General features: G+C 39.4%; 1 protein-coding gene across 1 annotated transcript; it reads right to left on the bottom strand.

The window, feature by feature from the left end:
* Window positions 1-2,916: 2,916 nt before the first annotated feature.
* LOC134474271 (zinc finger protein 501-like) lies at window positions 2,917-28,038 on the bottom strand. Its single transcript, XM_063241620.1, has 4 exons — window positions 25,232-28,038; window positions 7,848-7,974; window positions 7,588-7,648; window positions 2,917-6,048 (listed from the first exon to the last, which is right to left on the bottom strand). Exons 1-4 carry the CDS (start codon window positions 25,418-25,420, stop codon window positions 4,947-4,949), a joined length of 1,479 nt encoding a protein of 492 aa, XP_063097690.1. The 5' UTR covers window positions 25,421-28,038; the 3' UTR covers window positions 2,917-4,946.
* Between the last annotated feature and the right edge of the window lie 35,099 nt (window positions 28,039-63,137).

The raw sequence follows: 63,137 nt of genomic DNA, 5'->3' as shown, positions 1-63,137 counted from the left end.
CCAAAAATATGTATTACTTCATTTGATAATGACCAATGTGAACATTTAGGAATAAATTTCATAAATTTATCTGAGGTGTCTCCTATAGTGATCTGAAGATCATTGAGGTCTCTAATCAATGGATAAAAACTGGTTAAAAATGTTACCAGACAGCTGCTTTCTTATTTATCAATCAGAGCTTGGTCCACCAATCTAACTGCTAAGGGACTTTGTTTATTTATTTATATTTTTAAATTTATTTTTATTTAAAGAAAGACAAAACAAAACAGAAAGCAGGCAAAAATAGTACATACAATCAAATTAAAGAATAAACAGTAATAAATCACTACTTTGTGTGTTTTATTGTCCTCTTACAAATAATTGTTCAAGATACAAAAGTGGACCATATAAATGGGAATTCAAACAGGGAGACTTCAAATAGTTCTGTTCAACTATCTAATAAAAACTAAGTAATATGGCAGTCAATCCTATACACTTAAACATGTATGTATTTATCCATATCTTTATTTATGTTGAGTTTAAACAAACCAAAGCAGATTAAAATCACTCTAGTTGAAGATTAATAGTATTGCTTGATTTCACATCATGACATGATGGAACCAGCACTGGATACTGTAGTCCCCTTTTCTCTCCTTCAAAGTATTTGTTCATTTCATCATGTATCATAAAATCAGTTCTTCTAAATTATTGATAGGTTTTATGGAAGCATGCATCTTAACATGTGTTACTATCCTTTCTATATTAGAGGGAGAAACAGAACAAAGCAGGACAGAGCAAAACATAATCCTAGAGATACATAAAACTAAAAAGACATATAAAACTGCTGTACAAGGAGTTTTACCATGGTTACTGTGTTGTCTCTTGTTATCATTAATAAAAATGGCTATATCATCGGATAAAGTATAATTGAATATATCACTGCATAACAGTATTAACAGAAATAGAGCTTTGTAGATAGTGTAGAGCTACAAAAACAGATATTAATCAAGTCAGAATGGGTATTATAGAGAATCATTTCTATTTTCAGTATAATTGTCTACACTCTGACAACACTATCAACCTAACGGTTTTGAATAAATAGTCAATAACAAGAAGCAATCAAACAAATCAGATTTAAATAAATTCAGCAATGATATAACAGTATAAGTTATAGAGGAATCTGGTTTAAGTTAACAGGAAATTAAAGATGATTACTGTGGTATATCCTGATATTTTTGGGATAGCTCTCTGTGCCCTCAGATTTAATGTTTGTATAAAAACTGGGATGAAATAAGTTCTATCTAAACAGAGTGGTACAAGTAATATGGGTTTTAATTCCTGATACACTTATAGCAATATCTTCTTCTGTCTTTTTAAAGTCTATTCTTCCCCTTCACTCCCCCAGGATGTACTGTGTATTTTTGGGTCTCCCCAACACCCTTGGTTTTATATTGTGTGGGCAACCTGCAATTTATCTAAGTGTTTCTGAACTTTCTGACTCCAGGACTTGATCTCTAGTTATATTTCTTTACTTATTAAAGCCTTTCTTTCCAACCTACCCATAAATACTGGTCCAGTTGCCCCTATTACTCTCTCATTCCCTATCACATAGAGTTCTATGTTCTCATATTCAATTTTGGTCCAAATACCCTTCATCAGGTCAATTATACTTCCTATAAAGAGCATCTCAGTTGGCCCTATTTCTTGATCCACTCTGCCTGTGATTCTCTTTTTTTCCTTAATTTAGTGTATATAGGACATCTGCATTAGAAATTATATCGAACCTTCTCAGTCTCATTTCTGTTGTTCTATTTTTCTATCATCAGTTGTCTATTTGTCTTCTTCACTTTGTTCATTTTCTGTTAATTGGCTCTAAATACGCTGTAATTTTTTCATTCTCTTGAATGGCTTCACACTGTCTTGATATGATTGATTCTATAGTATATGAAGTTATACTCAAACAATTCAAGGAAAGAGGCACGATGGTGACTACTATTATGTTAGATTATCTGGTGGTAAAACAAAATGATGCTTTAATTGTTCAGTTCTGACCTGTGTTGTTCTATTACAATGTCCCTTCTATCTCGATCTCCACCCTTTTTTTAAAAAAAAATTCTATTTTTTTAAAGGAAAACTAAATTATAAAATAGAGGGATATATTATAGTAACTGTTTTGTTTTCCTATTAACCTGATTTTTAACCCCACTATTGCTCTCCCCGTCTTGTTCTGCCTGATTTTACTATATTCTATTTTGTTTGATAGTATCAAGTTTGAGGGTATAGGCAACCACGTTGTAGGCAATAAGATTTACTATGATGCCCATTATGGTTTGACTATTATCCTCTTTTGAAATCCTATAAGGTCTTCAGTGGAGATTTTATTGGTCTTGTTCTGTACTGTTTTGATCAATTCTATTATACCTGATGATATAGCAATTCTTTTTAAAAATAGCAAAAGGCACAATGGTAAACATTTTTGATCAGCTGATATTCTATTTTTGCATCAAGTACTATGCCCATCATTATGTTCTAACCAACTCTGTTTTGTTAACTCACTTGAGGTTTTATTCTCTTCAAAAAAAGTAATAAGAAATATGGGAATAAAAAAACCTCAAAAGTGTAATTGTTATTGTGAAGAAGACAGGAAAGGAAGGTGGTCTAAGAGATATAAGCGCCTGTTTAACTGTGTAGGAAGAAAAACATATTACTGAGCTTTGTTGGATCATTGAACGGAACTCTCTGCAAACACACTGTAGGAATCTTTACTTTATATGCTTTAATTTTATAATTTGAACAATTGTTTCTAAGAAGACAATATGTAACCTATTAACTAGTGATTTCTTACTGTATTTTTTTCTTGAAATTCTACATGATTTGTACCCTTTACTGCTTTGTTTCTTATGTTCTTTTTTTCTCTTTAAAAAAATTAAACTGGAATTTATATCTTTTATTTATTTTTTGGTACTGGGGATCAAACGGATTACTTTACACTTGCCAGGCAGGAACTTAAGCCACTGAGCTAAATCCCCAGCCCCACAATATATATCTGTCACATCTTATCATCTTCAGAGAAGTGGCCTCTACTCTTGGACTTGAGGCCAGCAAGCATAAAAAATGTGAATAAAATCAGTCAAGGCCAAATAACATTCAAACAAACCAGCTTCCAATAAGATCAGTCATAGTAAGACAATGTAAGTAATACAGGGTTTCAGTTTTAGTTAATAGGAAATTAAGGACAGTTACCATCATGGTATAACCTGCTATTTTTGGGTTACATCTTTGTGCCCTCAAATCTATTATGAGTAGACAGACCAGAACAAAATATAATCAAAATAAACAGAGCAACAGAACTACTATAGCTTTTAAATCCTGATACACTTTTAACAATGTCCTCTGCCTTCTTTTTTTAGGCAATTCCTCACCTTTCTCCTTCTCAGGATACTATTATTCACTGTTCAGAGTATATTAGTTTAGTCTCTTATGTTCAGTTTCAGCATACATTAAAATAAAGACATCTACTACGAAGAGAATGAGACACATTATGGTAATCATCAACTTCCCCAAAATCAGTCTTGAAGATCAAAAAAGCCTGCATCATCCTGTAATTATTTGATTAGTTCTATAATGTTAAGTATCTATTCAATGCTTGTGAAGATGGAAACAACTATTTGGAAAAAAACTAGAGACAGTAAGATAGACAATGAACATCTCAGTGGACTTGCTTTGAAACCTGTGTTTCCTTAACTTGTTTCCTTATGAACTGTTCTGTTTTGTTTTGTCATGTTTAATCTTATGATCTTTAAGATAAAAAACAATATTGTAGAACATATAAGCATATTAATAAGTTTTTGTTGGATCACTGAGGTAAAATGTTCGCAGTGTCATTATTTGAGTATCACATTCTATGCTTAATTTTGTAACTTAAACAATTACTTCTAAGATGACAATATGTAACAAATCAACTAGTGACTTCTTATTGTTTATTTTTCAGAAATTCTGTATTATTTCTATACTTTTTGTTTTTTTAAATAAAAATAATTCACCAAAAATATAAAATTAAGTTTTAAAGACAAAATATTAAGTACATAGACACTATTCATACTTGAAAGTGAAAAGCCCATTTCATTTACCATGTTTAATTACAAGATGCCATGTAGAAGCACAAAGACACATTAAAAAATAAAGAGGTATAAGTGATTAACTGAAAACCATACAAAATGTGTATTTGAGTAGAGCTCCACTTCAGATTTGTTGTTTCTGGAAAATTTGTGAAGAAATATTGACATCAAACTTCTGTATTGATTATTTCTTCAGGTCTTCTTGGAACTTTTAAAGTAAACTTAGATCTAAACTGTCTGAAGAGTGCTGCTTCTTCTATGTATTTAACAATAAACATGGATTGCCGTATTTCTCACACTGTTAATACACATAGGATCCAGTGAGCTCTTTCAGATATGTAACAGTGATCAGGTGTGCTGAGTATTCATATAACATATAGGATTTATCTCTTGTGTGATTTTCTTCATGTATTTCACTTACAATCTGGCTGCTGAAAATGTCTCCACTTGCTTACGTAGCCATCCCAATGTGAAATGTTTCATGTGTTTTGCAATGACTGTATGTGTTAAAAGCTTTGCCACATTGTTATATGCATAGGGTTTCTCACCAGTGTGGAGTCATTGATGTATTTTACAAAATCCATGTGTGGTGAAAGCTTTCCCACATTCTTCACATAAACAGGGTTTCTCAACAGTGTAAATTTTTTCATTTATTGGACAATGAGCATTTCTGCTGAAACCTTTCCCAAATTCACTACATATATAAGATTTATGCCGAGTGTGAAGCTTTTCATGCATTATGCAATATGTACTTGTGCTCAAAAAATTCTCATGATGCTTATATACACGGGTTTTAACTTGAGTGTGAACTTTCATGTTGCTTACAATGTCCATGTTGGGTAAAAGCTTTCATATATAGGCTTTACATATATAGGGTTTCTCTCCAGTGTGAACTCTTTCATGTTGCTTACAATGTCTATATAGGGTAAAAGCTTTCCCACATTTCTTACATACATATGGTTTCTGGTTAGTGTGAATTCTTTCATGTTCCATACACTGTCGATGTGTGTTAAAAGCTTTCCCACATTGCTTACATACATAGGGTTTCTCTCCAGTGTGAATTCTTTCATGTTCCTTACAATATCTATGTGTGGTAAAAGCTTTCCCACATTGCTTACATACATAGGGTTTCTCTCCAGTGTGAATGCTTTCATGTCTTTTACAATCTGCCTGTGTGTTAAAAGCTTTCCCACATTGCTTACATATATAGGGTTTCTCTCCAGTGTGAATTCTTTCATGTCGCTTACAATGTCTATGTCGGGTAAAAGCTTTCCCACATTGCTTACATACATATGGTTTCTCACCAGTGTGAATTCTTTCATGTTCCTTACACTGTCTGTATATGTTAAAACCTTTCCCACATTCCTTACATACATACGGTTTCTCTCCAGTGTGAATTCTTTCATGCTTCTTAAAATATCCCCGTGTGTTAAAAGCTTTCCCACATTGCTTACATACATACGGTTTCTCTCCAGTGTGAATTATTTCGTGTTGCTTACAATTTCCATATTGGGTAAAACCTTTCCCACATTGCTTACATACATATGGTTTCTCTCCAGTGTGAATTTTTTCATGTTGCTCACAAGCTCCATGTTGGGTAAAACCTTTCCCACATTGCTTACATACATAGGGTTTCTCTGCAGTGTGAATTCTTTCATGTATTTTACATTTTGCCCGTGTGTTAAAAGCTTTCCCACATTTCTTACATACATATGATTTCACTCCAGTGTGAATTATTTCATGTTGCTTACAATGTCCAGATTTGGTGAACCATTTTCCACACTGCTGACATACATAGGATTTCTCCTCACTGCTATATTTTTCATGGATCTGAACATTGTGGTGTGTTTCTGCTTCGTTCACATTCACATTACCTTCTTCAGTACAAAGGAATACTTCTTTACACTGATTCCAAGATGTATGTCCATAGGATTGCCCTAGCTTGTCATTTCTGTCAAAAAAAATCACATATCAGACTGATAGCCATATTACTAAGTTTTTATTGGAGATTTGAACAAAATTTTTTGCAGTCTCGTTGTTTGAATCCCCACTTCATATACTTCACTTTTGTATTTCATTATTTCTATGAGCAGCATATGTAATCATTGTCTTTAGATTTCTTACTGTTTATTTTCACTTTGAAAGTGGTATCATTTCTACTTATTTTGTTTTTTTTTTTACTCTTTCCTTACATTAAATAAAAAAATAAGAAACATTCACAGTGAAATGGGTCTCAGTTTAATGACTGCATTAATGTCAAGTTTTGTTTTTAATGCCTGCTAAGAAATTCTAACCATGAAATAACAGAATGGCCTTGTAAGACATGTTGAAAACAACCATTCCCAAAAGAATGGTACACATTTGGAAATCTTAAAATTTGATACCTTTTGAAATGCAGAATCCTTATCTTGACTTTGGGCATGGGTACATATGTGTATCACATACAGATCATTCTGATATGTTTGCCCATCACAATCTCCCTTCTGTCCTTAACCTGTAGTTCCCTTTTCCATATGGTCAGTCTTACTTTTATCTATTAACTCTTTCATTTCATTCCACAATTTATATTTTGGTTTCTCATCTAAAAGAAACCCTGTGACCTTTTAGGTTTTATGGCTGAGCTATTTCACCAAATTGTTGGGACAAAAAACCACCTATTTCTTATGGCAAATGACATTATATTATTTATTTTTTGTCATTATATAACACATTTTTTTCTTTTCCATGGTGGGAATGAACAACAGCTATTAGCATAAAATCTATAGCTTTTTAAATCTGTTTTAAGACATTTTCGCTGATCATTAAGCTGTGAAGTTTGAACTTGAATTTGCCATTCTGCAAAATCTGATTCCTTGTGTGCTGGATTTACAAGAATGCACAATCACAGAGAGTCTATTAATATATTCCTTCTCCACAAATCCAGTGATAAATAGTTAAGCTTCTTCAAGGCCTGATCTATTATAACTTGATCTGCTTTGTATATGAGCAAGCATGTATTAGTATTTTAAGTGCATTTTGAATTTTTAAAATATATCCAGAACAAGTATGAGGGGATCAATTTCTAGAGACAACTGCACACTGATATTCAGAATGAGTGCACTTAACATTCCACTAGCCTTCTAAGAATTTTAGTCAGAACGGCTGATTCTTTAGATCATGGCTTGGAAACACAAGAACTCCATTTTATTTCAAGTTCTACTGCAATCTTAGCAATTTTTAGATGATGAATGTGTTGTATTCACATGTATATATGGGTAAAAAAACTGAAGGGAGAATGTCATAACTCAAAGTGTATGCCTTTCATAAACATCTATATGCAATGTCATACATTTTCTTGATTTAATCCACTCATTATACATACCCTAGCTTATACATCTTCGGAGAATATTACTGACATTAAATTGAATATTGCCTCATTTCTTTGGCGGCATTTTTCTGCTGACTCACTAATTACTCAGGAACATTCCTTCTTCTTATGAGTGCAAATTACCTTAAGTATCTCCAGTAAATTTTGCATTCTTTTTCAGCTTCCTGGATATCCCCAAGTCCTCCTGAAATGTAGACATACAAATACCAGCACTCATTAGTATAATACATACAAATGAATAGATTTTGTTTAGACTTATGATATAATGTGTCCAGGTCTGAGCTATTTTTAAAAATATTTTCACATTGTTTTTAATGAAACAGCACTGATGAGCGACATACAATATTCTAACAGCATGAATGACAAAAGTATTTTGTCCTTACCTATTGCAGTCATGTTCCTAAAGGTTTCGCCCATCACATCTCTGTAGAGGTTCTTTTGGGATGGACTCAGCAAAGTCCACTCCTCATTGCTGAAGTTCACGACCACATCCTCAAAGGTCACCACCTCCTAAAGGATCGATCATACATATATTTCTCACAGGAAGGTTGAGACACCAGGTTTGGGATATCTTAAATTCTCTCCTAAAAATCTGAATCAAAAGCAAAGTGTGGTGATATATATCTATAATTCTAGCACTCAAAATGCTGAGGAAGGATGGTTTCAGTGAGTTCAGGGCAATTCTAGCCTCCATAGAGTGTTCAAATCCAGCTGATATACATATAGAAAGCTTGTCTCAATAAAAAAAAACAAAACTAAACAAATACAACCAAACAAAACAGCTGAATGAAGACTGATTTCTTCAAATTTAAATCATGTCTTGGTCATTAATTTTGTGTATATACACATTTTTGAAGACACCAAATTTGATGATAGATTGCAACTCACTGCTAATGTAAGAGTGAAATAGGAGCACTGATTCTTGTGCTGAGTCACTGCAATAGTCCCTGTGTTCTGTCTCTAATGCAGAGCTCACAGTGAGAAGCCTGTAGGACCAGCATCCACAAAGCACAGAGGCAGATAAATATCCCATCAATCAACTGGGAAGCCAAGCAAGCACCACTTCTCCCTGGTAATCAGTGGCAGTCTGGCAGAATGTGGCCCTTCCAGGGGGAGAAACAGCAGCAGCTCCTGAGACCCACACCCTGTGGGTGGGATCTTAGGATGCTGTGAAACCAAACAACTGGCCTGTCTCCCTACTAAGCAATAGTGAACCTACAGATGCATGGCCTAGAATCAAACATCCCACTTCCCTACCCCTCTTCTCCTGTCACCCCCCCCCCCGTTAGCAAATGGGAAACAGAAATCTGAGTGTCTCCTGGGAAACAGACCATAACAAATAAGGGGGATTTCCTTCTACTATCTCTTTGAAGGCAAATATATTTGTTGCTGTTTTGCTCTATTCTGAGTAATGGTATTGCTCTATTCAATATTTTTTGATAAGTACTATAATGTTCTGTATTTCATCTCATTTTGATATATGTGTTTGAAAGAACAACTATTGGGGCTGGGATTTAGCTCAGCGGCATAAGCACCTGCCTCGCAAGCAAACAGTCATAGATTCGATCCCCGGTACTGATAAAAAGGAAAAAAAAAAAACAAAAAAAAAAAAACAAAAGAAAGAACAACTATTCTAAAGATAATAAAATATACTGTGATACCTATTATTGTTAACGCAGTAACTGCACCAATTTCACTATATGATCTTAGTTGGCCTTATTCTGCCTTGTTCTGTTGTATTTTACCACTTTCAAAATTTAAAAAAAGAAAAAAAAATCTCATCAATCACTGTGATAGGCTGCAGATAATGTCTCTTCTAATCTCATTTAGGCCAGTGAGTACTTTGTTCTTAATATACTTCACCACATTTTGAAACATGAATTTGGTTTCATAGAACAAAACATAAATAACATCCAATATGGTACACAAATAATAAATGTTAGTGGAAAATGCTGTTTTTAAAAAATAACTATATAAGATGGAAACAGGCCCAAGCTGTAATTTATAGCTCACTGTCACCAAGCATTCACTATCAATTCAGATATAAGGAATATATCTTGTGAGGCTGGTGAAGGACTTCTTCCTTGAATTTGGGGCTATCCTAAGTTACAGAGCTGTCTAACATAGAGAAACCCTGACTGTGACACCCCACAGAAAAAGTGAAACTTGAAAAGATACTGCATAAGACACCTTTGATTTGTTTTTCAAAATTACAGCCATACAATATGGAAAAATTCCAAAAATATTCATCACTTTCTGAGAAACAATGTGGATATCTGCCATACAACAAAGAAAACACTTTCATAGTTGGGTATTTAGCTCAGTGGCATGAACACCTGCCTGAAAAGCATAGATCATGAGTTCGATTCTTGGTACAAAAAAAAAAATCCACATTTTACCTTCATAACACTGGGGCATAATTAGAGATAATCAAAATTAGAACTCAAGTGTGGAATAGAAAATGCATGGGTTGACAAGGATGTGAAACACTGATTTTTGCCAGAGCTGGTGTTGATCACATCAAGGAAGCAATCAGAACCCAACTTTAACTTCACACTTACTCTAAGAACTACCTGAATTTCAGAGAAGAACCTCTCTGTTGTATGTCCTGCTATTGGCTTCCTGCATTCTGTCAGTCACTTGCACATCCTTTCCATGCTCCTCTGATCCATGCAATGTTCATCTATATTTGTATCCTACATTACATATAAAAGAGTATTAAGTCATCCATTTCCACTCACCTATTCAAGAAAATACCAACTATTTATTCTTAAGTGAATTGAACAGGAGAGAAGTAATATTGAATGGAACACTATAAATACTGCAGTGGAAAATAAAATGGAAAAACCACACAGGCATCCCTCCCAGGATGAGAGGTCTGCCATTGACCAGCTCCTCTCTCCTGTCCTCACTTGATGTACAGGCCTGTGTCTCTTCACTGCTGGGTGGAGAGAGAACCAGGACACAAGCTCTCTTCAATCTCAGGAAAGATCAGGGACATGGCCTACTTTCAGCATTTTCAGTGGCTGCCATTTATAAAAAACTCAGCAACTGTGCTGTGGAACATTCATGGTTTCTAACTGTCCACACCTTAACTGATTAAGAAGAGAATATGGTGTCTATCAAACTCATTTTTTAAAATGAACCTTAAAGTGGAATTTCCAGGTTAAATGTATATAAGATGAATTTGAGGATCGCAGATATTTCACCTGAAGCCTCAGCATAGAGCTAGAGCCTGGTATAGGAAGACTGAGTCTGCTCAGATCTACGTGGAGATGTAAAGTCAGAGAGATGGTCCAGGCAGAGGTGCAGGACACCATGGCACCTAGCAGGAACCATGGCAAAAAAAGGCCCAGTCCAGGCTGCCTCATCCATCAGTGAGTTCTAAGGAAAGCGTCACACATTCCACACTGGAAAGGAAAAAGATGAAAAGGTTCCAGAGCTCCTTCCTACATGCCTAAGGCCCCCTGTCTCACTCAGGGGAGCTCTGTATGAGAAGGTCAGTCTGTTACAGAGCTCAAATTGACTGAATGTTTTCCACCCAGGTGCAAATCTGAACTGCCACAGGTGGACTCACCATAGCTATGGAACAGGACAAGTGTTTACAGGGTGCAGGCGAGGTGATGGAGGCACTGCAGGCAGGTCAGGGTACAAAGCCTTAAATAAGAGACCAGGCCCTCACCAGGCCCAGTTTCCTCCAGCAGTAACCAAACCCTGCAAGAGTGTGCATTAAAAACTGAGTAACTGAAAGGAGTTACTCACAAAATTATATATTATGGAGATAGTTTGAATATACAAAAGTAAATGGTAACATCCATAAATAAAATGAGATGTGACCCTTAAAGGATATGTGGTGTCCATTGATGTCCCCAAACCACACGCATCAGAAGGAAACAGTCTGATGAACAGAGCAATAAGGAGCACAGGCAATGGGTAAACATCACAGCTGCTTAATAACAACAACAAAGCTAGGACACAATAAGTGCACTGGTGAATTTTATCCAAGATGTGGTAAAGAATGAATACTGATTGTTTTTCAATTCTCCCATCAAGTTGAAGAAAAAACCACCACCAACTTCTTTTAAGTGACAAGTCATCCTGAGAATGAAGCCAGATAATAATGTGTTAAAAATAAAATAAATGAAAACGCTCTGTTGGCTAATATTCCTAACGAACATACACAAAAGTATTCAGCTAAATGTTTGCCACATTAACTCACCATCATATTCAAAATTAACCAACACGATCAACACTGGGCTCAATCTCAGTGGTGCAAGAATGTTCCCTCTCGTGCACAAACTAGTAAGTGTTGCTTCACACTTTCACAGCATAAGGTACAGCTAACCCCTGAAGAGATTTGGAAAGACAGCTTTGAGAACCTCAAAAGTTCACCATTTTTTCATGATATAAATCATTCATAGACTATCAGTAGGAGGAATGGACCTCAGCACAGCATGACAAGCTCCATCCTTGACATGGTGCTCAGGTGCTGACAGGCTGCAAGCTTAGCTTCTAGGGTCAGAAAGGAGACAAGGCTTACAACTCTTTTCACCATACAGTACTCGAAGTCCTGGCCATAGAATTTAATCCAGAAAGAGAAAGCAAAGCCTTCCAAATCAGAAAGGAAGAATTAATTGTTGTTACAGTTCTCCTGAGGGTACAGCATTGTATATAAGAAATTTAAACTACATTGACAACCTTATAGAACTAATTCACAAATCACTTAAATTGCAGGATACATGAGCAACATGCTCTAATCAATTCGTTACTACGTACTACAAACAAATTGTAGCGTCAAATACAAAGAACACAATTCATTTCACAAATAATCAAAAATAACTAATGATTAGGGAAACTGAAGCAAACTCACATCTTCTTGGAATGCAATAAGTAGAAGAGCACTAACAGAAGAAAAGCCATACTGTGATGAGGGATGGGAAGAATTCATGTTATAATGTACATGCTACCCAGAGCAACCAGGGGTTTCAGTGCCATTCCTGTCAAAGTATCTGTGCCATTTTCCTAGAAACATAAAAAAAAATATGAAAATTCACAAGGAAGTACAAAGAGTCTTCCTATAGCCATAGAAAGAACATTAAAAGTAGAGGCATCAAAATACTAGTTTCCAGGTATTATAAAGTAACAGTAGTTAAAAGGGTTTTACACTGCAAGAAAAGGACCACAGACTAAAACAGCTTGCCCAGATGCACACCAAGTGACAAAATCACTAGGAATTTTGTTTCTTCTTTCCTTTCTTTTCTTCCCTATTTTTTCATTTTCTTTTTATAGTCAGGGTCTCCCTGTGTCATTGTAGCCTGAGCTGAACTCAGAATATGTTGCAGGCTTGTCTGGAACTCCAGGAACTCTGCTGCCTCAGCCACTTGAGTACAGGCATTACAGGCATTTTCACCATTCCTTGCTCAGCCAGTAAGTTTTTTTTTTTATTTAAAGAGAAAGACAAAAATAAATGAAGCAAGACAGTAAAAGGCTAGAAGCAACACAGAATTTCAAGAGGAAAAAACATACAGTAAGAGTTCACCAGTTAATAGATCACACATTGTCAAGTTAAAAACAGCTGTCCAGATTACAAAATTAAAGCATACAAAGTGGAGATTAATACAGTAAGATTGCAGTCAGTTCTGTTCAATGATCCAAGAAAAAGTCAGCAATATGGTTCTCTTTCCTACACAGCTAAATAAAGTTGCTGTTGTATCCTGGAGATCACTTTCCTTCCTCTCTTTTTACACTAACAATCGCGCATTTTAGTTTCCATTACTTCCACAGTTTTTTTACTTTTTCTTTGAAGAGGAAAAGAAAAAAGTTTGAAAAAAAAACAGGCCAAAAAACAAAAAACAAAGCAAGACGGAGCACATCAATTTCTCCATTATGGTAAACCTTATGCTAGGTGTGCTGACTAAAGTACAGACGCAAAAGAACCTCACAAAGATTTCTCACTAGAAAGTCTATTTTTGACTTTACATTTTTATCATTTTTTTTGCTCGCTTTCTTCTTTCTTTTTTTCTTCAGACAGGGTTTGCTATGCAGTTCAGTCTGGCCTTGATCTTCCCTTGTGGCCCAGGATGACCTAAAACTCACCACAAACTTTCTGCCTCAGCCTTCAGAGTCCTGGAATAACAGGTGTGCAACAACATCCCTGATTGTGTTTTCCTCTTTAAATTTTGTCCAAAACAAAACTCCTCAAAGTTTTTGATATTCTCAAAGTTCATTAGGTTGGTTATACAAAACCAAATCAGAAAGTATTGAAAACACCCTGAAGAACTTTCAAAATCCTCACTAACATATAACATAATATAACATAACAGAGCATAATATAGTATAGCCTAATAACACAAAAATAAATAAAAAAGGAACCACATAACTCTGCTTTAAATATCTGCTTCCAAAAATACAGCAAGAATTTCTAAGTTATCCATACACCAGCAATATGATGCATTTTCTTTGAAATAAATGTTGGTATCCACTCAAATGCTTGTGTAAGAATGAGTGTGGCACCTTCCTTTTAAAGTCTGACCCAAAAACATAAAAAATGGCCATCACAAGATGGGTGACAGGTGCATGTGCTTGCTTCAGCCACATAATAGTGGGTGGTGGCAGCACAGAGAGAGCCCAGCATGGAAACACTGCTTCAAGGAAACCAACCAAAGAGTATTACAACTGAAAAGGCTCAGCACCATCACCTCTAGGAAAGGGAAACTACTCATCAGTGACACAAAGCCCATAGTCTGATTGGCATGGGAGGAAAGGAAGTGACAGCAGCAGCTAGGAGACAAGTTCCCCAGGAATGATGCACATGTGTCCTTCATCAGTACGGGGTGAGGATGTCACCTCCCGATTTTTGCCAGAGCTGGTTTTGATCTCATCAAGGAAGCAATCAGAACCCAACTTTAACTTCACACTTACTCTAAGAACTACCTGAATTTCAGTGAAGACCCTCTCTGTTGTATGTCCTGCTATTGGCTTCCTGCGTTCTGTCAGTCACTTAGTACATCCTTTCCACGCTCCTCTGATCCATCCTCTGCAGGAAACCCTTAATGCCTAACTATTGATATCACTGCAAAATTTCTGTTTAGAGCTTCTCCTTTACACCACTTAGTAAATTCCATTGCAGAGCATTTCCATATTTAAACTGTCTATGAACAACCAAGCCACTAAATCAGCTCTTAATCCAGAGATCACACACCTATTCCTTTCCACTCAGAAGGATATCACATGTATATGTCCAAGCAAATGCCTAAATTTCAGCATTTTTTGATGAGAATTTAACAGGTAGCCCTTTCAGGAATTTGTCCTTCACAAATTTTTACCCCGTCCTTGATAACACTTTCACATTTGCTTCATTTTTCTCAGACTTCAAAACTCTATGGCTGTTCTCACAAACCTAGTCTGTGAGCAAGGGCGCCACCTAAATAATTAAGTATGTTCAGAAATTATTTTGCACTGATCTGTATAATACACAGGAGTTCATGAGTTGTTTGGGAAGCCTTTTTCCACTGAGGCACACTACTACACATCTTTGAATTCTCAGGACCTTTGCCACTACCTGTCATGAGGATGGAAATATGAGAACATACTATAAATTGAGGAGATCGCTACAAATACAAAAAAGCCCAAGTTTAAGTTGAGCCATTGTGGCTATGAGGCCCTACATTACAGACATTAATAAACTTTGGACATTCCAGATCTGCTACTCTGAGGAAAGAGAGCAGAGACCTAGCTCATTACTGCTCTACAAGCTACAAAAAGTATCATAGTCAGGGTCTTCTCAAGCTCCTTCCAATGCCTAAGATTGTGGGGTTACCAGGCCAGCAGTGAATTTCAAAGATGATACTTGAGTCTGCTGCTGTCATAGTGAAGCCAGGGTTCTGGGGACCCCAAATCACCCTTGCCAACAGCAAGAGGCAAAAGGGACAGTGAATGACCCATGGACAATGCTGGAGGACCTCAGGAGCTGAAGCTAACTAAATACCTGAGGCTCCAGACACCAGAATTACTTCTAAATACTTGTAACTGGTTTCACCCAATCCACCCTATCTCTGGGCTCCCATCCACAACCTCGCCATTCCATGGCTCCAGGATCTCTCAGGTTCTTTGCTAATCAGGCCACAGGACATCAACAGTACTAAATGAGATGCAGCAAGCATTTTGCTACCAGTATCCTACTCAGAAAAGGTAAATCATGCTGAGACACTGGAAGAGACAAAAGTCACAGCCAGCAATGGCCTGAAAATTGGACACTTCATATAGCCTGCCCCTTCATCACTGATTGACTCCTGCTCTACTGCTCTCCTTCTGAGTCAAGAATCAACAGGGAAAGAAGCCCTTCCCTGCAAGAGAGGATCTCAAATGATAGACCGTAGTTCAGAGACTTCTGGAGCTGCCGTTCTTCTACAGTGGTGATCTCAGCTTGACCAGAGGAGTCTTTGTACTGAAGAGCTTTACCTCAGTCTTTTAATTTTCAAATCCATTTTATTTCAATGAAAAAAGAACACATCAACTAAAATTAAATTTCAAAACATGTCAATCGGGGGTAACACCTGAATATACATTGCACACTGTAATCCCCAGATCATTCACCCAGAGCACAAGACATCTGTAATCAATTATCCAAACAGTACTGCTACAGGCACCTGAGTTATTTAAATAGTATTGGCATAAGGCAGGGCTAGGTCCTCCAATGAGTCCAGGCAGGAGACAAGATACTGTGCAATGATGGGGAAGACTGACACGTCATGCTATGGGCCAAGTCTCAAGACAAATGATAAGCAAATTCATCCATATCCTAAAGACTGATATTCTAAATAGTGCCTTAGCACTCTGAGGAGGTCAGGACTCACCATTCAAAGAAAAGTATGCTTATTCTAAGGACTGACATTTTAAATATCTCCTATCATCCTGATGAACTCAGGTGTCACCCTCCCAAAACCCTAAGGGAAAAGTCACTGCTGCCTAAGAATGCCTGCTTCCTATGTGACTCCCTTCCCCTTTGTTCCCAATTTAATCAACTTTTACATGAACTTATAATCTTATTGGCTACCATAGCTCTGTCCCATCTTATGCCCATCTGCATTGTGAGTTCCGATTTTTCTCCACCTTAAACTCAGCTTACCACATGATTTTACTCTATAAAGTTCCCTAGAAAGACAGTATTTGCATCCCGCTCAGGACCCCTTCTCTCTCTCAGGTAGCTTTCTTTCTCTCAAGAAGTATATTGTGCTCTTAATTTCTGTTGTTCCTAAAATTCATTCTTTGACTTTAGAGAACACAAACTCATACCGGACATATTAGACCGGGAGATTTATTACTCTATAGCAATATCATTATAAATTTTTCTCTTTCCTGAAGTCAGATAAATCAGTAGTAGTTTGTATTCTACAATGTTGATCTCACCTTTCCAGGGATGCTTGCACTGAAGGGCTTTATCCCTGACTTTAAGTGCTACTTTTGTTTTCTGAAAGCAAAATGTTCTGTAATTTTGGTTATGGTATCTACAATGCATTAAGGAAATGACTAACAGTATTTCTTATGAATGGTTTACTAGTAGCCATAGAGGAAGACAGGTGGCAAAAATTCTTTGTTTTGATTTCTTCCTTGAAACTGAAGGATGTACTTGAAAGAGTTTTGCCCTAGAAACTATTACAGAACCTCTTGGTGGTAGTTCAAGGTGGAAGAAGCCAAAATCAGGGATGCTTACTCATATGGCCACTTCCTCTTTTTTCCTTGATTACAACTTCCTCTTTCTTTCCCAGGGCCCTAAAGAAAATTCCCATTACCTCCTTGCATGACATCAATGTCCCCTCCAAGCACCACATCCACTCAAAAGTCACATATACCTCTATTGTAGTCTAGAAAAATAGCTTCATTATTTTTGTATCATACCAATACCTGTAACTTCGCCTTACTGTATATGTGTTATTCCCTTCCCCCTCTGGATGATCTAATTAATATGTTAATCAATGCTCTCATCTGTAAAGAATTATAAAATCTTACCTAATTGATATGTTAACCATTGTTGCCCTCTACAAAAAACAGATGTAATGTTAAGATAAGCTAACAGAAGTTGTTAATCACTGCTAGACTTCTAGTCTCTGCAGAGGAAAACAGGATTTCTTCTTATCTATACTTGCTTGTTTACAGGAAAACTTGTTACCTGAATCTTGCTCTTCCCATGAAATGGAAGGCACCATGTTTCTGTTTTGTAGTGCAACACACCCCATCCCCCTCCTTGCATTGTGTGACCAGCAGCTGTTTGTGGATGTACAAGATAGAAGCCCTGACTTTATCTGTCAGATGCCCAGTCTCCAAATTGGCTCCTGGTGACTCCTTGCCAGGCCTGGCCTAAAATAAAACATTTGCTCCCTAAATTTTAATTTCTTTCTTCCTTGCATTTTATCCTGGGGTCTGAGTTATCACTGAGAGAATCGACTCCCCGTTTGTAATGTAACCCCCCCCTGAGCTATAGAACAGAGCAGTAAGGAATGTTTCACTCCCTAATTCCTCCTTGAGATATCTGAGCAGGACAGGAAGGAATGCATCTGCTAGTCATTAACCACAAGATGTTCTGTCCTCTGTAAAGGTAAAGATAAGTAAAGGAATGTGCTGTTCAAACCAGACCGAGTTGTACCTGGCACTCTGAGATCAGACCAGGACCCTCAGTCTCCATGGTTACTCAGCCCCAGACCCCTCGAATCAGCATCTGCCAAGTCCTGTGCCTTTCAAAATTAACCAATGCGATCTGCTTCTGTAAACCTGCTTGCTTCCCGCTTGTGCCCTTAAAAACCCTGCACAAATTCCCCTCGGGGTCCTCCGCACTCGTTTGCCTGGAGGACCCCATGCGCATGGAAATAAACTTTTTTTGCCTCACCAAGAGTTGAGTCCTTGGGGTCTCTTTCCCTGTGGCGTCAGCCCTAACATCACAACCACATAACCCCATAGTTAGTCCAGCAGGAGGGGAGCCAAACCCTTGGTGGCTAGGGGCTCCTCTCCACATTCTTTAAATAAAAGGCCACTTTTACATTTCTTATATTCTGCTTCTCTATTGTGCTAATTTACCTCCTCAGTAACCTCAGTAATCTAACCCACTTTAAACCTATCTCCCTGTTGTAACCTAGTTCTAACCAATGTGCCCCCTTCCTGTTCTATATGCACCATTTCAATAGAGACTAAAATTCCTTCTCCAGTAAAGACTTAAGTTTCAGCTCCTGGTAAATTCCGCTCCCCTCCCCAATTCTTAGATTAAGTCTCCATTTGCCATAAAATCTTTAAGTTTCAGTTTCTTGTAATCCCCCACCCCTTCAGCCTATCTGCAATACAATGTACTGTCCCTAAGAAATGTTTAACTACAAGAAAGTTATCAAACTGGGTCAAAGTTCACAACATTCCAGTGGTTTTCAGCTTTAAAACCCAACGTTTTTAGCTGTAAGGCACACAGTCTCCAAATTGGCTCCCTGAGATTGCATCACCTGGCCTGTCCTATAATAAAGCCTTTGCTCCCCAAATTTTAATTTCTTGCTTCCTTGGGTTTTATGTTGGGGTCTGAGCCATCACACTCACCACATGATTTTCTTCTATAAAATCAGAATCCTTTGCGACTGGCTCAGAATCCCTCTTTTTCTCTCAGACAGAAGCTTTCTGATAGGATTTTTGTTGTAGTAAAGAAGAGAATATAAAGTCAAAATGGCCTTGATTCTAAGACCATGGAGAGAACCCCATGACCACAGGGGGTCAGGCTTTTTTTTCTGGAAATGTGTGGGCTGCATACATATAATTTTGACTTGGGTGCTGCTTAAAGGTGGCATTGCTGATATGCAAGTAGCTGACTGAGATTCTTTTCTGGCCACAGGTAGGTTGAATAGGGGAGAGAAAAGTGACTTCAAGGTAAAAGTCCCCTGGTTTCACCTCCCACTTCCAAAATTTCCGATTTAGAGCAAAATACTTTCACTTTCTTTCTCTCAATAAATATATTCCGCCTTTCAACACTCTTGTTTCTAAAATTCATTCTTGCATTTTAGAGAACGCAAAATCATACCAGACATAGAAGGTCAGGAATTTCATTCCACTATATCATGGTATGGTTGCCTCTATTTCTAACTAACTTACCTGCCTGTAAATTTAAGAATTGTTTATCAATTTAACTTGGACTAACTGTAGCAAATAAAATGTTCTTAATGAATATACGGATATATATCATTAAATTGAAAAAACGATTATCACAGTTTTCTACCTAGTGAGAGAATTGACTCCCTGTTTGTAATGTAACCCCCCCCCAGCTATAGAACAGAGCAGTAAGGAATGTGTCACTCCCTAATTCCTCATTGAGATATCTGGGCAGGACAGGAAGGAACTCATCTGCTAGTCATTAACCACAAGATGTTCTGTCCTCTGTAAAGATAAAGATAAGTAAAGGAATGTGCTCTGAGATCAGACCAGGACGCTCAGTCTCCATGGTTACTCAGCCCCAGACCCCTCGAATCAGCATCTGCCAAGTCCTGTGCCGTTCAAAATTAACCAATGCGATCTGCTTCTGTAAACCTGCTTGCTTCCCCCTTGTGCCCTTAAAAACCCTGCACAAATTCCCCTCGAGGCCCTCCGCATTCGTTTGCCTCCGGGACCACATGCGCATGGAAATAAACCTTTTTTTGCCTCACCAAGAGTTGAGTCCTTGGGGCCTCTTTCCCTGCGGTATCGTCCCTAACACTAGCACCAGCCAACATTTTCAACTTTCAAGTATGTGGGAAAACAAAAAATAAAACCAACTCAGAAAATAGCAATCCTATAAGGGACAGTATATCATTCACTGTAATAGCCATGTTATCTGCAGGTATTTCATAGGCCACAAAAGAAACATTGAGCCTATTAAATACCAAGTTTCAGATTCAATAAATGTGCTCATAGCACTGCATCGTTGACAATTGTGATTTTTTTTTTCTGTATGAGGGATTGAACTCATGACCTTGTGCTCTCCAGGAGCTAATTGTATCCTTGAGTTCAATCTCCAGACCCAACTACTTTAGATACTAAATATGACTATTAACAATGTTTAATTTGCCATTGACATATTTAGTTATAAATTTTGTAAATCTACATTTTCACAAATGAAATTATTTTCTTTCCTTGCAGTTCAAATAACTTTTTTTTTAGGTACAAGCCATCAAAGCTACAACCTAGCACTTTCCAGGCAGGTGTTTCTGCCTCCTAAGATAAATCCCTGGCCTGTATTAATGAATATTTCACTTTATTCATTCCAATAGAACTGTGATTTTAGCAAAGGATACCAATGTAGAGAGAAATTGATATACAATCAGAGAGGAACTGGAACCTCAAATAGTTAATGCAAAAAACTATAAATACAACAATCACTGCTACAGGGACAGCTGAAGAAAGCCAGACCTGAAGGTGAAGATGAAGTGACCAGGTCTACATGGTCCTGAAGAGAAAAACAACAGTTTGAAATGTACTACAGTTACCACCACCTCCTCCAGGAATTTCAGATGGCATCAATTACCATACTCAATGACCAGAACTACTGGACTATTGTTCCCACAAAATGCCTTGGCTCTTTCCACATACCTTTTCTGGCTAGCTTGTTCCCCTGTTGAATATTATTAGTTAAGCAGCTATAAGCTTATAGGTTGATTGTAGTCTGAGACCCACACTGTACTCACATTGTGACTTTCCTGTATAAATGACCCCTGAGAATAGGTCTGTGGCCAAAAACCCGAAGACCACTCCTGAAAATTCAGGGCTATTCTTCCTTCTTTTTTTCTAAGAAAATTTTTGAACTTCTTTTGGTTTATGACTTCATTTCCCAATGTTGTGAGACATTAAACTTGCTGCATTTGATATCAAACAGGGCAGGATTATATTTCTCTTATCTCAATTTAAATATGAAATGTCTGCTAAAGACATTGTGCCAAAGCCAGAATTTCAGGCTGCTTGTTTGCCCTGAGTTTCACATTTCCATGAGCTTTTAGAAGTCCTCAGTCTAGTGAACTGCAAATGTAATGGAGGAAGGAGGTCACTGTTGTCCTGTAGCACAATAGGTGCCATTCCTAAGTCTGTGTTAGTCCCTCCCTCCTGGATGCCACTACATGGACTTCTTTCCTCTGCAACATCATTCAATAATTCCCATTTTACATAACTCAAATTTCACTCAGCTCTATTATTGTTCGTTTTTAATAATTTTTCTGTCTACTTGGTTGCTTTTTTTTTTTTCATTTTAGTTTTTGATTTAAAGACATAGTCTCACTTTGGAGTTCTGGGAAGCCTTGCACTCACTATGTAGGTTAGGCTGTCTTTGAATATATGGCCATTCTCCTGTTTCAGTTTCTTCATTGCTGCAGAAAAGAGGTGGGCATTATAGCACATGGTGTTTGTCTTTTTTCTCTTCTCCTTTTCACTACTATTCTTTCATTTCAGGGGCACTGTTATTTAATCCTGAGGTTTGCTTGTGTCAGTAAGATTTCTGCAGCTTGAGGTGATTTTGTGAACAATAATATAGGAAGCCAAGCAACCCAATTGAGAAATGTGGAATTTCATAAGCTGCTCTCAGCACCACTTGTATACAGAACCCCCACCCCCATTTCAGGATCTAAACAAGAGGCTCTGAACTGGAAAGTTAGAGATGTTTTAAAAGATAGAATCACCAAAAGATAGTTGGAAATCATTTAGCTAGAATCTTATAATAATTTTTGCATGACAACTGTATTCTGCTTCTTTTGTTGAGCAGGTTAATTTTTTTCTTTGGCTACAGCTCATTTTGCTTTTCTCCTGGGACTTATACCCTGAGTGATTTTCCATTTTTCTGAGTGAAACACAGGGCACTAGTTAAATGCAAAGCTCAAGATGGCATCTATTAAGCCAACCTACAACACAGCTAAGTTACAAGCCTCAATATTTTCTAGGGTAAAAACACACAGATCTATAATCCCAGCACTCAAGAGGCTCAGACAGGAATGCTGCTTTGAGGTTAGGGCAATTTTATGCTCCATGAAGGGTTCAAATCTAGCTGATATACATAGAGAAAACTTGTCTCAATAAAACAAAACTAAACTACACAAATAAAACCAAACAAAACAGCTGAATGGAGAGTGATTTCTTCAAATTTTATTTCACATCTTGGGGATTAATTTTTGTATATATACATTTTTGAGACAGCAAATTTGATGCTATATTGCAACTCACAGCTAACGTACCAGCCAAATAGGAGCACTGATTCTTTTTTTTTTTTAAGAGGAAAAAGAGAAAAACACAAAACAAAACAAAGCGGTGTAAGGGTACACCTAATACAGAACTACAAAAAAAAAAAACATAACAGTAAGAAATCACCTGTTAGTAGATTACATATTATCATCTTGAAAATAGTTGCTCAAATCACAGTATCAAAGAATACAAGGTGGACATTCAAACAGGGAGACTGCAAACAGCTGTGTTCAATGATCCAAAAACATTGATATAGTCAGCTATTTAACACCCCTAAACACACTTGCTGTTATATCCCTTAGAACTCTTTTTCTTTTCTTTTTTTCCCTCTCTTGCACTGATTCTTATGGTGAGTCACCGCAAGAGTCCCTGTGCACTGCCTCCAAGGCAGAGCTCATAGTGAGAGCCTGCAGGACCAGCATCCATAATGCACAGAGGCAGACAAATATCTCATGAATTACTTTGATGTACTAACAGTAATATCTCTTCAAATCTCATTTAGGCCACTGAGTCCTTTGTTCTTAATATACTTAAGCAGTATCTTGATATTTAAATTTGGTTTCATAGAACAAAGCATAAATAACATCAAATATGATACATAAATAATAACTCAAATGTTCATGGAAAACTGACGTATGTAAAAAATGTATAAACAATGAAATCAGGTACAAGTTTCAAATTATAGCTCAGTGTCACCAAGTGATCACTCTCCATTCAGATATAAGAAATATATCTTGGGAGGCTGATGCAGGAGAACTTCCTTGAGTTTGGGGCTAGCCTAAGTTACAGAGCTGTCTGAAATATAGAAACCCTGACTGAGACACCCCACAGACAATGTGAAACTTGAAAAGTGACTGCATACGACACCTTTGGTTTGCTTTAAAAATTATATCCATACAATATAGAAAACTTCCACAATATTCAACATTTCTGAAGAACAATGTTAATATCATACATAGTATGCAGAAAACACTTTCAGAGCGTGGTATTTAGCTCAGCAGCATGAACACCTACCTAGCAAGCTTGAGATCATGAGTTCGATCCCTGTTACAAAAAAATTCAAATTTTGCCTTCATGACACTGGGTCATAATTAGAGATAATCAAAATTAGATCTCAAGTGAAGAACAAAGAATTCATGTGTTGACAAGGATGTAGAATACTGATTCTTACCAGAGCTAGTGTTTTTCACCTCAAGGAAGAAATCATAAACCAACTTTAACTTCATGCTTACCCTAGAACTACCTGACTTTCAGGGAAGACCCTCTCTGTTATATGTCCTGCTATTGGCACTCTGCGTCCTGACAGTCACTTCCACATCCTTTCCACTCTCATCTGATCCACCCTAAGCTGAAAACCCTTCATGACTGAACTATTGATATCCCTGCACAATTTCAATTTATGGCATCTCCTTTACACCACTTAGTAAAGTCCACTGCAGAGCATTTCCATATTTCAACAATGTATATGATCAACCAAGCTATTAAGTCACCTCTTAATTCAGACATGACACCCACATTCCTTTACATTCAGAAGGATATCACTTGTATATGTTCATGCAAATGACTACATTTAGGCATTTTTCAGTGAGAATTTAACAGGCAGTCCTTTCTGGAATTTGTCTTAGCAAGCACACTTTACCCTGCCCTTGATGACACTTTTATATCTGCTTCATTTTTCTCAAAATTTAAACCTCTATGGCTGTTCTCCCAAACATCGTCTATGAGCACATGTGTCACATAAAGTATGTTCAGAAATTCTTTGCTTTGTTCTGTATAATACACAGCATTTCATCCGGTGTTTGGGAAGCCTTCCACCACTGAGGCACATCACTACACATCTTTGAATTCTCAGAACCTTTGCCTCCACCTTTCATGAGCATGGAAATATGAGAACATAGTATAAATTTAGGCGATCACAAAATACATAAATGCATAAGTTTAAGGAGAGCAGTTGTGGCTATCAGGTCCTGCAGCACAGACATTTATAAACTTCTGGCTTTCATATCTGTTGCTGACAGGAATGAGAGCAGAGACCTGGCTTATTACAGCTGCACCCAGCTTGAAAACACATCGCAATCAGGGTCTCCTCATGCCCTGTCCTGGGCCCAGACTGTTGGAGGAGCAAGGGCAGCAGTCGATTTCAAAAATGGCATTGTGCCTTGGTGGTATCACAGTGATGACAGCATTCTAGGGATGCAGAACTGTCCTGGCGCCAGCGAGAGGTAAAAGGGACAGAGGATGACTCACTGCTAGTACTAGTGGAACTCAGGGTCTGAGGCTAAGCACACAGGCTCTAGACAGCACAGCTGCTTCTCACCACTTGTTTTTTTTTTTTTTTTTCCTTTTCTTTTTCTTTCTTTTTTTTTTTTTTTTTTTTTTTTTTTTTGGTCTTTTTCCTTTTATCGGTACAGGGGATCGAACTCATGACTGCCTGCTTTCAAGGCAGGCGCTTATGCCACTGAGCTAAACCCCCAGCCCCTTCTCACCACTTCTAACTGGTCTCAACCCGATTCCACCCCATTTCACTGCTCCCATCCCATAACATCACCATTGCGTAGTTTGGAGGTCTCCCAGGTTCTTTTAAGCAGTCCACAGCGAATAGAAGCAAAAAATAGTGGTCTAGCAAACATTTAGTGCTCCCTTTTGTGCCCTGGCCTTGCAATTGACGCCATGACACCGGAAGACACCGCCTACCTTGGCCCGCCTGATTGGACAGTTCTTCAGCCAGCCTCTTCATCACTGATTGGCTCCTGCTCTCCTGCCTGCCTTCCCCACCAAGAATAATTGCAGAAAATAAAACACCCTGTAACTGTGGATCCCCTATGAATGCAGGTGAGGCTTCTGCAGCTGGCTGTTTTCTGGAATGTTGACCTCAGCACGTCTGATGGGTATTTGCACTGAAAGTCTTTACCTCAGTCCTTGTTTTTTCTCCCAAACCCATTTTATTTGAAAGTTAAAAAGTAAAAAATGTGGTCCAGGGATTTAGCGTAAGCACCTGCCTGGCAAGCTAGAGGTCCTGCATTCCATCCAAGATCTGGCTACCACAAACTGCTGCTATAAACGTGGGTGCACATATATCACTGTGGTATGATAATTTTTATTCTTTTGAGTAGATACCCAGAAGGAGAATAGCTGAGTTGAGTGGGAACTGTAGACCTAGTTTGTGTGGAATCTCCACACTGATTTCCACAGTGGTTGCTTTACCACCAACAATGGAGAAGGGTTCCTTTTTGCCCCACAACCTCTCCAGCATTCGTTATTGCTTGATTTCTTGACAGTAGGCATTTTTTCTGGGGCAAGGTGACATATCAGTGTTATTTACTTTGCAATTCTTAAATGAGGAGTGATGCAAAACATTTTATCACATATTTATTTGCTGTTTCTATTTCTTCAACTGAGAACTGTGTATTTCATCTCAGATGCACATTTTTGGATTGGGTCTTTAAATCTGGGAAGACTGAAATTTTTTAGTTTTTCATGCTCTCAATAGTAATACTTTGTCTGAGGAACAGTTGGCAAACATTTTCTCCCATGTTGTGGGTTGTCTTTTCACTCTGTTAGTGATTTCTCTTGCTGTTAAAAAGTTTTTCAGTAGGGTGAGATTCTCACTTAATTCTCTTTGATTTTTGCTGTTCAATCCATGTTTTCCCCATAAAGTCTTTGCTTACATCAATGTCTTCAAGAATTTTACTTACTCTATCTTGCAGCAGATTTAATGTTTCTGTTTTAATATAAGACCTTTGATCTATACTGATCTTAGCTTAATACACGTTGAAAGATAATATTCAGAACGTATATAGCCAGTTTTTCCAGCACCATTTATTAAAGAGGCTGCTGTTCTTCCAATGACTTTGTTTGGCACCTTTGTCAAAGATAAGATGGTTTAGTGGTCTGGGGTTGTTTCTCCATCTTCTAATTAGATCCTTGGATCTTTGCATCTGGTTTTGTTTGTTTTGTTTTTTGTCAGTACCACTTCTTTTTTTTTAATCACAATACCTTTATAGTATAATTTCAAGTCAGGGATTTTGATGAACCCTATCTTTCCTTTGTTGCCCAGGATCACCTTTGCTACTCTAGGTCTCTTCTGGTTCCAGATGAATTTTAGGATTTATTTTGTGTAATTCTTTCAGATATGCTCCGGGGTTTTGATTGGGATTGCACTAAATCTGTACAATAGCTTTGGAAGTATGGTCATTTTCACTATATTGAATTTCCCTACCCAAGACTATGGGATACCTCTTCATTTTAGAATCTCTTCTTCAATCTCCATTTTGAGAGTACTGTAGTTTACAATGTAGAGATCATTTACATCCTTTGTTAGATTGATTCCTAAGTATTTCATTTGGTTGGATGCTATTGTAAAAGTTATTGTTTCCTTGATTTCTCTTTCCATGGGTTTTTTATTCTTGTTTATGAAGTCTATTGATTGTTGAGTGTTGCCTTTGTAACCAGCTATATTACTGAATTTGCTTCTTAAACTAAAAGTCTTTTGGTGGAATTTTTAGGGTCTTCTACGTAGAGTATCATGGCTTCTGCAAATAATGACATTTTAAGCTTTTCCTTTCCTATCTTTATTCCTTTTATTTCTTTCTCTTGTCTAATTGCTCCAGCTAGTTTCCAGGACTATATTGAATAAGAGTGGAGACAGTTGTCTCCACTTGTTTTGTTCCTGATTTTAGAGTGAAAGCTTTCAGTGTTTGTCCACTTAGTATGAGGTTGACTGTTGGTTTGTAATAAAAGGCTTTTATCAGATTGAGATAAAGATCATCTCCCCAATATTTGTAGGTTTTTTATTATGAATAGGTGATGGACTTTGTCAAAATCTTTTTTTGTATCTATTGAAGTGATCAAATGAGTTTTGCTTTTGGATTTCTCAATACGGTGTATTATATGTATGGATTTATGTATGTTGAACCACCCCTGAGTACCAGGGAATAATTCCACTTGATCATGATGTAAAATTTTCTTGAAGATATTCTGCAGTCTGTTTGCCAGTATCTTATTGGGGATTTTTGCTTCAATGTTCACTAGGCAGAATGGTCTGTAATTCTCTTTCTTATTTGGATTGTTCTCTGGTTTTGTTATCAGGGTAATGCTTGCTTCCAGGAATGAACTGAGAAGTACAATTTCCCATTTGATTTCATTAAATTTTGAGAAGTGATGGTGTTAGGTCTTCTCTAAATTTCTTATTTGTCCCTGCCATTTCATGGCTACCCTGCTTTCTTTCAAGGATCAGTGGACTCTTTCCATAATGGGCTGCAAATGTTTTCAGGATTCACGTTCAATCCTCCAGGAATAAAAATCCACTGATGTCAGAAAATATTCTGAGAACAGGCCAGGGCAGGACACAACAGAACAGAGAGTTGGAAGTTTCTGTTAGAGGCAGCAGACTTCATTTTCATGATTTTCACTCATTTCTATTAATTTTCCACCAAAAAACCAGTATGTGAACACAAAAGGAGCACAGTTACCATGTATAGTGAAGACATTGCATTGAAATGATAGTAATGTTCTGCAACAGAGTAAGGATGAAATAAAAGCAAGCATCAGTTCTCCAAGACAAACTTGCTACTGATTCAGGCTCATAAAAATGCTGAATTCTGAAAGTGATCATATTGCCAAGCATGGGGGTGACAATTATTGCTCGAATGGAACCTAATCCAATTAAACATTTCCTTCTGGTGAGGCAGGGAGACCCAAGGACTTGACACTCTAAGTTCCCCTGCCGTATAGTTCCCTTGTCACTAATTGGCACTCAGCTCTTTGTTGTACTCTACTTAAAAAAAAACATGGCCCCATGATGAAAAAACGGGGCAAGACCCCAAGATGACGAATGGGGCAAGACACGTGTTTTAAAACAAGCACTTTTATTTTAGCTGGCCCAGCGACACAGTGCAAATGGAATTTGCAAAGCTGTGCAACTGAGTTAGAGTTTTGACTGATTTTTATAGTTCATTTATGATTAGCTCATTGATTAGTAAGTACATAGTGATGAGAAACAGAAATAAGGTGGGCCTTTGTTCCCCTTTGCTTGAGGACAGAGGCATTTCACAGTGGGTGGTTGGCCAATTCATAGCCCTTGGTCTGCCAATTCCAGGAACATTTGTCTCTCATAAAGGGAACAGTGGTTGGCACAGCATCATTTGTCTCTTACAAGGGGAACAAAATTTGTCATAGCACACAGTTCACTAAGGTGGCGGGTGATGACGATTACAGAACAGCAAAATGACACGGTCAGTTAATTTATACCTATGTGGTTGGTGCTTGATTACTAGGGCAATGAGCTTAGTAGAATGATAATATTACTAATAACTATCTTTTTAAGTAACTATTTTTTAATTATCTTTTAATCAATTATTTTAATTTTTAGCATCTCAGTATAACACTCTTCAGGATTTTAATATTCCTAGAAGTCATATATTACCTAAAGCCTGGTGATCAATTTGTTAACACCTTTTGGCTTCAGAAATGTGTAGGAGATTACTATGATTGCTTCTATATGTATAAACTGCAGCGATGTGTGTTAGAACCAATGAACCAAATCTCTTCTCTGGATCCTTCTTTCAGGTTCTGAAACTGTTCTCTGGATCCTTGATCTCATAAAAAACTTACTTTTTCCTTTCCACTTTTTTCCAAGATATTTGTGCTGTGGAAACAGTCAAAATCAAACAACCCTCATGGAAACCATGAGATAAAGAATATATTTATATTAAAATCTATAAGTCAGGTATTTTGTACCTATATAAAAGTAAAGAAATAAATATCTAATATAATTCAGCTAGTTGTATGTTCTGACTAATCTTCCAAATGCATCAACTCATTCTTCAACTAATTATGTAAATGAGTTTTTAATCTATGTATACCCTAACAGTTTTTTAGCATTTACCTGTTTCAGTTTGACTCCAGCAATTCTTTGGAGATCAAAACCACTTAATTTCCTGTACAATCCATTCTGTGCCAAGCAGGCATGACTGGGATCTGGTCAGGAATTCATGGTTAAAACAAATGAACTGCTAGAAACACCGAGACTCGTGTTACATAGTACTTAGCAAGTTGATGGAGGCCTCCGTTATTATCTACCATATTCACTTATAAGAACTGACTTAGAAAAGTTATGCAGAATACTCACAATGATGTAAAGAGGTGTATAATCATGCCTTCTGAGAAATCACTATAATACCCCTCAATATGTTAAAAAGGTAGAATATGTTGATAAGTTAGCAATATATTTGTTGATAATAACACTTCCATCTAGAGGTAAGGAAAATTTACATGCAACAAAATTTTCAGGAAACTTACAGTTATCCTATCTGGAAGGTAAGTTTTTATTGGAGCCTAGGCCTAAATACCTAGCCCCCAAAAAAGTTCACAGCAAAGGACCAAAAGAAGGAGAAAAGTGGCATTGTCTTGAGGGCAACAGGAAGAGTGAAATCTTCTTCAGAACTCATAACTCTGCTAACCAGCCAGCCACCTGTCACTAGGCAGCCCATATTTAATCAGAACGAACAAGCAAGTGAGTGGACAATGGTAAAAAGCTGAGCAGGCCCCAGGGAGAGGGTCAAGGAACCCACAGAGCAACAGATGATTCTAATTAAGAAAAATTATTCAGGAAGTCTCTAGGTGGCCTCAGCTGTGGCCTATCTTGTTCCTTGTGGTGTCTCCTCATTCTCAATTCAATCATGCCCAGGCCACACCACAGCCCTGCACATGTATTCATCTTCAACCCTTTCCAACAACTCTCTCTTATTTTGTTTTGTTGACTCCCAGGATGGGTGGCCAGCTTAAGGTGGGGAAGCACTGAGGAGAACTCCAATTTAAACTCATCATAGTCCATCGGTTCATAACAGCAGTCATTTACCAGAATAGCCAGCAATTGTCAGAGGATGTTAGCGATCCTAGCTCCCCCCTCAGGCAAGCTTTTACATTGCACTATATCTTCAGAGGCCAGACTTTTCTTCAGGATGTCCAAGGCCAAGCTAACATGAGACCTGTATTAACTACTGTCTTAGTTATATTTTACTTGTTTCTGAGACAAAATACGTGAAGCCCAAGTTGAGAAAGGAAAGGTTTATTTCTTCATTTTTTGGAGGTTTCAGTCCACACTCAGTTGGCTCCAAGGCAGGTGTACATCGCTGGGCCACATTTCATGGCAGCTCCAAACAGCAAGCAGGAACCAGCAAAAAGCAAGACACACTTTTTTCCTGCATTATATTACATCCTGGCTCCACCCCTATGTGGGTGTAGCACTAACACCATCAATCCACATATACACAATGAACCATCACAAATGCATAATGCAAACTCATGAAGCCTGGGGGACACAGGAATAAACCATGACATTCCACCCCTGGCCCCCAGGACTCATGTATATCCATTATACAAAAGACATTTAGTCCACTTCCAAGAGTTGCCAACGTCCTATGTTTCAGTATTCCTGAACAGTCCAATTCCCAAGTCTCCTCCAAGATCTAAGGCAAACTCTTAACCATAACCCCTGTACAAATCAAACAAGGTTAAACATTTCCCAAATGCAAAGGCACAAGGTAAACATTACCATTCCAAAAGTTACAATAATGGGAATATAAAGTACTGGAAACAAAAGAAGTCCAGCATGGTGAACATTAAGTCCTAGAATTCCATGTTCAGCATCAGAAGCAATCTGGTTGCAAACTCCAAAAGGCTTGGGTAATTCCACCCCCATGGCATTTCCAGCAATTTTAACTCCAACAGCTTTTCTCCTACATCTTCTCTGCTCTCTTTTTGCAGCTTCCCTTGAATCAACCACATTCTTGCCTTTTTGATACATCTGCAGTCCCCACCGCACCTTTGGCTTCACCCTTACGTCTTCACAAATTGCCCTCTCAGGGGCACACCTTTTGGCCTCCCAGGCACTTTGTAATTGAGGTGGATGCCATCTTGTCTCAAAATTTGTGCATTTTCCTTGCACCTAAAATCAGCACCTTGTGGATGCCACCAAGGTTTGCTGCTGATTGGAGCAGTACCTACGCTTTTCTGTCTTTTGGCTATAGGGGTCAATTGCCTGGATTGCAGGGCTCTGTGTACATGATTGTGAGGAAAAGCTTCTCCAAGGGACCACCATTCTGGAACCTCAAGTGGCTTCTGTTGCCATTCTAGAACATGGCACTCTGCAGCTTTTCCCTCTGAGCAAATTCTTTCACTTTTGCAGTGAGGATGCACAGGGTGGGGACCCCCTTCCTAAGATGCCCTGGGGCCATCTTTCTTATCTCTGTTTCTCCTCAGGAATCAAAATCTCAACTCTGTCTTTGCAATCCACAGTTTTCCTGGAATTTTCCTTCTGGCCAAACTCACAGCATTTTACACTATCCTGCTGATCTCTTTCTTTTGATATGCAACATAAATCTGGCTAAAAGCCCCAACAATAGCCATGCCACAGCCTCAAGGTTTGATTGCTTTTTAATTTCTTTTTCAAGATTAATCAGTCCATTGCCCTTTGTCTCAGTCTCAGCAAAGTCTCTGGGCAGTAGCAAAATGCAGACAAACCTTCTGCCAAGCCATAACACACATCAGGTGGAGTCCAACAACCAATGCAGTCCCTCTTCCCCACAGAAAACTCCCAAGCCTGGTTTTTATCATCAGGCCCTCTATCAGCCTTCTGGTCTCCTGAGGTCTGACCAGAATCCCCTCTACAGAACAGCCTAAGCTGCTCCAGCTCTATGCATCCAGGCAACATGTCCAAACCTTTCCAAACTCTGCCCACAAGCCATTGCCAAAGCCTCTAGAAAAACATGGTCAAGAATAGTCACAGCAAAAGACCCCACTCCTAGATACCAAATTCTGTCTTAATTACTTTTTACTTGTTGCTGAGACAAAATACCTGAAGCCCAATTTCAGAAAGGAAAGATTTATTTCTTACAGTTTTTGCAGGTTTCAGTTCACACTCAGTTGGTTCCAAGGCAGGCATGTATGGCTGGGCCACAGTTCATGGAGCCTGCAAAAAGCACACAGGAACCAGCAAAAAGCAAGATACACCTTCTTCCTGCCATTGAATTACATCCTGGCTCCACCCAATGTGGGTTTAGGACTGACACCATCAATCCGAACACTAGACAATGAACCATCATAAATGCACAATGCAAACTCATGAGGCCTGGGGGACACAGGAATAAACCATGACATTCCACCCCTGGCCCCCAGGACTCATATACATCCATTATGCAAAAGACATTTAGTCCACCTCCAAGAGTTGCTAAAAGACCTTCCTATCAAGGTCACTTAGGTCTTCTCAGGAGTTATCTTAGAACCATGCATAACACCTCATGGCTCTTCTGTCAGTGTCAGCCACTTAGAAGAGTCACAATCATTGCTTCACCACGTTGCTCTCTGTGAAAGCTTGGGAGATTTTTCTCCTGTGACTCTTCTTAGGCACACCTTGCATTGAAGGTGACTTTCCTCTGTGGTTTCATCATCTCCTTGATGAGACAACCAGGGACTCACTGAATATCTTAGGATGATGCAATCAGAGGTTATTTTATATCCTGGGTCTGCACCACCCTTGAAGGACTGGGGCCAAAATATTGGCTATCCATTTAGCCCATCTGTTTCTCTAAGTTTTGGCCTCCAAACCTTAGTTGTCAAACATCCAAAAGAAGTTTTTCATAACAATACAGTATATTACAGGCAGTAAGTGTAATATTACTATTTTATCTAAACATGAAACATTTTAGAACAATAAATGAATCCTATTTTCTTCTATCCATGGACATTTTAGCATTTGAATACCTACAGTATTAAGAGTTGCACATTTTACATAATATATCAGGAATCAGAACCATACATAGTATTGCATCATGACAATCACAAGATTCTTGTAATAATCTAAATTCTTGTTTGACATAAAATATCCCTTTTAGTCAATCACCCTTATCTAATAAACAAGAAGTTTTTTGTATATTATTGAAAAACTTATTGATCTTTAGTTGAATGTGAATCTCACAAGTCTTTGTTAGCAGCAAAGGTGTGCACATGAGACAAAAATCTGTTACCATAAGTAATCCCTGTTTTACAGTCATGGAGTCTTATGCATCCAGAATTATGAATATATGCAATACATCATATAATTGATTAAAATCAACTGTCATAACCATGTGAAACCTTTATACAGGCATCATCAAACCAAAAATATGTATTACTTCATTTGATAATGACCAATGTGAACATTTAGGAATAAATTTCATAAATTTATTTGAGCTGTCTCCTATAGTGATCTGGAGATCATTGAGGTCTCTAATCAATGGATAAAAACTGGTTTAAAATGTTACCAGACAGCTGCTTTCTTATTTATCAATCAGACCTTGGTCCACCAATCTAACTGCTAAGGGACTTTGTTTATTTATTTATATTTTTAAATTTATTTTTATTTAAAGTAAGACAAAACAAAACAGAAAGCAGGCATAAATAGTACATACAATCAAATTAAAGAATAAACAGTAATAAATCACTACTTTGTGTGTTTTATTGTCCTCTTACAAATAATTGTTCAAGATACAAAAGTGGACCATATAAATGGGAATTCAAACAGGGAGACTTCAAATAGTTCTGTTCAACTATCTAATAAAAACTAAGTAATATGGCAATCAATCCTATACACTTAAACATGTATGTATTTATCCATATCTTCATTTATGTTGAGTTTAAACAAACCAAAGCAGATTAAAATCACTCTAGTTGAAGATTAATAGTATTGCTTGATTTCACATCATGACATGATGGAACCAGCACTGGATACTGTAGTCCCCTTTTCTCTCCTTCAAAGTATTTGTTCATTTCATCATGTATCATAAAATCAGTTCTTCTAAATTATTGATAGGTTTTATGGAAGCATGCATCTTAACATGTGTTACTATCCTTTCTATATTAGAGGGAGAAACAGAACAAAGCAGGACAGAGCAAAACATAATCCTAGAGATACATAAAACTAAAAAGACATTTAAAACTGCTGTACAAGGACTTCTACCTTGGTTACTGTGTTGTCTCTTGTTATCATCAATAAAAATGGCTGTATCATCGGATAAAGTATAATTGAATATATCACTGCATAACAGTATTAACAGAAATAGAACTTTGTAGATAGTGTAGAGCTACAAAAACAGATGTTAATCAAGTCAGAGTGGGTATTATAGAGAATCATTTCTATTTTCAGTATAGTTGTCTACACTCTGACAACACTATCAACCTAACGGTTTTGAATAAAATAGTCAATAACAAGAAGCAATCAAACAAATCAGATTTAAATAAGTTCAGTAATGATATAACAGTATAAGTTATAGAGGAATCTGGTTTAAGTTAACAGGAAATTAAAGATGATTACTGTGGTATATCCTGATATTTTTGGGATAGCTCTCTGTGCCCTCAGATTTAGTGCTTGTATAAAAACTGGGATGGAATAAGTTCTATCTAAACAGAGTGGTACAAGTAATATGGGTTTTAATTCCTGATACACTTATAGCAATATCTTCTTCTGTCTTTTTAAAGTCTATTCTTCCCCTTCACTCCCCCAGGATGTACTGTGTATTTTTGGGTCTCCCCAACACCCTTGCCTTTATATTGTGTGGGCAACCTGCTATTTATCTAAGTGTTTCTGAACTTTCTCACTCCAGGACTTGATCTCTAGTTATATTTCTTTACTTATTAAAGCCTTTCTTTCCAACCTACCCATAAATACTGGTCCAGTTGCCCCTATTACTCTCTCATTCCCTATCACATCGAGTTCTATGTTCTCATATTCAATTTTGGTCCAAATACCCTTCTTCAGGTCAATTATACTTCATATAAAGAGCATCTCAGTTGGCCCTATTTCTTGATCCACTCTGCCTGTGATTCTCTCTTTTTTCCTTAATTTAGTGTATATAGGACATCTGCATTAGAAATTATATCCAACCTTCTCTGTCTCATTTCTGTTGTTCTATTTTTCTGTCATCAGTTGTCTATTTGTCTTCTTCACTTTGCTTTTTGCTCTATTCATTGTGGCCTCTCTACCACTGTTCCTGAAATCTTGGTGATTTTCTCTCTCTTTAGAACGTCCTATTGTATTCTCTGTAGGGTTGGATTGGTGGTTGTGAATTCTCCCAGTTCGTCTTTATCTTGGAAGCATCTTATTTCTCCATTAATTTCTAGGAAAACTTTTCAGGATACATCAATCTGGGCCATAGGTTATTTTCTTTCAGGACTTGGAATGATTCACTCCATTTTCTTCTCGATTTGATGGTTTGTGCCAAGAAGTCTGATGTAATTCTGATGGACTTTCCCTTATAGACGATCTGTTTCTTGTCTCTGACAGCTTTTAATATTCTGTTCTTATATTGGATTTCTGGTATCTTGATTATTATATGCCTATGTGTAGTTCTGTTTTGGTTTAGGTGGCTGGAGTTCTGTATGCCTCATACAGCTGAGAATCTTTTCCTATGCTTGGGATGTTTTCCTTATTTTTGTGAATAGAATTTGTAGTTCCTTTGTTTGCACTCCTGCTGCTTCATTCACATTCGTTATTCTTAAGTTATACATCTTTTTGTCATCATCTAGCATTTGTATTGTTACTACTTGTTTCCCTGTTATATTTAAGAAATTTTTCCTTTCATGATCCTACGGTGCAAACCTGTCCTCTAGTTTGGATAATCTACCCTAGTTTCTTGCAATTAATTTTGCCAGCTTGCAAAGGAGTTTTTAAATTCATGGTTCTCTCTTTGAACCAGCTTCCTTTCTTCTAACTTTTCTCTATTTTCCTCATGAAACAATTCTCCCCTTTTTTTGTTTTCTTCCCTTTTTCCATGTTTTTTTCTTGAGAGGTGCTTAGCATTTCTTAAATTATTCTATTTATATCTTGCTTTACTCGGTTAAATACTTCACCTTTCAAATTATCTATGCATTCTGAAGATATTGCTGTATGTCTACTGGGGCCATGTCTGATATTGCATGATTGCTTTCCTCATTCTGCTTTGCATTTACAGTTCCTGGATCCATGCTCTCATGATTGGGGAATGGGAACCCTTTCTTGTTGCTTCCTCTTATTATTTTTTGTTCCTTCCATACAGGTGTATATGGGAGGTCCAGTTTCTTTGTTTGTTGGTTACAGTTTGTCTGAAGTGCTGATTGTATGTCCCCCCCCCCCCAGTGCCGTATACCATGTGGATACAGACCAGGGAAGCCTATGCTGGGCCTGCCCCCTCTGGATTAATCAGCCTGCTGAAGGCTTCACTGCATTAGGGCATTGGGACTGGTATGGGCTAGCCTATTGGTTTCAGCCTGAGGCATGACACAGGTCAAGTGCTCCCCATCAATCCCACTTGAGAAGGGAGAAGCTGACCGAAGTCACTGCAGCCCCTTGTTCTGGCCAATTGCCCTGTCCCAGAATGTCATCTCTTGGAGGCTCTATGGAAGGTGTTTATTCCCGTCATTCACCACAGGTTGATGCAGGGTTCCCTGCCAGCTCAGCTTGTCAGTTAAGATCACCAACTCCCATGCTCAGTGCAAATGCATCTCCAGTGAGATGAAACTGATGAGCTTTTGTGTAGTTCCATAAATCGTGGCTGCATGAGATCAAGTGTAGGAGTGGCAACAAGTTCAAGTGGCAGCACCAAGACTGTAGCTGTTTCAGTAGAAGCACTGGGACTGTATTTTTAAATGGTTTCTCTCAGCTTAATTCTTTCCAGGCTTGGGAGGGTCTATCTCCCTCTGCCTGGGTCTCACTATGCTGTATTATTTTTAGAATCTAAGGTGACATCTCAGAGAATCTCTGTAGCCTGCTGTTACCTATCCACCATCTTTTCTCCTCCAGGACTTTGTTTATTCATCCTAATAATAAATTTCTAAATAATGAGACTATAAATCAGTGATGAAGAACAACATATTGCATTCATATACCCAGTCTTTGTGACATTTCGAGCAGCTAGCAAACAACGTGAAACCATGCTTCATAAATTCACAACCCAAACATATCTTTGATCAAACAATGCAAACTTGGAAAAAGAGAAAAGTTACTGAGCTTAAAATGAAAGGATCAGCTGTTCACAGAGTGCACAAATGGACAAACAGACAGATGATTAGTGTGGATTCAAACAAACACAGAAATCAGCACACAACTTGTCGGGGTCTGTGAGAATATTTAAGTTCCCAAAAGGCCATTTACGTACTTGTACCATGCCTCTTTGTTAAACTAGCTGCCCTCTTAAACCCCATGCTATTTGTCTCATTGATCTATCTCTAACAGTGGGGTGTTAAGGTCTCTGATTTCAATTATATACTTGTGTTCGGTTTTTCATGTCCATTAGTATTTGTCTCATATAGCTGGGTGCTCCTGTATTTGATGCATATATATTTGTAATTCTTCCTCTTGTAGTTTCTCACTTACACATATGTAGTGGTCTTCTTTATCTCCTTTAAACATTTTAGGTTTAAAGTTCACATTTTCTGCAAACAGAATAGCTATCCTGCTTTTTTCTGGGTTCCTGTTTCATGGAAAACTGTTTTCCATCTTTTGTCTTTTAACCTGTGAAGTTTTTTTTTTTTTTTTAGTAAAATGTGTTTCTTGTATACAGCATATTGTGGGTTCCTGTTTCTTGATTCACTCTGTCAACCTGTTTCTTTTTATAGGTGAGTTGTGCCCATTTACCTTTTTAGATATCACTGATATGTACTTACTTGACTTTGCCATGTTGTATTCCTGTCGCTGATTTCCTGCTTTTCTCCCTTGTTCAATTTCTTGCCGAGCCTAGTCATTTCTTTCTGTTGTTCTGGAGATTGTGGTCATTTTTATCTTCATCTAGCATGTCTTTCAGTAATCCTTCGAGGGTTGGTTTGTTGGACATGAATTTCTTCAGTTGTTCTTTCTAATCAAAGTATCTTGTTTCTCCATTAAATTTGAAAGACACTTTTTCTAGGTACATTGGTCTAGGTTGAAAGTTGTTTTCTTTTAGGGCTTGAAATTTTTCATACCAAACTCATCTTAACCTGAACGTTTGTGCTGAAAAGTTTGCCTTAATAGTAATCATAGTCTTTCCTGGACAGGTGAGTTGTGTCTTTTCTCCAACAGTTTTATTATTCTGTTTTTATGCTGTATGTCTGGGATCTTAATTATTATATGTTTGTGCATAGACTTATGTTTGTTGTGACTGTTTAGCACCCAACAACATCAGAATACAAATTCTTCTCAGCAGTACATGGATCATTTTCTAAAATAGACCATACATTAGCTCACAGAACATATTTAAACAAGTGCAAAAGAGCTGAAATCATCCCTTGCATGTTATCGCATCATAGCGCTCTGAAATTAGAAATTAATGATAAAAGATACTGCAAAAATCCCAAAAACACATGGAAACTGAATAACACACTCTTGAGTAATCAGTGGGTCACAGAAGAAATTGAAGAAGAAATTAAACAATACCTAAAAGAAAATGAAAATGCAGATACAACTTACCGGAATCTGTGGGATGCAATGAAAGCCGTCCTGAGAGGAAAATTTATTGCACTGAGTTCCCACATCAGGAAAACAGAACGAATACAAATAAATAACTTGATGCTACACCTCAAACAGCTAGAAAAAGAAGAGCAAGTCAAGCCCAAAGCCAACAGAAGAGAGGAAATTATAAAAATCAGAGCAGAACTAAAAGCAATAGAGACTAAGAAAACAATCCAAAGAATCTACGAATCAAAGAGTTGGTTCTTTGAAAGAATAAATAAAATCTATAAGCCCCTAGCCAACCTTATTAAAAAAAGGGAAGAAAAAGCTCAAATTCATGCAGAAATGAAAAAGGAGAAGTCACTACAGACCCAATAGAAATACAGAGGATCATCAACACCTATTTTGAAAACCTCTACTCTCAAAAGTTTGATAACACAGAAGAAATAGACAGATTCTTAGAAGCATATGAAGTGCCAAAGCTAGATCAAGAGGATGTAAAACTGTTGAATAACCCAATCTCTGTCACTGAAATTGAAAATGTAATTAAGTCCTTACCCACCAAGAAGAGCCCAGGCCCAGATGGATTCACTGCAGAATTCTACAAGAAATATAAAGAAGACCTAATGCCGACACTCCTCAAACTATTCAATGAAATTGAAAGGGAAGCAATCCTTCCTAAGTCATTCCTGGAAGCAAATATTACTCTAGTACCAAAACCTGAGAAAGACCCAACTAAAAAAGAGAACTATAGACCGATCTCCCTAATGAACACAGATGCAAAAATCCTCAATAAAATATTGGCAAATAGGATCCAGCAAATCATCAAGAAGATTATACACCATGACCAAGTGGGATTCATCCCAGGAATGCAAGGATGGTTCAACATATGCAAATCAATAAATGTAATCGACCATATCAATAAAGCCAAAAATAAGAATCACATGATCATTTCTATAGATGCAGAAAAAGCCTTCGATAAGGTCCAACATTTATTCATGATAAAAACTTTACAGAAAATTGGAAAAGATGGTCTTTACCTCAATATAATAAAGGCCATTTATGACAAACCAACAGCCAGCATCATACTAAATGGCCAAAAATTGAAAGCCTTTACTTTAAAATCAGGCACAAGACAAGGATGTCCTTTATCACCACTCCTATTTAATATAGTACTGGAAGTATTAACCAGAGCAATTAGGCAAGAAAGAGAAATAAAAGGGGTAAAGATAGGAAAAGAAGAAGTTAAGTTATCTTTGTTTGCAGATGACATGATACTCTACATAGAAGACCCCCTAAACTCCATTGAAAGACTCTTAGATACAATACATAAATTCAGTAAGGTGGCTGGATACAAAATCAATACTCAGAAATCAATAGCATTCCTATACACAAACAACAAAATCACAGAGAGGAAAATAAGAGAAACTGGACTATTCACATTAGCAAGCAAAAAAATGAAATATTTAGGAATTACTTTCACGAAAGAAGTGAAAGACTTATACAGTGAAAACTATAATACACTGAAAAAGGAAATTGAAGATGATCTCAGAAAATGGAAAGACATCCCTTGTTCATGGATAGGAAGAACAAACATTGTGAAGATGGCCATTCTCCCAAAACTCTTATACAGATTCAATGCAATCCCAATAGAAATACCATCAACATACCTTATAGATCTAGAGAAATCACTCCTAAATTTCATCTGGAACCAGAAGAGACCTAGAATCGCAAAGGCAATTCTAAGCAGCAAAGACAAAGCAGGAGGCATCACAATCCCTGACTTGAAATTATACTACAAAGCAACAGTAGTAAAATCAACATGGTATTGGAATCAAAACAGAGCCAAAGATCAATGGAATAGATTAGAAGATACAACCACAACTACAAACACACTCAACCAACTTATCTTTGATAAAGGAGCCAAGCAGGTTCACTGGAAGAACGACAGTCTCTTTAATAAATGGTGCTGGAAAAACTGGCTCTCCATTTGCCGAAAACTAAAGCTAGACCCATGTCTATCACCATGTACTAAATTAAAATCTAAATGGGTCAAAGATCTGAATATTAAAACAGAAACACTAAATCTATTGGAAGACAAATTGGGTAGAAACCTTGGAGACATAGAAGTAGGTAGAGAATTCATGAACAGGACTCAAACCACACGGGAAATACTTCCCAGAATCAATAACTGGGACCACTTCTTATTAAAAAGTTCCTGCATGTCAAAAGAAATCTCCAGCATAGTGAAAAGAAAACCCACAAACTGGCAAAAGATTTTAGTGAACTCTCTCTCAGACAAGGGACTCTTGTCTAAAACATATAAAGAATTAAAAAAACTCAGACCTCCAAAATTCAAAGATCCAATCCAAAAATGGGCATCTGAGATGAATACGCAATTCTCAGATGAAGAAATGCAAATGGAAAATAAATACATGAAAAAATGCTCATCATCATTGGTCATTAGAGAAATGCAAATTAAAACCACACTGAGATACCATCTCACTCCTGAAAGAATGGCCAGGATCAAGAAAACCAACAACAACAAATGCTGGAGAGGCTGTGGGGAAAAAGGAACTCTCCTGCACTGTTGGTGGGAGTGTAGACTGGTACAACCTTTGTGGAGGTCTGTCTGGAGATTTCTCAAAAAGTTGGGATTGGAAATCCCATTTATTCCAGCTATTCCACTTCTAGGCATATTCCCAGAAGAACTGAAAGCATCATACCACAGGGATATATGTGCACCTATGTTTATAGCAGCACAATTTGTAATTGCCAGATCTTGGAAACAACCCAAGTGTCCATCAACTGAGGAATGGATAAAAAAGTTGTGGTATTTCTATACAATGGAGTATTATTCAGCTATAAAGAAGGATTGCATTGAGATATTTATCAATAAATGGGAGCAGCTTGAGACCATACTCATAAGTGAAATAAATCAATCTCGCATGTATGAATACCGAATAGTTTCCCTAATGTAAGTAATGATTCAAATATATAAAAATATGTGATAATCATGATTCCCCATTATGTGGCCTTGAAGCCTTATAAAATTTTCACTTATTAATTAGAAAGGTTTTATTCTGGGCTTCTTGATATGGAAATATTTGAAGCTATAGTATATGAAGTTTTATCCAAATATTTCAAGGAAAAAGACAGACACTATTAAATCGGGTTCTTTGGTGGTGAAGCACGAGGTTGCTGAAACAGTCATGCTTTGACCTCTATTGTTATATTGTTATGTCCTGTTTTAACTCAATCTCTCCCTTATTCTTTAAAAAAATTATTTAGTTATTTCTTATGTTTATTTTAATTAAGGGGAAAAATCAAAAAAATTAGGATATATAATAATAACTCTTTTTGATTTCCTATTAACTTGTTTTGAACCCCTGTAATACTCCCACGATCTTGTTTTGACTGATTAGACTCTGTTCCATTCTGTGCGATAGTATCAAGTTTGAAGACATAGGCAACTACTTTGAAGGCAATAAGATTCACTAAGATGCCCATACTGGTTTGACTATTGTCTCCTTTGGAAGTCCTGTAATGTTTACAATGCCTCAGTTTTATTGGTCTTGTTCTCTACTGTTTTGTCCAACTTTATAATATCTAATGAGATAGAAAAATTTTTAAGGAAACAAGAGACAACGTTGATAACCATTGTTGATAACCTTGTACTCTGTTCTACATCATTTGCTATGTCTATCCTTGGTTTTCACTGACAGCTTTGTTTTGCCATCTTTGACTTTATTCTCTCCCCCCAAAAAAACAGTAATAAGAACTAAGGTGTAATAAAATCCAAAATGTGTAAATTTTGTTGTAAAATAGAGAGGGAGGAAAAAAAAAAGAGCTATAACGGATATAACAGCAAGTGTGTTTAGGGGTGTTAAATAGCTGACTATATTAATGTTTTTGGATCATTGAACACAGCTGTTTGCAGTCTCTCTGTTTGAATGTCCGCTTTGTATTCTTTGATACTGTGATTTGAGCAACTATTTCCAAGATGATAATATGTAATCTATTAAAAGATGATCTCTTACTGTTATGGGTTTTTTTTGTAGTTCTGTATTATGTGTAACCTTACACCGCTTTGTTTTGTTTTGTGTTTTTCTCTTTTTCCTCTTAAATAAAATTTAGAAAAAAAAAAGTCTCCTTGGACCAGCACTGTCCCATTCAAGGCAGAGAGAAGGCTGGGCTGGGCTCTCTGCAACTGGAGCAGGAGGCTGGTGTCCAATTCTACAAGTTGTCCCAGCTGAATTGGATCAACCTGAGCTCACTGAAACTAAGCACTGCGTTCAGAAGATTTTGGCTTTGGCCTGTGGGCCTCTGATGAGTGCATGGGACACTTGACAAGTAGAAAGACTGCCAGTCTTGGGACCTCATGCAACCCTGAGGCATGCAGAAATGAGTTGGTCAAAGCTGAATGAGAAACTTTGCTGGGGTGGATTTGTGCACAGAGTTGTCTGTGACAGGCACTGGGAAGTTCTGGGCCCTGCAAGGAGCAAGGACAGTTGGTGATTGTTCTCCTTCTGCTGACGCATGGTTGGTTCATGACTAACTTCAAGTCCCAATTCCACAGCTTTGGTCATCCACACCTCCAGTGACCTCACCAGCTCTGGGATCAAAGTAAAAACTAGGGTCAGGCACACACTCTTAAGGAATTCCATAACTGGCACTTTTACTCACGCCATGACAGGTGTCTTGAACTCCACTTAGGCCAAGTCCTGCAAAGCACCTGCTTTTCCCTTCCCATCCCCTTTTAACCCATCCCCTTGTATTTCTTTCAGTTTTGATTTTTACTACTATCTCTATAATTATTCTCAACATCAAATTCAAGGTAATTTTAATTAAAAGTTAAGATATCATGCATTTCAACATATTCAATTCAGTAGCACGTCATCACATCACCAATTTGTACAATTTCCACATCCATTGAGTTCCAGCATTCAGCTCAGTTTTGGACCCTTCCATATCCTTGTACTCTCTTAGTATTCCCCACTCACTCTGATTTTTTCACCCTGTGATTTAGTTCTCTGGGTCTTTAATATTCTTGCATCAGATTATGTTTGGCCAAATATTCCTAGAGGAGACTGGCTGCTATTGCTCTTTGATAGAAGAGAAAATCCTGGGTAGACTAAAGTGTACAGATAAAATGTAAAGACTATTGTTTATCTACTCATCTTTTCATGTTGGAAAAGCTTTCCCATGATTTCAGTGGTACAAGGGAGAAAGATCTGATTCTTTACATTTGAAAAACAGACACAAGAATAATGTAGAATCCACAGTAAGAAATCTTTGCTTACAAGCAGCAGGCAGATAAATAGTTTGTATTAGAAGTGATAAAGAGGTGTCATGAGTCCATTCTGTGAGAAATGAAAAATTCTTGTAATTCAAAAGAGAATCACCACATGTAAACAAATGTAGAAAATGCTGAGCTTCCCAAAGCTGATTCATGCAAGCACATATCCCTGACATGTGCTGTGTCCCCATCTGATGGCAGGTTTTAAGGCAAGTGCTGAATATCACTGTGGAGAACATATGTGCAGAGAAGAGCCCTGTCCAGTAGCTCCCATCACAGCTTTACACAGGTGTCCCCGGACCTTGCAGTGCTCACAACAGAAATTTATCCCACACAGAGATCCACATAACTTTTCAAGCTTTGTGTTTAAGACTGTGGTTCACAGCACTGTTTGAAGCAGGAGGACACTGGGAGCCTTGCTACAATTCACATAGAGAGTTCAAGGCATCAGAGTGGGTCACGAGAACCAGGGAAAGCTGTGGGGATGCTGAGGTCAGTCTTTCTGGGCCCACAAGGAAAGAGGAAAAGGAATCTGATCACAAAGTAATACACTGATGAGAGTAGGATGTGTGCATGGAAGATCTTAGTCTTGAAAATGAAATGTCTCTGACATCAATGTGTGTTCACACACAGACATGTAAGACTCTATGCCCAAGATTGGTGTCTCAGTAGTGTACTTACTTATGCAAACCATGACTCAAAATAAAAAAGAAATTTAAAATCAGAATTTACTGTAGTTCAGTGCACGGGCCTGCATTCAATTCCCTGAATTGAGTTAAGGAAAAAAGTTGGGAGCAAGCTGAAGGGCTACAAAGCACCATCACCTGGTCTTTCTGGAGAGCAGTGTGCCCCAAGCAGCTTCAGCCTCCACATCTTTCTTGGTCACTTTGATTTTAAAGAATGATCAGTTCCATGAGGGATGGGAAAAGGAGGGTTTTCATCCAAGAATACAAAGTCTCATTAACAATGGAGAAGAAATTTTCAATGATTACGAAACTGCATGGTGACCACAGTTAATAAGAAGGATAGCTTTCAAAACTGCTAAACAATGGGATTTGCAGTTGTAGTCACTGTGAAAGTATTTGTAGGTTAGTAAGGTGGTAGACACATTAACTGGATTGATTCTTTCTACAAAGGAACCATAAATCAAAAGCACATGGTACCCCACAACCATTCATAACTATTGTGAATTACCAAAGGAAGATATCCTATACCTGTACTCCCAGCACTCAGGGAGAGTAAGGAAGGAGGACCACAAATTTAAACCCAACTTGGAGAGCTGAGTAAATTATTTAGAGATTGTGTCTAAAATTTAAAAAAAAAAACAACTTTTAAAGTGCATGGGTATATAGCTCATACAGAAATCCCTGGGATCATTGAACACAGTGTATTAACCATTATTCTGTTATGAAAAAATTAATCTATTTATAAAATTGTTTTCATGCTTTATTAATGTCTACCTGTGCTGCATTGAAATAAAAAAGAAGAAAAAATCGTTTGTTTCTTTTATTTTCCTTTGAGACAAGGTATTGCTATGTACTGCAGGCTGACCTTGACTCAACAAGTATTTCAGGCTAGGCTTGAACTCCCTGTGATCCTCCTGTCTATTCGTCCCATGTGCTGGGATTACAGGCATGCACCACCATGCCTTGCAAGAAAGTGTTTTTTTTTTAATTGTCAAGAGGATAAACCCTAATGAAATAAAACAGAATAGAGTCAATCAAAACAAAAGGATGATCATGGTACATCAGTTAAAAATAAAATCCAACAGTCGTTTTTGTGTGGCCTCTCAGCTGGTACAGAAAATGACTCAACAACTTGCTGAACTCCAAATTTCTCCATAGAATTGGGAAAATACCTAAATTTTGCAAGTTGTCTATTGTTAACATGTCTTGTCTAAGAAGCAATTCATATCAAGTACCAGGGAAAGAACACAGAACTGTGATTTACTACTTCCAATGTCTGGGATTTATCCCAAGAAAAAAAGATATATGCTCAATGCAGTTTTTCTAACAGGAACTTGACTTGTGTACATGTTCAGTAACAGGATAACTAAGTAAAACTCTACCTAAGCATATATTATAAATATTCAACACTATGCAAATACACAAATGATGTGAGCAGAACTGGGGAGTATGGGTAGAGACAGCCAAATACTGACAAGATGGGTATTCTGCAGCAGGTTCAACAATGTGGGTGAATTATTTTTTTCTGTGGACTTAAATTTTTAAACTGCTGATCACACTTCCTCATCCCTCAAAGCCCCATGCCACATTCAGACTCCTCACAAAGCTTAAACACCCAAGAGGCGACAATATTAAAACAAGCAGAAAGCCCTTATCAATGGAATGGACTGGAGACAAAGCATGTGCAGGTAGAATAATAACTGCTGTCTTAATTTAACTTCTATGTCCTCTCTCAGTCTGCAGAGAGGAGATCCAAGTGGAATAAAATCGTCCTGTTGGGGTAAATGTCCGCGGCTCACTGACAGCAGAGGCCATGTGAGATTCTGAGCCTCCCTGCCACAGGTTCCAACCATGGCTGGGCTCTCAACAGCACCTACTGGGGGTGGGGAGGATCCCAGGCCCTGTGCTGGGCTGGCCATGTGGACTCGACAGAGAGGAGGGTGGAAAGGAGGGCCCTGAAGACCAGAGGCTAGGTCGCCCCAGTGCTGCGCCCTCAGCCTCCCCGGACCCCCTACCAAGGCACCTGCACTGCTAAATTCGGGGGCCACTGGGCCGCACCGCCACTCAACACTGGCTGCCTTCCATCTACCTGGCCAGACCCCAGTCCCAGCCCAGCCACAGCCTAGGCCGAGGAAGGAAGAGTGCTCAGGTCTCCAGAAGGGGGCGCTAGCGGCAAAATGACCACTCCGTGCATCCCCTGTGAAGCTAGGCCGGGGGCGAGGCGGGACTGAGTGGGATGCGGAGGCCAGTGGCTAGGGACCATCCCTGGGCGCAGGCCGCCCAGGTTGGGCCGGGTGGAGTGTAATCTTCGCTGGCGGCCAGGGGGTGGGTCCACGCGATGTGAGTGGCGGGGCCAGAAGCTGGGACCCAGGAGGTGCAGAGCCCTCCAGGAGGCCAGAATGAGGCGGTGGGCGTGGCAGTGGGGGTTAGGGTTTCTCTGATGCTGGGTGGAGCTTCTGCGAGACTGAGCCCCAGGCCTGCTATGAGAGGAAGCACAGGAGTGGACTGAGTCTGAGGCTTGGAATTTATAGATGTCTGGACTCAAGTCTTCCAGGGCCTGACACCTTAGGTACACTGCTTCTTTCTGGGAGCCTCAATTTCCATTATTGTTATTCTATTATTTTGCTTTGAAATACTGCGTGGTTTTTTCCATTAAAAAAAAAAACAAACAAACTGTGAAGGATGGCAATACTCATCTCTTGGCACTGTTGTGAAGATCCAATGAAAACCCTGCAGAGCTCTTCCCATGGTTCCTACCATATAGCAAGTGCTCAGATGCAATTGTTATTTGTGTTGTTACCCTTCTTTTATTACAGAGAAATGAGTGCTTTCGGTATCCGTCGTCTGATGTCTTCATAACCTGTCACCTCTAAAAAATACAAAGTGTTTCCCAGAGACAAAAAGCAGACACATTACTTAGGATTGAAGGAAGCAATTATAAGGAGCCATAAGGAAAATGTGAAGGTCACATATACATCACCACTTTGGTGATGGTTTTCAAGGGGCTCATGTATGACAAGATTCCTAGAGGATTTTTTGTTTGTTTTTAGTTTAATTTTGTTTATTTTTGGTACCAGGAACCAAATTCAGGACCCTGTGCTTGCCAGGGAGCATTTTGCCACTGAGCTATATCCCTGCCCCATGTCAAGTTTCATCCAATTTTGTATTTAAACCTGTAAGTTCATTGTATGTCAATTATAATGAAATAAAATTGCTTTTAAAACACTTCTCATCTCAGTTATCCACAAAAGTTTTATTTATTTATAGATTTATTAACAAGCAATTTTGTTTTTTTAGATTTATTTCTAAGCAGTATTGTTTATTTATAGATTATTTTATATGAAGTTTTGTTTATTTATAGATTTATTTAATTTTGCTGTGCTGAAGATCGAATGCAGTGCCTTGGTACTTTTATCATAATTTATTCCCAGACAGGGCCTTGCTAAGTTGCTAAGTTGTTTACATTGGGCTGGAATTTTATTACATTTATTAGCATTTTTGTATACTTAAGTATAACAAAGGTAGTTAAATTGAGTAATCTCAAGTGAATCAATAAATACAGCTTAACAAACAATAGCTGGGTGTGATGGTACATGGGTGTAATCATGGCACTTACGAAGCGCAGAGAGGAGGATTGTTACAAGTTCTAGGTCAGCCTAATTTACATAGTGAATTGAAGGCCAGCCTGAACTACACAGTGAGAGTCTTAAAACATAAATTAATAAAATAAAATAAGATAAACCCTGGACTAAGCCTAGGAATTATCTTCTAGTCCAAAGCATGGGCATCTTCAGAGGATTTACTTTTGAAGGTGTTATGGTTTGTATCCGGGTGTCCCTACCAAAGACTCATGAAGTCACAGAGGCAGCTAAACCTAGGATCTGTGATTGGTTCATTGTTTAGTGCTGTGATTGGTGATGAAAGTGCTTCACCTTCCCAGGGTTTGAATTATTGGAGTAAACGAGGTCTCACCAGTTCATTTTGTGAGAAAAGTGAGAAAGTCTTATAATTCAAAAGGAAATCACCACCTGTGGCCAACAGGTGCAGGAAACATTCAGCCTCCCAAAGTTGATTCACACAGGCACAAATCACTGAGATGTGCTGTGTCCCCATCCAGTGGCACATTTTAAGGCAGGAGCTGAACAGCACTGGAGAGAACATGGAGGACAGAGCAGAGTCCTGTCCTGTAGCTCCCATCACAGCTATATACAGAGCCATCCTTAGACCTCACAGGACTAAAAAGAGAGGTTTCTCCAACACAGAATGCAACACAAATTTTCAAGATTTCTGATTCACAGTACTGTTTGAAGCAGGAAGGAACTGAGACCGTCCTTAGCCTTCACATAGACCATGCACAGGAGAGCTGTTTGGAGAATGCCATGAATGATTGTTGGAGGGAACTCTGGCCAGGGCCATAGAGGTGCAGGTCTAGGGGTAAAAAACTCATAGCACAGCAAGGTTTTTCATGGGCTAACCAGTGCGTTGGGAGTCTACACTGCAAACCAGTGCTTCCCGACAACAGGGACAACACCGAGCAAGAGAATTTGGATGCCAGAGTGGCCAATCAGGTGAGGGGCAACCCTGAAGACACAGCTGAGCAGAGTATCCCTCTGTACCTGAACCCCCAGCAGGTCCACCTCACTTCCTTTTCAGGTCTGTCAGCAATGACATCACACAGAAGCACAGCAACACAACTGAAGTTTGCTCAAACTAAATCATTTAGCTTCTTTTGAAGAAATGATTGAAAATTACAAGTCTGAGAAAAACAAGGCTGAGAACAGCATTCTGCATGTTGTGTAAATAAACTGATCCTTTACAAGTCATGGAAATAATGCCTGTGGGTGAGTCTGCAGTGGCAGAGGTGTGAAACCTCATGCATGCAGGTTTCACAATTGCAAAAGAATGACTCCAAATAAATGCTACATAGACATGACTTCCCTTTGGCACTGCAATACAACAACCTAGATTTTCTGAGCCACCTCAGTAAACCCAAGGCAAAACCCACAAGATGATTTCATCACCCAAATGTGAGGGTTCCACAGCTCTGCTCCCTGCTTGATGCTGCTGCTGGTTGACAATTTCAAGGTGTTTCTATCTGCACAAGCCATCTCTGCTCCTCTCAGCTCATGATTGCCTGGGTGTGGATCAGACTATGTCTTTACATAAAATCCCATCATGATTTCAGGATGGGTAGCAGTCTCTTGTTTACTGGAAATTATTTTTGAAGTTTGGGTGTAAGACTCCTTAGACCATGTGCTTAGCAAGTTGAGGGGAAATGAGATTGTTTGAAGTAAATGTAGGAAACTCATTTGTCAGTGGCAGATTCAGTTGGTATTGACACCCATATGTTATGGGTAAACATGCATGAGTCAGGGTTTGCTGTACAAAATGCTGGAAGGCACAGCAGTGTCCCCAAGTTCAGTTTCTGCTTTGCTTCCCTCATTCTACCAAGGTGGAGAGTGGATTCTCAGCATTCAATCACCTAGGGTTTGAACTACAGTAGAAATCTGTAAAAAGTTCTGTCAACTGGAAAGTGAAAACACAAGGAAATGTTTTTTGGCAAACTGCAGTTCTAAATATATGCTTAAATAATCAAAGAAGCCAGGAAAAAATAAGAACAAAAAGAAATATCAACAATAAGAACCCAAAAGTTTACCAAATCAGAAAGGAAGAATTAAGAGGTGTCTCTCTTTCCTGAGGATACAACGTTTCATATAAGAAAGTTAAAACTCAACTGAAAAACTTTTAGAACAACCTGACAAATAACTTCAATTTCAAGGTACAAAATCCACAAGTCATCATCAATTCATATCTATGTGCTTTAAACAAACTGCAGCCCGAAATACAAGGAACACCATTCATTTAATAATTCATCAAAAAGAATTAATACTCATGTAAAATTTGAATCAAACACACCTCTTCCTGGCAAATTGTTGAAATTGAAGCAATGAGTGAAGTGGCACTAAGAGAAGAAAAGACAGACTGTAATGGTGGATGGGAAGAATTCATGTTGTTATAATGTACATGCTACCCAGAGCAACCAGGTGTTCAAAGGCCATTCCTGTGAAAATATCAGAGCCATTTTCCTAGAAATAGAAAAACAATATGAAAATTCAGATGGAAGGACAAAGAGTCTATCCTATAGCCATGGAAAAAATATTAAAGTTAGAGGCAACAAAATACAGAGTTTTCTGGTATATAATAAAGTGACAACAGTCAAAAGGGTCCTATACTGCAAGAACTGGACTACAGATTAAAAAGGCCAGCCCAGTAGAGACCAATTCATACAGTCGCCAGGAATTTTGTTTTGTTTCTCCCTTTTCCTTCCCTTCCCTCCCCTCCACTTTCCCCTCTTCTTTCCTTCATTTCCCATTCCTTTAGTTTTCTTTCTTTTTCTTTTTCAGTTTTTGGTCAAGTTCTTCCTGTGTAGCTCTGGCCTAAGCTGAACTCAGAGTGTGTTGCAAGCTGGTCTGGAACTCCCAGGAATCCTGCTGCCTCAGCCTCCTGAGTGCAGGCATTGCAGGCATTTTCAACATTCCATGCTCAGCCAATGAGTTTTTAGCAACACTATGATGAAAACAGGACTGGTGGAGTGTCTGGTAATGCCAGCAGTCCGGAAGGCTGAGGCAACAGCACCACAAATTTAAAGACAGCCTTAGCAATATAGCCACTTATCCAGAATCTGGATGAAAATAAAAAGAATTTTAAATGTGGAAAACCATGGAGCTAAGTGAAAATCTCAGTATACAATCCATAGAAACTGAGTGCAAAACAAAAACTTGGAAAGTCCAATGGTAGAAAAAAATAATATTTTAAACTGTCCTGGCCTTCTGGAGAGCAGTGTGCCCCAAGTGGCATTAGCTTTCACACTTTTCTTGTGCTTTCACTTCAAACAGTCATGAAAATCCATGAGGGATTAAAAAAAAAAAAACCAGAATGTGCTTCAAAGACACCAAGCCTCAATACCAGCACAGAAGGCATTTGCAGTGATATTCTGAAGCACATGATGACCACAGTTACAAAACAGAGAATCTCCAAACAGTGTTAATGGGATTTTCAATCCTACTTACCTTGAAAAAAACTGCCAGTTAGGAAGTTGGTACATAGCTTAACTAGATATACTCTCTCTGCAAAGTGTCTAAAGATCAAAGCCAAATATTTCATTCTATGAATGCACAAAATTTTTGCTGATTATCAACTCAAGATAATACTTGCAATCCTAGCACTCTGGGAGAGGGAGGGAGATTGAATAAGGAAAGGTTTAAGCCTGGCCTGGGAAACTCACAATCTTAGTGAGATCATGCTTTAAAATTTGTAAAAAGATTAACAAATTTTACAAATGTATGAAAATACAGATCATTAAGAAATCATTGTGCACAATACAGTAGCCAATGTTATTCTCTCATTATTCTTCTGTATTTTATCCTTTTATAGACTTAACAATAGCATCTTTTATGTGGTCCTTACTAATATGTACTTGAGTTACATTAAAATAAGACAAGAAAGTCTTTTCAAAAAAACAATAATCTTTGCTCAAATCCTACTTCCATATATAAAGTTAGTACAAAAATAAAAAGAACCATCAAATTCTCTTTATACTAAGCTCTCCAAATCCGAAGAGTATATATTCAGTAGCATATCTATATTCATCTCAGTTAAAAGGTCAAAAAAGTTGAAACAGTTCAACTTCTTGGCAGTAGATCAATGTCTACCTCATGGTAAGCATAATGCTTAGTTTGCTAACTAAAGTATGTATGTAAGAAAAATTCACCAGGATTTCATTTGTCGAGTTATAGATGGTTTTGTGGCTTTTTAAACCTTCTAAATGTATTTTTTATTTTGATTTATTTATTTATTTTTGAGACAGGATTTTGCTAAGAAGTTTAGGTTTTCATTGAACTCACATTGTAGCCCAGGCTGACCTCAACTCACAGCAATCTTGCTGCCTCAGCCTTGCAACTTCTGACATTAGAGATGTTTACCACCAAACCTGGCTCTCGCTTACTTTCTAAATTTTTTTCCAAAATTAAATTACCCAGGATTATATGATATGTCATAGTTTATCGGGTGAATTATAAAAAATGAAATCAGAAAGCACTGAAAATGCACTGAAAGAGACTCAAAATCCTCACCAACACTAAACATAGTGTAATATAACATAACACAACATAACATAACATAACATATTATAGCATAAAAACACAATAAAACAAAGCAAAACAAAATAAGAAAACAGTGTTGGAGGTTTAGTTCAACAGTATAAGTGCCCACTTGGCAAACTTGAGGTCATAAGTTCAGTCCTCAGTACCAAAAAGAAAACAACCATCTGTGATTTTAAAAAATGTTTCCAAGTGTACCTTAACAGTTTGTAAGCTAATCACACATAAGACATATAATATGGCAATTTCACATCTAAGTATTTTTTCTTTGAAATAAAAATCTATGTTCACTCAAGACCATCTATAAGAATGGTGGTGGCAGCTGGCTTTCCAGGGCCAACCCAGAAACAGAACAAATGGGATCACTAGATGGGTGACAGATGCATGAACAAGTTGCAGTTGGCAGGTTCAGCCCCATGAGAGTGTGTGGTGGCTCCACCAGCAATTAGCAGCAGTATGTGGAGAGCCCAGCACACAGATGCTGCTTGAAGGAGACCAACCAAGAGCATTGAGACTGAACAGGCTCAGCGCCATCACCTCTAGGAAAGGCAAACTAACTAGCATGGACACAAAGCCCATGGTCTGCTTGGGATGGGAGAACAGGAAATGAAAAAGTGATTAGGAGACAAATTCCCCAGGAGTGATGCCCATGTGTCCTTCATCAGCACAGGGTGGTGATGTCCATGGCCTTGCAAAGCCTCCCCTTGCCCTCACGCCCTGTTGTCCCTCCTCAATGGAGGTCAGAGTACAGAGCACTACAGTGTGTGGCTGAGGAAAACATCTAAGGATGAAATGAGCATTCATAGGCATGTGAGAGTAAAACTTGCTATGATTCCTCCTTTCATGTACACATGGGTGTTACAACATGAAACATTTCATATCCTTCAAGGAAAATTATTATGGACATTCTGGGAACAGCTCCATGCTCCTTTGTGATAATGAAATGAAACTAACATAAGTCCAGAAAAGACAGTCAAAATAAAATTTGAGGAATCTCTTAATGAAGAAACTGTGCACCTCATCCTCAAGGGAAAGGATCATTTGGTTGGAAAAGTCTAAAAACACACATATTTTGCTCGTTTTTTAACTTGCTGTTTCTCAGGACACAGATTAGCGCACAATAAAAACAAAGGAGGCATCAGAGGTGGAGCCTCAACTGTGGACCCCAGCACATGACCTTACTTTCTTGGTGACAAGTCCAAAAAGAACTCTGAAGGCTCTGGTCACCAGGCACTGTGGTTTGGTGACAGTTGGCCTTAATAGATGGCTGGCTCGAGACAGTGAACAAGGAACATGCTACGATGCTTTCCCAGAGCTAGTGGCCCCATCATCAGGACCCTGTGTCAGGGAACCATGTGCGAACATATGGAGAGGATGGTTCACTTGGTCCAGATGCTTCAGGAAGCTCAACTGGAAACACCCAGCTGTCAGCAACCCAGGCCAGGATGCATTGGCACGCACAGGTGCCCAGAGGCACCCAGAGACAAGAGGAAGCACAGAACACATATGCCTAGCCTCAACCACCAGCCACTCAGAGACACTGAGTCCAGGACTAGTTCAGATACAGAGAAGTTAAGTTCTCACCTGAGCAGCCCTGTGGGACTTGGCCACCTGTGTATTCATGTCCTGGCCATGTACAAGCACCTAAGTCTTGGTTTACAACACTGAACTGTGGGGTGCTGAGTGGATCCAGAGTGCAGGGTCACTGCGGAGGAAATGGGGGATCCATGGCAAGGGATTAGCTGTGACCTTGGCCCCATGAAGACCTCCTACAGAGGCTGTCCTGATTCCCAGGGATGACCTTCCATCCCCCTCACTGACACACACATGGGGAAAACGGTTCTGTTCTTTGGAAAGGAGATTGGAGAGTCACTCTAGGGGTTTCAGGGTATGCTTAGGGCAGGAATTCTTAGGGATGGCAAAGTGTCCATGGCCCACAGGTATCACTGCAAAGTGAGTGGGTGTCATCAAGCCAAAATACACATGAAGACACCCTGTGTGAAGACACTTTTCTGAGTATTGTCCATGATCTTGTAAGCAGAACAGGTGTAACAACTGCCCTTTCGAGTTTTGATGTTCTTTGGAGGCCACAGAGTCAGCATTGGCAGCAGAACAGATATGGTTCACCTCAAGGAAGTCTTTCTGTGTACGAGGCCTTGTTTAGAAGTGGTTACAGACCATGGAGGATGAGTTCTACAGAGACCAAGAGAACTGGGCAGCAGATCTTTGCTTGACCTAGACACTGCAGAATGGCGGGATACATATTGATGACTCCTTACTTCTCAGATATTCACGGAGCACCAGCCCTGAGCCATTAAGTGCAAAGAAATGGCAGATATCAGTCTTTCCCTTTTTGAGCTGACCTGTAGTTGGGAAGGGCAGGGAAAAACTGTGTCACACTTCCTTAAAGAAGGAAGTGGTGTCATACCACTAAGCAAGGACTGCCTCACAGGAAGCATTCTGTCAGCCTCTAGGGATCCCAAGGCCCACACTGCCACACTGTAGTTGGGAGAGGGTGGGAGTGGACAGTGAACTTGCTGGGCTTGAGACCCATGTGCCCCCCCTAAGGTAACCTGTGTAGGTGGTGTTCGAAGAGAGGCCAGACCTCTTACTTTGCTACCTCCCTGTTAGCTCTAAGGATGCATCTCCTGTCCTTGACTCCTCACTGGAGCTGAACTCCAAGGTGGATCCCCAGGCCAAGCTTCTAATGGACCATCTGGAGCCTCCTAAGTCCTTGGTGCCTAAGTCAGAGGGTAAGGAGCCCTGGATGTGGGTTGTGGCCTTGACAGGGTGGAATGTGTTACTGAACTGAACAATGTGCCCAGATGATGGGAGACACAGGAACCTGATTCCCTCAGCAGTCAGTGTGGGGATGCAGTCTGGGAGGATTTATTGGGGCTGTGTTCATGCACACAGCTGCATCTGACAGGCAGTGGGAAGGTTTGGCCCTGAGAAGACCCTGGAAAGTCAGTGATGTTTTCTTCTCCTGAAACTGCAGAGGCAATTCCAGTGCATGCTGAATTTGCACCCGCAGAGCTCATGCCAGCTCCACCTACAGCTCCTTCACCAGCTCTGACCCCACAGCAAGAGCAGACACATGTTGTCCTTTCTCCACCAGCTGCAGAGCTGGATCTCCTGGTAGCTCCCCAGCTGGAGTCATCTCTTGACCTCTACCTGCAGGCAGCTCTTGACCCATTCCTGCCATTCCCCTCTCTTTCAGATTTACCTATTATTCTATTTATTATTATTCTATTCTGGGATGCTTGTGATAGAGTCATCACAAATGAAATTTAAGAGTTTATTCTTGTTTCAGTTGACGAGTTTGGTACCATTTAGTGCCTTCTCCATATTGTGAAACCTTCACCAGTGTCCTCTTCCAGAACATTTTCATCAACTCACTACACAAATATATTTTCTTTTCTTTTCCTTCCAACTAGATTCTGGCCACCACTCATCCAATGGCCTTGTAATTTACCTGTCCTACCTTTTCCACATCACTGCAGTTGTGTTTCTCCTCTGACTTACCCTACTGTAAGTAACTATTTAATCTCTCCTTGTCTGAGAAGGGAAAATCCAGACAGATTGCATCAATTTCTCATGCACATATTCATGGACTCTTGGCAGGGCATAGAAAAAGAATTCAGGAATTTTTTGTAATTCTTAGGATTCTTTGTTTTATTAATTATGTTCCTGGCTTTATAGACATATACACATCAAAACTGGTCCACGTTTAATTACATGTAGGTCATTTCATGTCTGTTTTATATGAAGGAGACTAACACAGTTTCTTTTCTTACAGAGCAGCACCATGGGAGTGTCGCACCCATGTTTATACTTTAGATATTTCCAATGATAAATTATTAATTTTAATTTATGAGTGCTTAACAAGAAAAAAATCACAAAAGTAAAGTATTGTAGCTGTAATACAACCATTAAAATGTGAGGCACTGTGTGTTCCAAGTAGTCTATGGCCTAGAATAGAAAGTGCAGTGTTGCTGGCATGATGTCCATTGAATTACCCTGTGGTTTATTTCCATACAGTGTCATGAATATGGCTGCCTATGCCCTCTTCTCTGGACAGAGTAAATTTGCATAAAGTCTGGCTCAGTATGCCACCACCTATAAGTCACATATTTCTCCAGTAATTCAATAACAGAATGAGACACATGAACACAGGCTGATTAAGAATAATGAGGCCTTGTGTACATAATTAAAGAAATATAATGGCCATGGAGGCAAACAAATGGGAGAAATGAGCACTGGGAAACAGCAATGGCATCTGGTCCTAGGTAGTAAAAACAAGCCCAGAACTAGAATCTGCTAGGCTCGTGCCCGGGCCGCAATGATGGAGGGCACCCAAGAGCTCCCCATGACTCCTCAGGGGTTGGAGTTGGGGGGAGGTCTTCAATCACAGATCTGCTGTGTCATGGTGTAAACCCCGGCAGCCTTCACAGAGGCCAGCTGATTGGTTGCTCCACACTATAAATACTCCAGGCTGAAGATATTCCCCCAAGTCCTGGCTGCACTGTGATGCCACTGGGGCCTGCACAGCAGAAGAGGTTAGGTCACTGATTCAGCAGCCACTCGGTTTCCCACAAAGAAATAGCTGAGCACGTGGCTGCCCCAGTGTGAACTAAGGTGTAGTTCCTGAATTCGATGGATGATAGAACGTTTTCCCATGGTCTTTGAACCAAGTGGGCCTATAAATTGTCACAGGCTTGGGCAAGGCATCAGTGACAGCAAGTGGTGTTCTAAGACCAGGCCTTGCCCTGCCCAATGGACTGCATGTGACGATGGCAATGTGAGGTAACCTGAGGATGAGGACCTTAGTAGGGATGGTATCAAATTACAGGCTGGTGTGGATGGGGACACTGCTCATGTGAAGAGAACCCCATGTGACCCTCTAGTGCCTCACCCCCGAGCATGCTAGAATTTCCACAGTAAAGGACTATGTGTGCTATTCCACTCCCGATGGACATTTGAGAACCAGTGCCGAGAGAGGGACAATGCCAGGTCCTAGGCACAGGACATGGGCAGAGTGAAGAGGATAGGGGAGAAGTCCAAAGGAGAAAGACCTCCTAGCACAGGACCCAGCCGACTCCCAAAGGCATTAGAAAAACAGCCACCAAGCTCCTGGGACCTGAGCCTAAACATGTGGGACTGATTTCACGCAGCATCCCAAGGGATACACACACATGTGCGTGCACACACACACACACACACACACACACACACACACACACACAGTGATGCCAAAATCACACACTGGGTTGCTCAGAGGAAAATTGATCTGATCTAGTCAATCTATGTATCTCAAATTCTCACCCTATTCCTTGGCTGAAAGAGGCTGTCACCAACACAGAAAAGGACAATATGTCAGTGGCCACCCAGAAGCTGGAAGGCTGGCGGAGTGGGACAATCCACAGCAGAATGTAGTGGAAGAGAAGAACCAGCGCTATATCCTGTTGGGAGCCACCACATTGCCGAGCCGCCGCATATAGCGATCATGCGGCCTGTGGTAAAGTGTAAGCCTGAGTTAGATTACCCCTCCCATCGAGCACGTTAGTTTCCTGCTTCCTGGTTGAAACAACCCGCTCAACAATGTAGTTTACCTAGTAACTAATGACGTTAGCCAATCAGCTTGCATCGCCGGCTTTAACATGATTGGGCGCTGTATCTGCATATATACTAGTGCCTCTTCCGCGAGAGGAGTGAAGCATGGAAGGAGCCGCGGGGAGCGGACCAGAGGAGGCTTCGGCTGGGAGCGATCCCAGGGCAGGCTGTACGGAGAGAAAATAAAAGAAAAGGTTGTCCACTGCCAGACTTTGTCGTGTGTCCTTCTTGCCGGCTGGGAGCGACACCGACAATATCCCAATAAAGCAAGGGCACACAGAGGCCAAGGTCACTACAAGGGGGGATCTGAACAGCCTCACTGAGATGGAACTGATGCCTGAACCTGAGACATGCAGGTCTTAATGCTGTACAGAGCAGAGTCTGTGTGGCAGAAGACAAAGGACCAACAATTTAGAGATGCAAATTCAAATTTTTTTTAGTCAATAAAGAGATGAGAAGAGAGAACAGAGGGCCTGGTGAGAATAAGGGAAGGGAAGAGTGATCAAGGGACAGGTGTGGGGCAGAACCTCACAACTGATATAGCCCATCAGTGACCACTGATGAATGCATGGCTGCAAACTTAGGTACAACAGATAAACTTCAGTTCTGTCAGGTTCTATGGGTTAGGAATTCAGGAGGTGCTGCTGGGGGATCCACTGTAGGTTCTCCTAATCAGGCTGCAGAATCAGTGGAAGCACATCTGTGGCAAAATCTGTTCTCAGGCTCTCTCTCTCTCTTGCTAATAGTCAGGAACAAGGTTAGAATGGAGGTCTGATGTCTGCTCTGTCTCTTACCCTTTTTCTCTGCAAAGAATCAGCCTCACCTCAGGGAAGATGCAGAGATAGCAATACAGAGAGGAAGAAAAAACAAAAGAGAGAGAAAGGAAGGAAGAACAGAGGAGGGAGAGATCAGGAGGTTGGTCACAGGCATTGTATGTGTGAACCTTGATAGTCACATCCCATCACGTCTGCCATGTTCTGTTATTAAGAACAAGTAAGGAATTGGGGAGAGAGCTCAGGATAGAGCACTTGCCTACCATGTGTGAGGACCTGGGCTAAATTTCAGCCTGGCTAATACAAAGCTGAACAAAATTCACTACCTGTGACCTATGGTCAAGGAATGGACTACTCAGGAGGTGGCCATCAAAAGGTGAGCTGTCAGCAGTTGAGAACGCTGGCCATGGGTGTAGTGACTCACACAGGTGTGAATGAGGCACAGTGCTGGTAGATTTGGGGGTGCATCTGCATCCATACTGCTTGCCTAGCCTGTGTGAGGTCCTGACTTGAGGCCATCGAACCAATACATAGAAGAAATTGAGATGCTTAGGGAACAAAATGATGGCTGATCTGATGAACTTCAGCCCCCTCATGATGACACCAGGCAAACATGTCCAGGAGGTGAGTGTCATTTACACCACCATACAGAAGGATCTAGGCCTGTGTGTAATGTATTCACCTCCCTCCCAACCTTTCATCCATTTCATCTCTAATTCTGTACACTGTGTACACATGACATCAGCCCACAAATTTAAAAGTGTCATCTCTCACCTCTGATGATGTCCCTAGGAAGCAGATGCCAATATGACATCCATAGCTCAGGGGACACACTGGAAAGGACGTGAGAGGCATGGTGTCTTTTCTAAGTTGACAAGGGAAGTAGGAAGGAGGAGTTGGGTCTAAAACTAGGTATTCTCTAAACGGGGACCTTGGCTTCATTGCAGTTTTTCCTTTCCCGTGGGGAAGCTTTGCCTCCTGTCAAGGATCCATCACTTGGGTGGAGCTGTTGTCTTCACTCTGAAGAACACTGGGCAGTCATTCCATGTGCTTCCATGGTATCCAGAGCAAGAATCTCTGGGGGATTCCAGAATACCCAGTTCCACACATGTTGGGAGCCTGCCGTATTACCCATGAGAATATAGCCACAAGATGGCGTCCGCCTACCGCCTCGCTGCTCCCCCGCCCATCGTGTGCCCAAGATGGCGCACACATCCTGCTTCCTGGTTCTTGCTCGGCTTACTGTCCCCGCCATATATGGTAATGATTGATTGCTTCCTTGTTGCCGCCCAATCGCCTGTCCCCACGTGTAATCCCATGATTGGATAACATTAGCTATATAAGCCCAAGTATAGGAAGTGCCCGATGCACAACACGGAAGAAGCCGTCGAGGACGGACATGAATTGAGGTTGCTGCCCAGTCAATAAAGGTGCTTGCAGAGGCTAAGTGTTCGTGTGCTCCATTCCACGGGACGGAAGCAGTGCCGGACACACACAGACATTATGGAGGGAGCTGGTGGGTGCCTTAAATCAGTGTACCAGGTATTGGCCATGTTGAAATGACCAGAGCAGATACAAACACTGGTCTCTTGTGCTTCCATGTTATGAAGGCAACACAGGCACCCTGGAGAGCAGACCATGTACCACCCACATTATGGTGAATGTGCCTAACTTCTTGGCCTCTGTACATATGGACATGAAATAGGGGAAAGCGAGACTCACAAAGGCACACAGAATGGGGTGATGCATATGCCCTGAAGGTGGAGGAAAGGCAGGCAGGATGCACTCCCACTGTCCACTCACTTCTCAGATAGTTACAGAGCAGCACCCTGTTGAGCAACCATGATTAGAGTAACACTGCAGACTCCACTTGCTTTCTCACAGAGGCAAGGGGCCACAAGGGTAGAAAAGGGAGTTGCATTTCAGGCTTCCTACAGAGTGGAAGACAGGTGGTAACAGCACTGTCCAGGGACCTCTGACAGCAAGTGAGGGCTGATTATGTTTAGCACGCAGGATACCCTGGGAGGGCCATTTGGGAGGGAAGCCAGACCTGTAGTGCTGCTTACAACTGTCCTCCTCAGGATCAGAGTTTCTCTTCTTGGCTCCTGGCAGGTGCTGCTAAGCAAGGTGGTACAATCAGCCCAATCTAATTTGATTGAGTTGGGTCAAGCCTAGCTCACTGAAAATGAGAAATGTAGTGAGAAGAAATTGTCCTGGGTCTGTTGGTTTCTGAGGAGGACATGGGACACTTTAGAGGGAGAAAGACTATCAGACTTGGGGCCTCCTGCAACACAGAGGCATGCAGAAGTGAGTGGGGTCAGGGAGAATGGGAAGTTTTCCTGGGGTGCATTTGTGCACAGAGCTGTCCCTGACAGGCCCTGGAAGATTTTGGGGCCTGCAAGGAGCAAGGACAGTTGGAGATTTTTCTAAAGCAGGGCTGGTACTGGACTGAGCTCAAGGTCTACTTACAGATCTTGTGCCAGCTCCACGTCCAATGACCGCAACAGCTCTGGGATCAACCTGAAAATAAAGGGCAGATAACTGGTCTGGTGGAATTCCAAGGCAGGCCTGTTGCTGGCTCCATGGCAGGTGTCCTGAGCTCCACTTAGGGCTCAAGTCCTGCAAAGCACCTGCCCTTTGCTTCCCCTTCCCTTTACCTCTTCTATTTCTCTCAGTTTTCCTTTCTACTCTTAAGTCTACAGTTCTTTGAAACATTAAATTCTAAGATAATTTTAAGTTAAGATTTCATTAGTTTCCACATGTTCAGTTGAGTCACAAGTAAGCACATCGTCAACTGGTACAATCTTCACATCTGTCGAGTGCCAGCTTTCTGCTCAGTGTTGGACCCATCCATACTCCTGTTCTCTCCTGCTAGTCCCCACCCAGTGCTGACCTTTCTCTCACTGTGATTTACTACCCTGGGTCTTTCTTTTTCTTTTTTTTTAATTTTTATTTTGAAAGTATACAACAGAACAAGTCAGAATAAAGCCAACTAAGATTGTACAGTGAAATTGGTACAGAACTTCACAGCAGGTTACCAGAACAACAGTCATAGGTATCACAGTATATTTTGTTACCTTTATAATAGTTGTTCTTTCAATCCCATATATCAAAATGAGATGAAATATAGAACACTATAGAACTTATCAAAACAGAATATTGAATAGACCAGTACCATTAATCAGAAAAGAGCAAAACAGTAATAAAAGTATTTGCCTTCAAAGAAATGGTAGATGGAAGTCCCCTTATTTGCTATGGTCAACTTCCCAGGATATGCTCAGATTTCTGGTTCCCACTTGCTAATGGGTGGGGAGGAGGAGGGGAAGGAGGATAGGGGAAGTGGGATATTTGACTCTAGGCCATGTAGCAGTAGGTTCACTATTGCTAAGCAAGGAGGCAGAATGGTCATTTGTTTTCACAGCGTCCTCAGTTCCAACATAGCATGGATTTCAGGAGACACTGCTAGTTCTCCCCCTGGAAGGACTGCAG

This window comes from Cavia porcellus, unplaced genomic scaffold (assembly GCF_034190915.1).
Source record: "Cavia porcellus strain 051 isolate PalLab524CR breed Dunkin Hartley unplaced genomic scaffold, mCavPor4.1 scaffold_32, whole genome shotgun sequence".
NCBI classification, from domain to species: Eukaryota; Metazoa; Chordata; class Mammalia; order Rodentia; family Caviidae; genus Cavia; species Cavia porcellus.
This window is presented reverse-complemented; position numbering and strand designations above follow the sequence as displayed.

Coding starts and splice junctions, on each gene's coding strand:
- LOC134474271 (XM_063241620.1), bottom strand. CDS start 25,420: ATGAAGAGGCTGGCTGAAGAACTGTCCAATCAGGCGGGCCAAGGTAGG. Junction 7,975..25,231: donor GACCTCCAAACTACGCAATG/GTGATGTTATGG, acceptor TCGATCCTTTAG/GAGGTGGTGACCTTTGAGGA. Junction 7,649..7,847: donor TAGGAACATGACTGCAATAG/GTAAGGACAAAA, acceptor TCTACATTTCAG/GAGGACTTGGGGATATCCAG.